The sequence below is a fragment of the Saccostrea cucullata genome, unplaced genomic scaffold (assembly GCF_032062105.1).
Source record: "Saccostrea cucullata isolate Sc308-1 unplaced genomic scaffold, CSIRO_AGI_Scuc_v1 ctg4120, whole genome shotgun sequence".
Classification (NCBI taxonomy): domain Eukaryota; kingdom Metazoa; phylum Mollusca; class Bivalvia; order Ostreida; family Ostreidae; genus Saccostrea; species Saccostrea cuccullata.
The window spans coordinates 28,461-99,992 of NW_026940126.1; the positions used below are offsets into that span (position 1 = coordinate 28,461).

General features: G+C 35.2%; 1 protein-coding gene and 1 pseudogene across 1 annotated transcript; one reads left to right on the forward strand and one right to left on the reverse strand.

Moving 5' to 3' along the window:
- Positions 1–39,774: 39,774 nt before the first annotated feature.
- Positions 39,775–41,110, reverse strand: LOC134254850 (uncharacterized; annotated as a pseudogene).
- A 12,947-nt stretch (positions 41,111–54,057) lies between these two features.
- Positions 54,058–58,403, forward strand: LOC134254851 (uncharacterized). Its single transcript, XM_062737390.1, has 5 exons — positions 54,058–56,234; positions 56,345–56,501; positions 56,658–56,736; positions 56,892–57,724; positions 58,206–58,403. The coding sequence occupies exons 1-5, from the start codon at positions 55,430–55,432 to the stop codon at positions 58,267–58,269; spliced, it is 1,938 nt and encodes a 645-aa protein (XP_062593374.1). The 5' UTR covers positions 54,058–55,429; the 3' UTR covers positions 58,270–58,403.
- The last annotated feature ends 13,129 nt before the right edge of the window (positions 58,404–71,532 follow it).

Here is a 71,532-nt window from a genome sequence, read left to right on the forward strand (position 1 = left end):
CTGGTGTTGAATAGTTCCGCAACAGTCTGCCTTGACGTAATCGTTCTACCACTATTTCCTATAGGAATAACTTTAGTACGAATTATTCAAAACAGACTATTGTGGAACTCCATGCCAAAAAGACTAAGACCCATGAGTCGAAACATATAGCGTTAACTTTTGAATAGAAGATCACAGATAAAGAGAATCCAAAGACCTTAAAAGAGGATTGATTGATGGTATATTGTTTAACGTCCCTCTCAAGAATTTTTTCACTCATATGGAGACGCCACCACTTGCCGGTAGAAAGCTACACATTTTGTCTTATACTCGGCACTCGCCGCCTGTGGCACAGTGGTTAGAGCGTCTGCTCTTGTGTCGCGAAGTAAGGGATTGATCTTTACGTCGCGGGTTCGAATCCCACTGTGGGACGTGGAGACCGGTCCTTCGGATGAGACCGTATAAACCGAGGTCCCGTGTTGCAGTAGGTGCTGGTCCTTAAAAGAGAGACCAGATTGAGAAAGTGGAAAAAAGGCAATTGGATGCCAAAAGTGAAAAGAAGAAAACAGATAGACACTCAGAGACCCTAACAGAGAGATCAAATAATGATGCAGAAAAAAATGCAAAAGTGGAAAAGAGACAATCATCAGGAGAAATATGTGATCAAAGCAGTAACGAAAATGAAAAACCAAAGACAGTGGACAATAAGGGAGAATAATTGGTTGTTATTTCTATACAAGACAAGACACCTCAGGATCTTCTCAACCATCATGTTCTTGTACGGTATGATAATGGGCCTTATCTTGGAGCTGTCGATTGTGATGAAGTTGGGAGATAATATGTATGATTTATGCACAGGGTTGGCCGAAACCTTGAATCATGCTTCTTTTACTGGCCAAAAGCTGTAATTTTAAGACAAATGTTGATACAGCATTGATGATGTTTGGGAATCATTTCACCACAACCTCACCTTCATGATCTTGTAGGTAGAAAGTATTAAGTAGATAGTACATTGTGGATAAAAGCTGAAGATTAATCAAAGCAATTGAAAGAGTAAAACCAGAGAAAGATTCTAGATTTACGACTTGTAAATGTTTACCCTTTGGATATTTCAAGTTTTTCTCAATATTACTTTTTGTCTTTGGTGTAACAATTTATGGTTGGATATATAAATAAGTTTTTTGATCAGTGATTCAATGCAATATTATATTATTCATTTTTCGGGAATGACACTGAATTTTTTTAAAATCATGTTTGTTTATAACGATATTTTTAAAATTCTGTTTGAAAAAATGCACAAAATATCCTTCGTGTTACTTTTACGTCCCTTGTGTTATATACAATCTTTGGTGTTACATACATTTTAGCTCTACTGGTCAGAGAACAAAAGAGCTTATGCGATAGTAATGCGTCCAGCGTCCGTCCGTCTGTCTCTCTGTAAACAATTGTTTAAAATGCTACTCCTCCTACAGCTTTGGTCTGATTTCAATATAACTTGGCACACAAGTAGACTACACTAAAATACATAATTCTGTGTATCGGTTTCTGTTGACGATGAACGGTGTTCCCGTGGTTACTAAAAATAGAAATTTCTGTGAAATTGTTTCAAAACGCTACTCCTCCTACAGTTTTGGTCTGATTTCAATATAACTTGGCACACAAGTAGACTACACTAAGATACATAATTCTGTGCATCGGTTTTTGCTTTCGATGAACGGTGTTGCCATGGTTACTAAGAATAGAAATTTCTGTGAAATTCTTTCCAAATGCTACTCCACCTACAGTTTTGGTCCGATTTCAATACAGCTTGGCACACAAGTAGACTATACTAAGATACATAACTCTGTGCATCTGTTTTTATTTTGATGAGTGACATGGATCATTTTTCTATTCATTGCTGTTTTAAATTTTCAAGTCCCAACTGCTACTTCCTCTTCCTTTGTTTTTAAGTATAAACCAGTAGAGCTAGTCTCGACAGAGACTTCTGGTTAAAAAAAATGTATTTGATTTTTAGCCGGGCTAATTGCTCAAAGAGCAATTGCCGGCTTATGTGATCCTGTTCAAGGCAGGATGTTGACCCTATAGTCGCCATTTTAAAGTTACGTGCAAAATTTTAGTTTTTTACTCTCAACCGCATTTGAGATAATACAAACGCTAAATAAAGCAACAAAAATAAAACGAAGTTTTATCTATATAAAATAAACATTAGTAGTAATGACTTTGAAAACTTCATAAGTCAAAGAACATAGTTCATTAGCGTAAGGATTTTTGATAATCAGTGTTACCGTAGTTCTCTACACATACGAGGTAAAGCAGGAGAGGGAACCAGACTGGCCTGTTTGTTTACATTCAGCTGCGGTACCAGATTAATTCTGATTCTGACAAAATCGGACCGTAGTATTAGGATTGAAAAACTCACTGTCAGGCCATCATTAAAAATATCTTTGTTTCCCCTAACCCAACCCTAAATTCTCAAGTTAAGTAGGTAGGTAGGTAAATAATTTTTTTTTTGCCAAGAGCATATACTTTGCAAATGTCAGAAAAAGTCTAAATTGAAATTAAAGATACAAAAACAATGCAATTCCTTTATTAATAACAAAACTAAAAACAAGAACAATTGCAAAACAAATTGATACACCAATGGAATGTAAAACATATTTAACATGAATTAATTCACACTATTTTTTAATAATATGAATTTTATAAACATATTTGTTTAAATGACTAGATGCAAATGACTTGATTAAATTATCTTTTCTGTGATAATGTACATGACTAGTAAATTCAAATATCACTTCTGTCAGACAAAGATAATTTCTCAAATTCTGGTTTACAAAATGTCTGAAAGTATGAACAATTGTATTTGATTAAGGTTTAATATATAATAAATTTAAAATGTAAATGCTTCATGTGAAATCATATTCAATTCAAAGATTCTATTAGGTGTCAAATTTACACAAAATAACTTCATACATATTTCCACACTTTAAGAAAATAGCTTAATACTCTGACAACTGACAAGGATATCAAAAAGGTTGTTACACTGAGAAATATTTATAAACCAAAATTTAAAGGAAACTGTCAGGAAGAAAAAAAAGATTTCTGTATAAAACTAACTTTGAGTATAGTCGTTCAATTTCAAAGAATATGCTACTATGTAAAAGAATATAAAAATACCATTTATACAGAGATTTATAAAACTAAAAAAAAATTAAAGACACATTTTGTTCAACTTGCACAAGTTCACATACCATTCGTATTTCTACATTACAGAGAAATGCTTTTCAACTCTTTCAAAATGTTTGAAAAAAAATATTAAACATGTCAGAATGATAATATTTCTCATACACATCTCATACACAAGCTTCTCATATTTGAATACAAGCTTAATAGAGAAAAAAAATTAAACTGTCATTGAATCAGTTCTTTTACTGAATATAAAATTGTTAATTTAAAAAAAGATCAGAGCAAATAACAAGTACAAAGTACATGTTAATATTAAACATAATTATTTTACTGGATTTCGCTTAGGAATTTCTTTGCCCAATATAAGACACTGTTCACAAACTGGAAGTACAAGTACAACCTTGTACCTCTTCAACATCTCTGGAGATTTTTCTGCTGGTAATGTGCAATGAGCGCATATGTCAACACGTCCCACTGTGGAAGAATAGTAAGGGAACTCAATCGGGGACTGGCAGGACAACTGGAGCCTTACAAAGATTTTGCCTTGAAGAATGTCACCTAAAACACAGAAAAAGTCAAACAAACATCCAATAATAGATTTAAAAAATGCTGTTTAAAATTATTGCAAGCATTTTCAACTTTTAGACAAGGTTTAGCATTATATCCTTAGCATAATAAATTAAATATATTTCATAGCATCAGGTGTAATCAATGACCCACAAGAATAATCAAATTTTTCTAAGGTGTGTTTCAGTGACCTCTCTTCTCTTGTAGTTAACTTAGACTTGGCATAGATGCATCTTGGTTTAATACACTCCGTACAGGTCACTGTATTTCTGACATTCTGCGCAATGAGAACACTGTTCTTGCATCCCTGTTGATAAAGAATATTTTCAATAAAGTATCATATGCATTGAATACTAGATTTTAAAATGCTTAAATGTTTATGCATTACTAATATGCAGGAATTCTGCAAACAACATATTTCATTTCTGGTGCAATACAACAACTTACTTGCATCTCCTGTGCAACAGCAGCAGTTCTCTGCCCGCGATTGGATGGTCGATCCTTTTCATCTGTTACACTGCCTAAAAGATCTTCAAATTTCTTGTAATGATTACCACTTGCATCTTCCAAAGGGTCAGGCAGCCACTCCCAAACTCTCTCTGTTTGTGAACAACAATTGACGTCCTTACATCTTCGAATCTGGAAAGAGTAGTGTCGCTCCAAACAGTGGTCAGCTGAAAGTGAAAAGATTAAATATTAGCATTAATAAGTCTTTGTCTTCAAGCTAAGTTTGTTGAGAATTCTTTTAACCATAATAAAAGTATAAAAATAGAAAGTGTTTTAATCATTTAATAATACATGCAATAATGATTTGTGTAGTAGGAAAACATACCAATGAATTTCTTCAATTGTTGTGAGCGTACAAGGTGTTGTTGCTGATACTGTCCAATTTTTATGGTAGGGTCAATCAAGGTAACCTCAGCCTCTGCCATGTCCACTTCATCATTTGAAGCAGCTTCAAATACCTTAAATAGTTCACCTTTAAGCTGAACTCTTGTAGCCCTTGATGTCAAAGTTTCGATTATTGGCTGAACAGACTGTAACCATTCATCTCTGATCTGATGATTTCTTTCTGCTTTTTTCCTTATTTCTTTCACGCTGTTACAACTTCTAATAGCTGTCTCCACTTCTGCTGATGCTTGTTCCCGTGCCAATGCAGTGTTCTGAAATGCAAGATTCAACAAGGACATAATACGTTCAGCTGGATTAGCCCATGAATGCCCTGGTGCTGTGCGACATGCCACTAGAAATTCCAGATTCAGTCTCTTGAACAGAACAATAAGAGAAAGCTTAACGGCTCCATAGGTTACTCTGTGGTCAGGTCCCCCATCAGTATAAATAAAAAGTCCTGGTTTTCTCTCTTCTTTAGCTTCCAGGACGTGTTGCAGTTCCACAATGTGCCTAAATGGGGTGCTAGGTTGAAAAATGCTATCTTTGAATGTCACGTAAACTTGTCCTCTGTAAAATGAATCTTCGTATTGCCTTGGAATCGCCACATCCAGGATAACAGTTGGAATAAGAGAACCCTTGCTTTGCACATCATGATCTAAACAAGACAATGCCGAGTTCATGGGAACTATTGATTTCTTGCCTCTGACCCCTGAAGATGTGTATTGACCAGGTTCACCAAAATCCACCTTGGATTTGTCATCCATACAAACAAAAGTACAGTCATCATAAACTTTGATGGCATATAGTTTACTGTATTTAAACATGGCAGCACAATAATGTTCATCTTGGTGATTTGCCCTCAGCTGTCTTGTTTGAACCTTTAATCTCAATGGAATTCTTCCTTTGTACAGTTTGGCAACATTGTTGTGAGCATTCTTTGGAACAAAAGCAAATAGTACTGTTGATTCACTTGGAATAGGTGTCCCTTCTGGGACTTTATTTCTGACTTGCTCTATCAGGTCACGAACTGATATATACTTTGATATGTGTTCTATGTTGTGCCTCCTTTCATCTGCAGCAACTACCTCCTCCACTTCCTTCTCCAGTGCACCAAAAAAGACTTCGAATGTATCCCCTGGACGCCCTTTATTCAAGTGTCGCAGGTCTACAACTAAATCAGGATCCACACCTAGAACAGCTAATCGCACTCGTTCATCAATTTCCTTATTTTGCTCTGCTGAGGCATCATTGGTAAGAGTTGCATATATTGACCTAAGAATGTGCGGAGGAATATGGGTACCTGCTGCATTTTCATACATTCGACAAAATACCCTACGCATCCGCCGTGTGTGGAACTCGGGCAGTCTTGAGCGCAGATTCTTTAGAACCCCCATATCTCTTCCAAAGGCATCTTCAGTCTCTATGTTTTCTGGAACTTTCCAAATAAAGGTTATAGCTCCCAACCCACCCCCTGGGTCATAACGTAGCTTATGTATTGGACAAGATAGATGTAAGCTTTCATAAAACCTCAGTCTTTTCATTGAACTGTCAAATATACCATTTGTATGGATTTCTTCATCAACAAACAATGGCTGAAAATTGTTAAGTTCATTCACAGCATTATCTAACTTCATATACGTTTCTGTGACCTCCTGAGTCTTACTTCGATATGTTATAGAAGTATGAGTATCAACCTGTCTTGTTGGTTCTTTGGAAATGTGGCGCATTTTCTGCATTTCATTAGCATTATCCAGATACTTAGCATAAGAATCAAGTGAAAGTGCTAATTTCTCAATGTCATTTCTCAATATCCATTCTTTGGTAAACTGTCTTGTAATGAACCTGAATAAGCACTGGCTGTGAAGTTTAAGTTCTTTTGATGACAATTGGGGTTTCTTGTGTTTTTTTTTTCTTATAATCATTCACTTCGTCAAATTGAAGAAACCTGTAACATTAAACAAAATTATTAAATTTAATGTTAAAAAAGTTATGAATCAGAGTAGTGCATACGTTTTCGGATTTTTGAGTCATTTAATGTCTGACATTACATAACTAACAAATCTAATGAAATGCATAGAATTTATTAATATCTCCAGTTATATAAATGAAAAATCTAACTTTGATACCTCTCAGGAATTTTCTGAATTTCTGGCAAATGGGCTCCTCTTTCCTGTATTGACTGCATATTTCCACTGATGTACCATACCGCACTGACCAAAATGCTTAACTGATTTCTTATATCTTCCTGTGACATAACTCCTGGGAATTTGTCTCCAGCACTCATCATCTGCTGCACCAAGGAATTATGAAGACTATCTTTGGCTAGATGAAAATTTTAAAATTGCATTTGTAGTAATGTAAACAACAGAACTGAAACGAAATGATCAATTAATTAATTGAATGTATGGTATATTCAATTTCAATGCCAATATTTACTACTTGAATAGAAATTATACAGTTAACCAGAAGTCTCTGTCGAGACTGAAGCTCTACTGGTTTGTACTAATAGCAAAAGAACAGAAAAGTACTTAGGCAGTTGGGAATTGAAACTTTTCAACAGCAATTAATAGAAAAATGATCCTTGATTAAGTCTCTTTATGTTTTAGTGTAGTCTACTTGCATGCCACATTACATTATAATCAGACTAAAACTGTATTTGGAGTAGCATTTTGAGAGTATTAAACAGAAATTTCTATTTTTAGTAACCGTGGCAACACCATGCATTGAAGTGAAAAACTATATACAGAATTATGTACCTTAGTGTAGTCTACTTGTGTGCCAAGTTATATTGAAATCAGACCAAAACTGTAGGAGGTGTAGGATTTTGAAATAATTTCACAGAAATTTCTATTTTAAGTAACCACAGCAACACCGTTCATCGAAATCAAAACCGATATACAGAATTATGTATCTTAGTGTAGTCTACTTGTGTGCCAAGTTATATTGAAATCAGACCAAAACTGTAGGAGGAGTAGCATTTTGAAGGAATTTCACAGAAATTTCTATTTTTAGTAACCACGGCAACACCGTTCATCGAAATCAAAAACCGATACACAGAATTATGTATCTTAGTGTAGTCTACTTGTGTGCCAAGTTAAATTGAAATCAGACCAAAACTGTAGGAGGAGTAGCATTTTGAAAGAATTTCACAGAAATTTCTATTTTTAGTAACCACGGCAACACCGTTCATCGAAATCAAAAACCGATACACAGAATTATGTATCTTAGTGTAGTCTACTTGTGTGCCAAGTTATATTGAATTCAGACCAAAACTGTAGGAGAAGTAGCATTTTGAAAGAATTTCACAGAAAATTCTATTTTTAGTAACCACGACAACACCGTTCATCGAAATCAAAAACCGATACACAGAATTATGTATCTTAGTGTAGTCTACTTGTGTGCCAAGTTATATTGAAATCAGACCAAAACTGTAGGAGGAGTAGCATTTTGAAAGAATTTCACAGAAATTTCTATTTTTAGTAACCACGGCAACACCGTTCATCGAAATCAAAAACCGATACACAGAATTATGTATCTTATAGTAGTCTACTTGTGTGCCAAGTTATATTGAAATCAGACCAAAACTGTAGGAGAAGTAGCATTTTGAAAGAATTTCACAGAAATTTCTATTTTTAGTAACCACGGCAACACCGTTCATCGAAATCAAAAACCGATAAACAGAATTATGTATCTTAGTGTAGTCTACTTGTGTCCCAAGTTATATTGAAATCAGACCAAAACTGTAGGAGGAGTAGCATTTTGAAAAATTGTTTACAGACGGACAGACAGACAGACGGACGGACGACGGACGCATTACTATCGCATAAGCTCTTCTGGTCTCTGACCAGTAGAGCTAAAAAACAAACCTGTAAAGCGGTGACCTCAATAGCGTTTTTCAGTTCTGGGAACTTCTTGGCCCTTCCTGACATTAAAACTGAAAATGCTGACCTCCCTGTCTTGTTTTTATCCGAACTACTTTGATTAGTACTAAAACCAACATTCTCGTTCCGGTCTATTTCAAACTTCACATATTTAAGAGAACTGTTGAAATTCTTCACAACACGCAGAATGTCTTTAATATCAGGTTTAAAAGTACCCGTGTCAGTTGCCTGGCATTTCTCCGAGAGACTAACGTTAACTACATCTGTTTTGTGCAAGTCAAACTCTTCTTCGTCCAGCACATCCATAAGAACATCTTCCCACGTCAAAACAACATCATATTCAAATATTCTGTTGTTTGAGATATGCTTTACAATAGACCCACATTTTGCCACAGCCGACACACACACAGTAAAATAGTCTTCATCAGAAACTGACATAAATTTTCTTTTAAAACCACCGCATGTGTCAGACGCCATTTTTGTTTCTAACAAAATCAAAGAAAAAAAACTTGCATTTCTGATAAAAACGGATTCGGATAAAATTGGATTTCTTACATGAAAATAAAAAAAAAAGAAAAATCTTAAAGGGTGAAAAATAAATTCAGTCGGCGGGTTTTGGTTTGGTCGGTCGCGTTAGGGGAAACAAAGGTATTTTTTATTTTGGCCTCAGTGTCTTATCATTTATATTGATAGTTTTAAAATAATTTTTTCATCAGAATATAAACGTGATTCATGTAAGAAATCCATTCTATTCTGTAAATGAGCCCGGCTCTCTGTACTTCTGAGTACTTTGATTAGCTCTACTGGTCAAAGACCAGAAGAGCTTATGCGATAGTAATGCGTTCCGTCCGTCCGTCTGTCTGTCTGTCTGTCTGTAAACTATTTTTAGGTCACCTGAGTAAACTCAGGTGACCTATTGCTATCTGTTTTCGTCCGTCGTCGTGCGTCTGTGCGTCGTCCGTTAACATTTGAACATTTTCAGCTTCTTCTCCGCAACCTCTGAACCAATTTCAACCAAATTTGGCACAAAGCATCTATGGGTGAAGGGGGACAAAAATTGTGAATTTCATGATTCCTGCCCCCCTGGGGCCTGAGGGGTGGGGCCAAAACCACTAAAATTAGTGCAATCTTTGAAAATCTTCTTCTCTACTCCTGGACATCAAGCAGTCAAACTTTTAGCATAATTGTAATTAGCATTGAGTCCTCTAGCAAAATTGTGAAATTCATGGCCCTGGGGTCAAGGGTTCTAGTGCTAGGGTGGGGCTTAATAAGTATATAGTAAAAATGCATTATTTCTTTGAAAATCTTCTTCTCTGGTCATGGGTATTAAATAAACCAACTAAGTGGATAGTTATAATGAGCAAGAGTGCCTCTACCAAAATTGTGAATTTAATGGCCCCAGGGTCAGGGGTTCTGGTGTTAAAATGGGGCTCTGTAGATTATATAGTGAAAATACATGAATTCTTTGAAAATCTTCTTCTCTGCTCCTAGGTATTAAATAAATAAACTAAGTGCATAGTTATTATGAGCAAGGGTACCTCTACCAAAGTTGTGAATTTTATGGCCACAGGGTCAGGGGTTCTGGTGTTAGTTCGGGGCTCTATAGATTATATAGAGAAGTACATGAATTCTTTGAAAATCTTCATCTCTGCTCCTGGGTATTAAATTAACTAAGTAAGTGCATAGTTATGATGAGCAAGGGTGCCTCTAAAAAAATTGTGAATTTTATGGCCCCAGGGTCAGGGGTTCTGATGTTAAGGTGGGGCTCTATTGATTATATAATGAAAATACATGGATTCTTTGAATTTTTTTCTCTGCTCCCAGGTATTAAATAAACTAAGTATATACATGTAGTAATGATGAACAAGAATGCCTCTTCAAAAATTGTGAATTTTACGGACCCAGGGTCGAGTTTCTGGTGTTTGGGCGGGGCTCTATTGATATTATAGTGAAAATAAATGAATTCTTTGAAAATTTTCCTTTCTACTCCTAGGTATTACGCAGGTGAACATACCTATATAGTTATGATGAGCAAGGGTCCTAATCTTCCAGAATTATGAATTTCAAGGCCCCTGGGTCAGGGCATAGACGGGGGAGGGGGTATTTATATAGTGAAAATGAATGTATTGTTTGAAATCTGCTACTTGGTATTAATCAAATATTTTTGAAAAGCAAGGATGGCTTTTTAAAAATTGTGCAATATGTGGATCTAGTCCTAAGGGTCAGGGGTTCATGTGTGAAAGGGGCACTACTGATTAGTTGACATGCATTTTTTGCTCCCCTACCCTGCCTTTGGGTATTAAGTAACCAAACTAAGCAACTGCTAAATGTATGTTATAATGATCAATGGTGCCTCTTTCAAAATTGTGAATGCTATAGCATCTGGCTTTAAACATGAATCAAATTCAGTCACTGGAAAGTTGTTGCATAATGCTCAGGTGACCTATAAGGCACATGGGCCTCTTGTTCAAAATGCTCCTCCTCCTACAGTTTTGGTCTAATTTCAATATAACTTGGCACACAAGTAGACTACACTAAGATACATAATTCTGTTTATCGGTTTTTGATTTAGATGAACGGTGTTGCCGTGGTAACTAGAAATAGAAATTTCTGTGAAATTCTTTCAAAATGCTACTCCTCCTACAGTTTTGGTCTGATTTCAATATAACTTGGCACACAAGTAGACTACACTAAGATACATAATTCTGTAAATCGGTTTTTTGATTTCGATGAACGGTGTTGCCGTGATTACTAAAAATAGAAATTTCTGTAATTTTTTTTCAAAATCCTACTCCTCCTACAGTTTTGGTCTGATTTCAATATAACTTGGCATACAAGTAGACTACCCAAGATACATAATTCTGTATATATCGGTTTTTGAATTTGATGAACGGTGTTGCCGTGGTTACTAAAAATAGAAATTTCTGTGAAATTCTTTCAAAATGCTACTCCTCCTACAGTTTTGGTCTGATTTCAATATAACTTGGCACACAAGTAGACTACACTAAGATACATAATTCCGTATATCGGTTTTTTGATTTCGATGAAAGGTGTTGCCATGGTTACTAGAAACAGAAATTTCTGTGAATTTTTTTCAAAAGGCTACTCCTCCTACAGTTTTGATCTGATTTCAATATAACTTGGCACACAAGTAGACTACACTAAGATACTTAATTCTACTTATTGGTTTTTGATTTCGATGAACGGTGTTGCCGTGGTTACTAAAAAAGAAATTTCTGTGAAATTCTTTCAAAATGCTACTCCTCATACAGTTTTGGTCTGATTTCAATATAACTTGGCACACAAGTAGACTAAACCAAGATACATAATTCTGTGTATCGGTTTTTGATTTCGATGAACAGTGTTGCCAGGTTACTAAAAATAGAAATTTCTGTGAAATTTTCAGAATGCTACTCCTCATGCAGTTTTGGTCTGATTTCAATATAACTTTGCACACAAGTAGACTACACTAAGAACATAAAGAGATTTTATCAACTATCATTATTCTATTTATTGCTGTTGTAAAATTTCAATTCCAAAAACTTAAGTATTTTTCTCTTCCTTTGCTATAAGTACAAACCAGTAGAGCTTCAGTCTCGACAGAGACTTCTGGTTTTTAGCTCTACTGGTCAGAAAAAAGAAGAGCTTATGCAATAGTAAAGTGTCCGTCGTCCGTCCGTCCGTCTGTCTGTAAACAGTTGTTCAAAACGCTACTCCTCCTACAGTTTTGGTCTGATTTTAATATATCTTGGCACACAAGTAGACTACACTAAGATACACAAAATAGTGCATTGGTTTTTGATTTCGATGAACGGTGTTGCCATGGTTACTAAAAATAGAATTTTCTATGAAATTCCTTTAAAATGCTACTCCTCCTACAGTTTTGATCTGATTTCAATATAGCATGGCACACAAGTACACTACACTAAGATACATAGTGCATCGGTTTTTGATTATGATGAACGGTGTTGCCTTGGTTACTAAAAATAGAATTTTCTGTGAAATTCCTTTAAAAAGTTACTCCTTCAACAGTTTTGGTCTGATTTCAGTATTACTTGACACACAAGTAGACTACACTAAGATACATAAAATAGTGCTTCGATGAACGGTGTTGCCAAGGTTACTAAATATAGAATGTTCAGTGAAATTTCCTTAAAACGCTACTCCTTCTACAGTTTTAGTCTGATTTCAATATAACTTGGCACACATGTAGACTATACTAAGATACATAAAATAGTGAATCGGTTTTTGATTTCTATGAACAGTGTTGCCATGGTTACTAAAAATAGAATTTCTGTTAAATTCCTTTAAAACGCTACTACTCCTTCAATTTTGGTCTGATTTCAATATAACTTGGCACACAAGTAGACTACACTAAGATACATAAAATAGTGCATCTGTTTTTGATTTCGATGAACAGTGTTGCCATTGTTACTAAAAATAGAAATCTCTGTGAAATTCCTTTAAAACACTACTCCTTCTGCAGTTTTGGTCCGATGGCAATGGCTTATTTTCTCATCCTTTGTTATAAGTACAAACAAGTAGAGCTACAGTCTTGACAGAGACTTCTGATTTGAATCTAGATTTGCTGGAACCTTATTGGGATTTTTTCAACCCATGTAACTCATCTATAGGGGGAAAACCTATCGATGCAACCCAAAATTCACCTTTCCGAAAATTTTCCACATCACTCATTCAGAAAATCACTGGGCGATTGAAGAAACCATGAAAGATGACATCTCAGAGGTTGTTGTTCCATATATCAAAAATATAAGAGACGAAGCCGATTTTCCTGTTACACAGCAAGCACTTGTTATTTTCGACTGCTTCCGGGGACAAATAACAGAACCCTTTCTCGAACTTTTGAAGAAACATCGCATTCAGTACGTAACTGTTCCCCCCAACTGCACTTACAAGCTCCAACCAATGGACCTGAGCGCAAATAAATGCGCTAAAGAAAGAATATCACGAGTGGTATGCGGGGGAGGTAGCTGCCAGTATTTCTGATGAGGGTGACTGTGTGAACGTGGATTTAAGCCTTAGCAAAATGATGCCATTAGGCGCGAAATGGCTGATGAAACTCTACGATTATTTATGCAGCAAACCAGACATTATTTAAAATGGATTTAAGGAGAGTGCAATTGATGACGTTTGTAAATATATCAGTGCTAACGTGACGGGACACTTGCCTACATGTATAATGTTTGAATTTTCTGTTCTACCGATATTGCAGTGATTCGCTATCGATAAATAGTGACGTATAACCCTGAATAAACATAATATTAATTCATATATTTTTCCTTGGGATGTTATTTATATCTTGGAAATAAAAAATCGTAACGATGTATGTCTGTACTAACGAAAAGAATAAATTTCAGGAATAGTTTTTTTTTTAAATCAATAAATCGCTAAATTTACTTCTCGCTAAAATTATACACCGAATTTTCGGAAGAAATCGCTAAATTTGCGTCTCGCTAAAAATTCCACTTATACTGTATGTCCAAATCCAGTATTTGTGCTAGGGTAAAATGATGCCCTGGGTTTATATGTAAGTATAATCAAGTGGTGTAATACTGACAACTCCTAACTTTATTTTTTTTTAATTATAGATCTCAGATAAGCACCAATCAATTTGTTTTAATAAAATAATTTGATCAAAATGTTGAGATAATGCTACAAATCTTAAATATTTTAAGTTGAAATTTTACCATGACTTCTAACAATGTTATCGCCCGCGTGCGGCAGTGGTTAGAGCGTCTGCTCGAAAGCGGTGTAAGGAGTTAACCCTTGCGTCGCTGGTTCGAATCCCACTGTGAGACGCGGAGGCCAGTCCTTCGCATGAGACCGTATTAACCGAGGTCCTGTGTAGCAGTAGAAGCTGGCACGAAAAAGATCCCTCCCTGCTCAATGCCCCTGAGTGCCGGGTTAAGGACAAATTTTGCAGCTCTCCACCGGCAAGTAGTGGCGTCTAAATATAAGTGAAAATATTCTCGGGAGGGGCGTTAAACAACATACTATCAACATAACTATGTACTACCGTGGACATTTGTTAGACCTTTGTTGTTGGTTCAATCTACCTATGACAGTTTTTATTAATTCTTGTAATTAGAATTCTCAGTGTTTAAACCTCTGATGTTTGATTGATAAAATTAAACTTGAAAAAAAATAAATCTCAGTATTTATTTTCTCAGAATTCTGTTGACCAGTGGATTTGGACAAATTTTGAGAAGTTGAAGACATAATTGCTGTTCGGGATTCTATACATGGAACTGGTGACAATGTACATACGTTGACCTCAAGATTTCATTTTTCGTTCCCTTCATTTTCTTACTGCATCTTTTTCTTCAATTGTGCTTTTCATTTGAGAGGAAAGTTTGCTCTGTACTACCCTCTATGTTCTGCATTTCTCTTATTCCTTTTAAAATTCTTAACGAGTCATTCTGACAATATCTTTTTATCATCTGTCGATAAGCTCTCTTTAGTTTTGTCTGTTATTGGTCATCAGTCCAACTATGTATTTTAAGTTCGCCGGAGTCACCTCGACGCCCAGTCCAGTAATTCCTGGATTACATCAGTATGTAAGGACCCTCATTTTCACCACTGGATATAGCTGCAGATCTGTAGCGTTATGGTTTTTATATATTTGTCTATGATCATAACCATGGTCAAATACAAATGAGCCTCGTCGGATAGAAATCGACCTTATGGCAAAATTTATTGAATTTGCGATTTTTGTGTTTTTTAATGGTCCATGTAAAACCATTACAAAAACTGAAAACGGAATCAAAATATCTTCATTTATAACAAAGTTATTACATTTTGAAATTGGTATGTTTGCAAAATTAACTCGGAGCATATCGTGACGTCATGGTTTATTCTCAGTTGTTCGGTAGAGCACCTGTCAACGCGTAGCAATCCAATCGGTCATCATGTCTAAGTTAAAAGAATTGCTTAATAAATGACAAAAAAAGATGATCATGATGTACAATCCCAAATACTGTGTTAACTTTATTTTAAATCCTTTAAAAAGCGAATACTCAACACTCCCCCCTCCCCCAAATCTTTAATTTCTACTTTTCTGTCTTTCGTACCGACAGCTTTGTCTGTATGAATAACTGAACTTTAAATAAACCACATTTACATCTACACTATGCTACTTCTACGTTTGATAAAGCCGGTATCCTCAAAGCTTGCAGTAGAGCGCTCGCTCCGTGATCGGGAGGTCGTGAGTTCGTATCTCGGCCGCGACTGACTTAGTCGTTAAAGTGGGTAGCAACTGTTCCTTCGCCATGCGCTCGGCACTTTGAAGTGAAAGTTGCGGGTCCTTGGGATGAGACCTTAAAAACCGAGGCATGAGACCTTAAAAACCGTGTCAGCGGCAGGCGTTGGCACGATAAAGATCCCTCACTGCTCAATGGCCCTGAGTGCCGAGTACAGGTCAAAATTTGAAGCCCTTCACCGGCATACGGTGACGTCTTCATATGAGTGAAAAATTCTCGAGAGGGACGTTAAACAATATACATTCAATCAAAGCTTGCAAGTTATAATTAACACACTGTTTGATTTTACGTAATCACCATGTAAAGGAAATGGGAACCAATGAGATCGAGTCAAAATTTACAGGGATCCGATTTCGATCTCAATACCTAGTTTCTTACACAAATTAAATACATGAACCATGCAGCCAATAAAATCACAACTTAAATCATGCTACAATAATTATTCCTAAGTTTAATTTAAAAACATCGCATCCATCTGTATATACATCGTGGTTACGTGAAATCAAACATGGTATGATACTAGCCCTGTCTCTAAAAGAAAGCTCATTTTATTAGGATTTTCCCACCCAAAATCGTTTCTACTGCAGCCACATTCACCTTCAAATAGCTAGTTCATATATATACACCCTCCTTTCCTCTACATCATTCTCGCTTGGTTGTGATTTGGACGGATAGCTCGACAAAAAGTTAGCCACTATGTCTTTACATTATTACCCCCCTCCCCCTCCTAGTAAAAACCCAATCGTCTTTTCATCAAATGTCTATTATCCATAATTTAGAAAAATAAATAGGTAAATATACATGTACATATTATGGATTTATTGAATTTTGCTTAACGCCGAGTGGGCAAGATTTCAGCAATTATCGGCGGGAAATTTTTATCTGTTGCATGCAAAATACATGTAGTTGATAACCTTTATATAGGAAACTAAATAACGTTCCATCCGACGGACTATATTTCAAAAATATGTTAACCGTTAAAAAAGATTTCTCTCTGTGTTCAACAAAATATCTCAAAGTACAAAATTTAAGTTTAAAAATCAATTTGATGTAAATAATCTAAAATTCATTGTAAAATAAAATAATAACCATGCATCGTTCGTACATTTTTAGCTCTACTGGTCAGAGACCAGAAGAGCTTATGCGAGAGTAATGCGTCCGGCGTCCGTCCGTCTGTCTGTCCGTCTGTCTGTAAACAATTTTTCAAAACGCTACTCCTCCTACAATTTTAGTCTAATTTCAATATTACTTGGCACACAAGTAGACTACACTAAGATACATGAATAGTGCATCGGTTTTTAATTTCGATGAACGGTGTTGCCATGGTTACTAAAAATAGAATTTTCTGTGAAATTCCTTTAAAACAATACTCCTTCAACAGTTTTGGTCTGATTTCAATATACCTTAGCACACAAGTAGACTACACTAAGATACATAGAATAGTGCATCGGTTTTTAATTTTGATGTTCGGTGTTGCCATGGTTACTAAAAATAGAATTTTATGTGAAATTCCTTAAAAACGCTACTCCTTCTACAGCTTTGGTCTGATTTCAATATACCTTAGCACACAAGTAGACTACACTAAGATACATAGAATAGTGCATCGGTTTTTAATTTTGATGTTCGGTGTTGCCATGGTTACTAAAAATAGAATTTTATGTGAAATTCCTTAAAAACGCTACTCCTTCTACAGCTTTGGTCTGATTTCAGTATAACTTGGCACACAAGTAGACTACACTAAGATACATAGAATAGTGCATCGGTTTTTAATTTTGATGTTCGGTGTTGCCATGGTTCCTAAAAATAGAATTTTTTGTGAAATTCCTTAAAAACACTACTCCTTCTACAGTTTTGGTCTGATTTCAATATAACTTGGCACAAAAGTAGACTACACTAAGATACATAGAATAGTGCATCGGTTTTTGATTTTAATGAACGGTGTTGCCATGGTTACTAAAAATAGAATTTCCTGTGCAATTCCTTTAAAACACTATTCCTTCTACAGTTTTGGTCTGATTTCAATATAACTTAGCACACAAGTAGACTACACTAAGATACATAGAATAGTGCATCGGTTTTTGATTTCGGTGAACGGTGTTACCATGGTTACTAAAAATAGAATTTTCTGTGAAATTCCTAGAAAACGCTACTCCTTCTACAGTTTTGGTCTGATTTCAATATAACTTGGCACACAAGTAGACTACACTAAGATACATAGAATAGTGCATCGGTTTTTAATTTTGATGTTCGGTGTTGCCATGGTTACTAAAAATAGAATTTTTTGTGAAATTCCTTAAAAACACTACTCCTTCTACAGTTTTGGTCTGATTTCAATATAACTTGGCACAAAAGTAGACTACACTAAGATACATAGAATAGTTTATCGGTTTTTGATTTTAATGAACGGTGTTGCCATGGTTACTAAAAATAGAATTTCCTGTGCAATTCCTTTAAAACACTATTCCTTCTACAGTTTTGGTCTGATTTCAATATAACTTGGCACACAAGTAGACTACACTAAGATACATAGAATAGTGCATCGGTTTTTGATTTCGGTGAACGGTGTTACCATGGCTACTAAAAATAGAATTTTCTGTGAAATTCCTATAAAACGCTACTCCTTCTACAGTTTTGGTCTGATTTCAATATAACTTGGCACACAAGTAGACTACACTAAGATACATAGAATAGTGCATCGGTTTTTAATTTTGATGTTCGGTGTTGCCATGGTTACTAAAAATAGAATTTTATTTGAAATTCCTTAAAAACGCTACTCCTTCTACAGTTTTGGTCTGATTTCAATATAACTTGGCACACAAGTAGACTACACTAAGATACATAGAATAGTGCATCGGTTTTTAATTTTGATGTTCGGTGTTGCCATGGTTACTAAAAATAGAATTTTTTGTGAAATTCCTTAAAAACACTACTCCTTCTACAGTTTTGGTCTGATTTCAATATAACTTGGCACACAAGTAGACTACACTAAGATACATAGAATAGTGTATCGGTTTTTGATTTTAATGAACGGTGTTGCCATGGTTACTAAAAATAGAATTTCCTGTGAAATTCCTTTAAAACACTATTCCTTCTACAGTTTTGGTCTGATTTCAATATAACTTGGCACACAAGGAGACTACACTAAGATACTTAGAATAGTGCATCGGTTTTTGATTTCGGTGAACGGTGTTACCATGGTTACTAAAAATAGAATTTTCTGTGAAATTACTATAAAACGCTACTCCTTCTACAGTTTTGGTCTGATTTCAATATAACTTGGCACACAAGTAGACTACACTAAGATACATAGAATATTCCATCGGTTTTTGATTGCGATGAACGGTGTTACCATGGTTACTAAAAATAGAATTTTCTGTAAAATTCCTTTAAAACTCTACTCCTTCTACAGTTTTAGTTTGATTTCAAAATAAGTTGGCACACAAGAAGACTATACAAAGATACATAAAATAGTGCAATGGTTTTTGATAAGTACAAACCAGTAGAGCTACAGTCTCGACAGAGACTTCTGGTTGATTAACTTCGTATGTAAGAGACCCCACCTAATTTTAGAAGAATAAGATTTATAGTTACATGTAGAGGAAAGTCACTAGAAACATAATTGTATACACATTGGCTGAAATTCTCGACTCAATAAGAATGCATGCATTATTTTTGGAAAATGATTTTTCATTTTTTTTTTTGGTTCTTTATAGCATATATTTTATCATCATCGGATACCCAAGGATGATCTCATCTTCACTCATCACCGGGTGATAAGTAAAGACGAGATCACTCGTGGATTTCCGACGATGATAGTTTATTTGTAACGCCACATTCTAATGCATTTGAAAAAGAGATTTTACATAATATTTACAAAATATTTTCACCAACAGAAAAAATGAAGGGATATCAATATGAATTTCAGAAATGCAAAAATTATAATTTCTTTATTTTCTGGAGTATTAAGAAATGCATTGAGGGAAAGAAAAAGAAAAACACAAGCTATGTTGAATTACGATATAAAACCATGTGCCAGAACATTTTCTTTCTTTTACAATTCAATTAACTGCAAGCAAACTAAATGTTAAAAAGAGAATTGATTACGTACAGACTGTATTGAGAATGTCTTAATAAATATTTTATTAGGAAATGCCGTTAAACCAATTGAAAAAAATAATAAATAATGCTATGAATTAGATAGTCGGATTCAGCTGGGTGCGTAGGATTCTAAAATAAATTATATCATATTTAGCCAGCGAGGTAGCTTTATATACATGTATGCTGACTTAAGAAGCCCCCCCCCCCCCCCTCAATCTAACAACCAAGTTATATGATAAACGTGACGACTTTAAATTTTCTATCGTCAACTTCCCGTAAACGTTTAAAGTCATAATTTCTTTAGTTCTATGGTCGATACAATGACCTTGTCAGCAAATACAATTGCTCATTGAGTCAAAAGCTGACTGACGTTTTTCATATCAATTGTTAGTCCATTTTTTATACACTGAATTGATGACGGATTTTCCCGTTATTTCACGATCATGACATTGAGCACACGGCGAGTGTGACTGGTCAGCAGGGGATGCTTATTCCTCCATGGCACCTGAGCCCACTTCTGATGTTTCGGAGGTCCGTGTTTGCTCTGCTCCCACTTTGTATTGTTTTATGGACTTTGATATTGAATACTGTTCGTTATCTCCATATCCTTCCAAGAGCCCGAAAGATAAAAAATAAGGGCAGATACTAGTTTGACAAGGCTCCAATGGGTCATAAGTTGTAATGATGGCAATGCTAAGCGAAAAAGCTAGTCTCTCCCGGTAACACAGCAATAACGTGCACAGTTTGAGGGCGGATGATTGCACAGTTTGAGGGCGGCGTCTTTACACATTTTAAATAGCGCACAAGTTCCCACACGACACATATTGACAGTTACCGGGCACAAAGCAGAATCTAGCTTTAAAATGTATACTGGATATACAGAACTAAAAATACAGAGAAACACATGTCTCATGCTATAAGCCGCAGCAGGGGTTTCAGAGTTGTGAATGCAGAAAATGAGCCTCCTCGCAAAGTCGTCCTATTAGCCAATCAACTCGATTGTGAAATTCTGAAAAAAGCCTAATATGGTAGATTTGAGATACTGGAATTTGATGGTATCGTTTTTCTCTCCGCTACACAGCCGAGATCGAGGGAAAACGATGATATAAACTTACCACTGCTTATTGCATTGAAAACAGAGAGTATTAACAGGCAATAACAGCACACACAACACACAAAACTGGCGCCTCGCTATCGCTAAACCGGAAAAAACGTGCTAGACCTGTTGGTTGGGTTCCGGTGAAATTCGACCCATAGGCAAAAATGCCCGGTATCAAGAAACCACCACACTCCTCCCCATTTTGATGATAATATTACGATTTACAGTTGAATCAAGAAGAATTCAAAAATTAAGCATCTTAAAAAAAATCCATACTAACATTCATATATAAAACAAATATCACCACATAATACATGCATGCACGGATCTAGAGGGGGGTTGGATTTTTTTTCACTCGAGTTGACCCCCCCCCCCCTGGAAAATATTCCTGGATCCGCGCCTGACATGTACTTTTAACTTTTCTCTCTACACAAGACTTCTTGGCAGGAAAACAAGATAGGAAGGATTCAAAGAGTTTGGTACATGTATCCTCCTTGATTTTTTTTGCAAGTAATGAAGATTTTTCTACTAAATTGCCATTTGTTAGTTCCTTCTGACAATTCATTCCAAGTTCTTCAAAGAAGGTATAAGCTGCATCTGTTATGTTAGTCAGACTTTCTCTATCATTTTGCTTCCTTTTTATTTCTTCTCGGCTCTTCAGATCATTTGTGACATTCTTCTGATCATCATAGGAAATGCATAAGCTATTGAGAATATCCAGTTGTGACTGTTATTTTTCTAGTTCATTTTCTTTGTCTCTGTCAAACAAGGAATTTTTTACTTTAACTGACATTTTGTGCTTCAGCTTTGCAACAACATAACCTCCAATATACCTTATTTTACCCCGTCCAGAGGAAGTTAAGGCTTCAGATAGTGAAACTTGCTTCACTGTTTCCAATGGTTCAACTGTTCGGAGAGTTAGCTGAAGCACTTTCTTTTAATATTAAACATGACAGATGTAAGAAACTGCACTTCAGGTCCCTTTTCTGTGCATTTATAATCGTGTAACAGGGAGATTGTGACATTTCCATATTCCACTGAAGCTAGGCGTCTTTGGAAGGATGTATAAAACCTTCCAATTTCCTTTTTATTGTGTTTATCTATATCTGTAGGAAAACAGACCGAGTTTAACAGTTTAACTACAATGTTTTTTTGTTTCATAAATCATTCATTAAAAAAGGTATTTTCTTTTTAATACTTTTATTAAATTTGCAAATCTGGTCTTCAACAGGAGTCTCCTTGAATTCTCATAATACATGATTGAGAATAAGTTTGATTACTGGTAGCATTCATCAAAATGATCCATTGTGTCAATATAGTCCATTTCATTTTAAAAAAAATCAGAATCCATTTCAAGACTGTGTACCAAAAATTATTTTCATAATCACCATCATCATCTTCATCATCATTATTGCCTCCAATACTTATGGACAATTTTAAGATACTCCGCTTACAACATGATAAATCCAGAATGATATATCCAAGTGAAGCATTCTGATAAAATGAACTCACAGACTTAGGGTGAGTTTTACATAAACTGATGAAATTAAGAACTTGGAGTCCCTAAATAGATGTGGCCTACTGCCACCCCAAGTTGGCCAGCTTGGGTACAATCTGGTAATTAACAATAACTTTGTCTAACAACATCCCTTGAGAATTATGAATAATGACTGCAAATGCAACTTTCAAAGGAATTTGGATGCGTTTCGCCAATGTTGTTTTGTCCACTGGATCAAAAGTTGTAAATGTTGAAGACTTGACATTAGCGGTGAATGACTGCCTACTAACTTCAAATTTTACATCCAATGAATCCTCAAACACTAACAGTTCCTGTCAGACTATTAACTAGAGTGTCATGTATATTTTTAGTAACATTACATGGCATCCTATTTTTAATCATAAACGTTTTGGTGTCAAGAACTTACCTAAAAAATACTTTGATCCTTCAACTTTGGCATTGTACAGTTTCAAGTTACCCGGCATGACTTGTACTTTTTTGTAATTGAATATAATTCCAATCTTCATTTTATCTATTGATTTCCTGTGTTTTGATTGGACGAGAACACGTTCCAGAAAATTTTTACACATCGATAAATTCTTTCAATCAGAACTACTTTCTTGATGACACTACTAGGTTATCGTATAAACAATGAAAGCAGTTATTTCTGGGTCTGTTCTGGCTAAATAATGAATACAAGAAACTTTAAATTTAATTAGGGCTTAAACAAAACTGGCAACATACTAGACTGCCTAACTGATGGACGCCGTGAAAATGTTTATGTCACTGTCCGATCACGAGTGTGAATTTTAAAAATCGCTGTCTCAACGTTCATACGTAGAAAATAAGCTCAGTCTGTATCGTTTTGACAGGGAAAAGAAACGTACCTCAAACTCTTGCCCTATTAGCATCAAATTCATATTTACTTTCTATATTGTTCCTCAATATTTGAATAAACAAGTGCAAATTGAAGGCGTCGTCGGTCTGCAACTTTCGCTATGAGAGTTGTTGTTTATGTCAACATGGTCATGGTCAAAGTCGAACTATTCTGAAGTAAACTCGTAATTACGATATTTGTTGACTTAAACAACATTCGATTAGTTGTTCAAAGTTTATTTATCGATTGACTTAACATAAAAGTGCTTCGCACTTTTATTTAGTTTGTGAGTAAAATGTCAAGAGTTTACACATCGATAAATTTTTCAAAAAGAACGTTTAATCCTATAATATCAATGTCAAAGTTCCTGGCAAAAAGTTGCACAACTTGTTGATTATCCTGAATAGGTCGTGATAATGAGTGTAAGAAAGCTGCAGCATCATCGCTAAAATTTCCAGTTCCCAGTTCATTCTCACATTTAATTAAATCAGCATTTTCTTGACGATGTATAAGGTTTAGAACTACTGTGTAAAGAAATTCTTTTTGAAAGAATGAGTTACTAAAACAGTATTTTCCATAATCTCCATATAAAGTATTAGATACCGGGGTGAGCTGATAAAAATCTCCGACCAAAATGACTTGTAATCCTCCAAAAATTAAATTGTTTTTCCTTACGTTTCTACGTAAATACGAGAAGCGCTGACTTTTACAGTTACGGCTTACTTTTATGCTAGAAAAATGTACGGAAGCTCTTTAACGATTTAAATATTTCGCTCAACATTTAATTAAACGAAGATAACAGGTTATTTCAATTCACATATAAGTTGTCCTTAAAGAAAACAACAACCAACCTACCCTCAACTCCCGGTTTTCACTTCCAAGTGTCCCTAACACCATACCTATGACCACTAGAAAGGTTTTCTTATGTACATGTATTATCAATTCTGTACCTCCATACATGATACAAGTGTAAATGTCCAAGTAAACTGTCAACTGTAGAAGTCAGTGCTTCTCGTAAAAGTCCAAAATTAAAGGCACCTATTTAATATATACTCAACAAAAAAAGTTAAGGGTTATCAAAACCTTCATTTATAATTTCTACATAGAAGAAGTATATTTATTCAAAATAAATTACATAATTTCCTCTGTAAAGTTCCTACACATTTGATAAAAAGCTAATGGTAATTGTTCACTTGGACAGAAGAACAAGATTAACAATTATGGATACCCTCCTACTCAAAGTGAATTTCCACATACAGTAATTGCATGACTTGTTCAAAACTGACAATTATCCAACAACTCTCAAAACTTGGTATGGCCTCCCCTTGCCTGAATAACAGCCCTGCGTCGCCTTGGAAACTTCGAATGAGTGAAAGGATGGTTCTTTTTGGTATCTGATCCAATTTCTCTAAAAGAGCCACTTCAAGTCTATTGGTATTGCATGGAGCAGGAAACCGCTGTCGAATTTGCCTCTGAAGAACATCCCAGACATGTTCAATAGGATTGCGGTCTGGTGACTTCGAGGGCCACCACATTCTATAGATAGTCTCTGTCTCAAGGCACTAGTTCACTATGTTTGCTCTGGTTGGCCTTTCATTATCATCCATTAAATCAAATTCTGTCCCTATTGCACCCGAAAATGTTCTCGCAATTGGCTGAAGGATATCATCTCTGTATCTGATACCGGTCAGTGCTCCATTTCTGATGATGTACAACTCCGTGGACCTCTGAATCGAAATGCCTCCCCACAACATAACAGAACCTTCACCAAAGCGATCATGTTGAGCCACGTAACAGTCACTAAAACGTTCGTTCTTCTATCTCCACAATCGTCACCTTCCATCAATAAAATCCACAAGAATTTTGATTCATCACATTAATTTATAATAAATTTCATAATTGAAATTTCCTGTACTTACCTACAGTATATTATACATAACCCATAACTTGTTTTGTTGAGTATACTTTCAAACACCAAAATATCATGTTTTTTCTGGTGCATCTGAACTGATACAAATTTAAAGAAACAGTTTACTAACAGGCAAAGGGATAGTTTCTATAGCCTGAAAGCTAATTACAGATATATGAAATCAGCAATTACCCCAGCATGCATGATTCTGTACTTGTTTACAAGTATTTTTCTCGGGGCTTATGCATGTAAATATACCGCCTTATTAATCATGAAATAAAAAGGCTGTTTCTTTTTTACTCACCTACTCTTCCAATATTCTTTTATAATTCTTTTAACTGTATGCGTTTTGTCACACCCAGCCTGGCCTGTTATTATAAGATTATGGACATCTTTGGCCAAAGAAAGCGATCTGGTTTGGTCTTCGTCCATCAGCATTTTTATCATCGTAATCCTCTTACCTTTACATATATCGTATGCCACTCGGAAGACCTCTTCTGGTTTTCACCTTTTTATAAAAATAGTTGCCAGCGACTAAAATTATACAAAATGACGACATCCGTTCAGAGAGAAGTGAAACGACAGTTCAGTGATGAAAACTATGGAAAAAAAACCTCTAGATTTGCGCAAAGCCACAAATGAGCATTGCACCTAATTTATCAATAACATGTGAAAATACAGTGACCATCATTATACCCCACGCAACTAGTTGCGGGAGGTATAATGTTTTTGACCCGTCCGTCACTCAGTCAGTCCGTCAGTCAGTCAGTCCTCTTTTTTGTCAGCGCAACTCCTCATAAACCGCTGCACAGAATTTCGTCAAACTTTGCAGGTATTTAGGACACAATGTGGAGATGTGCATATTACCAGGAAATTCTGATTCCATTATTTTTTTCCGGGAATTTCCGCACTTTTTAACTTAGGGATTTGGCCATACTTTGAATATAGAGATGAACAGTTTGTCAGCGCAACTCCTCATAAACCGCTGCACAGAATTTCGTCAAACTTTGCAGATATTTCGGACACAATGTGTAGATGTGCATATTACCAGGAAATTCCGATTCAATTTTTATTTCGGGAATTTCCGCACTTTTTAACTTAGGCATTTGGCCATACCTTGAATATGGAGATGAACAGTTTTCACGCAACTCCTCATAAACCACAGCACAGAATTTTGTCAAACTTTGCAGATATTTAGGACACAATATGTAGATGTGCATATTACCAGCAAATTCTGATTCCATTATTTTTTCCGGGACTTTCCGCACTAAATACTTAGGTTTTTGGGCCATGCCTTTTATATAGAGATGAACAGTTTGTCAGCGCAACTCCTCATAAACCGCTGCACAGATTTTCATTAAACTTTGCAGATATTTAGGACACAATATGTAGATGTGCATATTACCAGGAAATTCTGATTCCTTTATTTTTTCCAGGACTTTTCGCACTAAAAACTTAGGTTTTTGGGCCATGCCTTTTATATAGAGATGAACAGTTTGTCAGCGCAACTCCTCATAAACCACAGCACAGAATTTCGTTAAACTTGGCAGATATTTAGGACACAATATGTAGATGTGCATATTACCAGGAAATTCCGATTCCTTTATTTTTCCCGGAATTTCCACTCTTTCCAACTTAGACTTTTTGGCCATATTTTGAATATAGAGATGAACAGTTTGTCAGCACCACTCCCCTTAAACTGTTGTACATAGTTTTGTCAACCTATGCAGATATTTAGGACATATTCCATTATTTTATCCCAAAGAGTTTTGCCTATTATTCAAGAAAATTTCTCACGACCCCCCCCCCCCCCCCCAACCACTTCAAATTAATGTTTGGATTTGTATAATGCCAAGAAATTTTGATTCCATTATTTATCTAGAAACTTCATTCCACATTTAAATGTCCTCATATGCAAGACATTTTGATGTGAAGATTTTTTTTGCAATTATTGCCCTTCTTGATCTATACTATTTATCTATTCATTATGTGTTTTACCGTCAAGTTTTGGGGGAGCGTGGGGTATGTGAGCTAGCTCACTTTTTCTTTCATTTGCAGATGGTTAGTTCTTTTCAGAGAAATAATGTTCTAACGAGGTGATGATTTTTACAAAATGGCGTCTGCAGAAGTTGTCAACCTTGTTCTGTCTAAGTATCAGAGGGTATGGATTCTTATAAAAGGCTAGTTTTAGCTTAAATTTTGGATTTTTTAGTAGTACATTGGAATACTTTGTGAATATGTCATAGAAAAATATTTTAATCAAAGTCAAAAAAGAACCCCTGGAGTACGGAAAACGGAAAGGGGGGGGGGGGGCGTCCCCAAGCACCTGTGGTTGAGAGCTGCAATTTTAGGTCTTATGCTCGACACTCAGGGTCATTGAGCAGTGAGGGATCTTTTGGGTGCCAGCAAGATACCACAAAATTTTCTCTAATTCTTAAATATGTTCACTTGAAGAGGGTTGTGGCCCTTCATTTGAATAAATCTGAATTTCCTTCAAGGATGCTTTGTGGCAAATTTGGTGTTAATTGGCCCAGTGATTCTTGAGAAGAAGTTGAAATAATGAAAAGTTTATACATGGACAAACAACTAGACTGATGCCAGACGACATTTGAAGAGAAAGGCTTACTTGAGTTTTCAGCTCAGGTGAGCCAAAAATGGTACCTTATTTCCTAATATTACATTTGCTTAATTGTTTATATACAGGCATGTATCAAGAGCATTTCATCACAGGATACAATGACATTGATAAGGGTTGAGAACTTCGTGATTGTTGCATGGAGTTGCTAATCAATTCCACTGCATCAGTGCTTCTACGTTGTAATTCCAGCATTTCCTCCAGAATTTTGATTTTCTTTGCTCTGTATGCCTCTAATTTAGCCAGCTTCTCTTTTTTCATATCTAACAGCAACTTCGATACTTCTTTTTCTATAAAAGCAAGGCTTTTTAAAAAATATGAAAATATTTTTTTTTCCTTCTAAATTCAATGGAAAGGGTTGGCCAAATGTGGAAAACAAAATACGCTGTAAGGCAATGTATTTTATTTGTTGGAATCAGTTTAAAATATGAATGACAAGGCAGTGTGATGGACAATCATCTGTATTTTCTCTTTTACAATCTAATTTTGAATTCCTCTGACTCTTTTTAGAAATTAAACCAATATAACTATGACGGGCCTTACAGAAATAAAAACAACCCAGGTTTGATTGTTTAAATGTTAAAAAGTAAAGAAATTGTATATTTTGAGCATTTGCGAGATCTTATGAATATTAATTAGTTGTAAATCACGTGGGAGCAATATCATGAATAAACTGAACGCCATTTCTCCATATGTCTAAATTGTGACTTGATATGTTCATCAAAATAAGACTGATTGACAGTAGAAACAGTGGAGCTAGTGTCTAACGGTGAAGTTATTTTACAACCACTTGCCATAATGTCTACTTCAGTAGGTTGGCAAAAAAGTCCAGGTGGTATCTTAATTTGACTTACCTTGGGAACCTTACCATCTTGTATGCCTACGATCGTTCCCCTGGTATAGGCTTCTTCGAGATTAAAGCTTGCCTACTTGTCCATTCTTACCATACAACCTATTTTCAGATGTCCCATTTGTCCGCATCTCCAACGCTGATAATCTTTCTGAGTACTTTCTTGTTTACCTCTATTGTACTGTCCTCTACCCCCACCTCTATATTGTTATCTGAGTGGTGGTTGCCATCTTTGTTCTGATTTGTTCTCATAATTATCAAATCGGCCTCTTTGCTGTCGTCTATATAGTGATTGTCGTCTTTGTTCAAGCTTATCTTCATAGCCATCAAGCCTGGTGTTTATTTGTTTTATCATGTGATCATTTTCTAACTGTCTTAGGGCAACCCGTAAACCATCAAATACTTTTATTGTATTATACTTGTGCCCTGAAATGCCTTGAGAGGTGGCTTCTTACGTCCAGTCCAAAGCATAGCAAGAAACATTCCATCAATATCTTTCCACTGTTACACTCTCATCCTGCTTCTGTCTCAAGCTATAAAATTCTGCTAACAATTCCTCCCTCTTACCTACACTTCCATAAATACTATCCAGTTTTAAAATGATATCATGTACTGTAGCATCTAGGTCTAGTCTCATTGCTACGTGTCCAGCTTCCCTCGATGATCTCCTTACTGCATTCAGGACTGCATCTTCGTCATACTTCTTTTTCAACAAACACTGTACTTCATGTCTCCATAAATCATAGATGGAATCCCCTGACTTTTGTTCAGTTCCAGAAAACCATGTGACTTTTGGAGGGTGACTCATTGTCATCTTTCTAAAATTTCCATTTTCTGAAACATCTCCACAGTTTTAGCATCTCCGTTGTAAAGCTTTTCTCCTTTTTTTTTCCTTCTTTGGAGTCTGTATAGTCTTTGCTAAGGAACCATTCCCGTCTGTTTTAGTATTAGGTTTCCTAGTAATGGGTGGATTTTGACCAGGACTAGTAAGTCTAGTGATTTTCCATCCTCTGAGTTGGTTGTAATAGACTTAAGTTTTATAGTAGTGGGCGGATTTTGACCAGGACTAGGTAAGTCTAGTGATTTTCCATCCTTTTTCTTACATTCTCGTTAGCGATAAAATTTTAAGTAATAAACTTTCCAAATATCTAAGCGATTTAAAAAAAAATTAAAATTTTCAGACACTAAGTTCTTTTTTTTCATTATTTCTAATTAAATTTCTGTGTATTAAATATAAACTAACTACACCTGAAAATAAATTACAAAATTAATAAATAAATAGGTATTCGATAATCCTTTCAGTTGTCAAAGTCAAAATATATGTCAACACCTATGGAAAATTACACCACTCACCCTAAACTAATCTACAAACTCAGTATAATGTTCTCTAACCCAATTAACCTATGCATTTATCCTCTCAAAATGGATAATTTCAAGGCCTCTGGGTCAGGGGTACCGGGGTGGGGGGACTACTTTGTCTAAAAATAAATTTATGCTTTGAAATCTGCTCTTTGATAAGCAATGGTGCCTCTTTTTTGAAATTGTGAATTTCGTGGCTTTTGGATTAAGGTAATCCGATGCGCAGGGTCTTAAAATCAAGCATCGAGTAACTGAAAATACTCACAAAAATGTCTCTGAATTCTCAAAGAAATGTGTTTTTATCCACAAGAATTCTTAAAACTTCATCTTTAAAGTTAATCATATTATATAGGAAAATGTAGTAAATCTCAAATAAGTTTTCAGGAAAAGTGAATAAAAACACCTACTATAAATTTTTAAATTCACACTTGTTGTATACGTATGATACTACGACGCCATATTAATTGGAACTCTTTTATTACGAAGATAACAAAGTAATAATCAATTCGTACAACAAATGATTCATATATGACATCCTCCTTTTTCTAGATAAAATTTTAACTTTAAAGATATAAATTTAATTCAATGCATAACGCTTACAATTGTACAGAGACATGTTTAAAATGACTAGACTTAAACTGACTAGATAATCAAATGACAATTGAATATGTAAAGATTACAAAATTAATGAATGAAATTACAATAATAAAGTGTTTTCTCCATTGGATCCTCCTTGGAATGAATAAACACAATATGAACACATTCACATATAACAGAATTTCACAGATTCACATCACTTTAGCCTCATGCACACAGAAATCACACGCAATCCTTGAATCTTTCTGGCTGCTTTATTACTCTGCCTGATCTGGTTGTGACAGGGTTATCGCACGGACTGCTGGTAAGTGAACACTTTTGCTGATCTGGAACATCATCTGTAGACTGAACGGTAGGTATATCTTCCTGTACGTAAGGTTCGACTGGTTCTTCAACATGAATTTGCGCTTTTGTCGGACGGATATGCTTTCGGTTTCTGCGAAATTTGCGTCCACTGTTGTCTTGTAGGATGTACGATCTTGGTGATGCATGATGGTCTGTGACAGTTGCTGGACACCATTTGTTGTTATTCCTCATCAGGACATTTTCATGCGAGTTGAGGTCTCTAAGTGGTGTTTTTGAGACATGCTTGTCAAAGTTGATTTTCTGCTGCCATTTCCTGGTTTTTAGTCTCATGTTGATTTCCTGAGTCATTTTAGGGTTATGTAGAAGTGGTTCCGCTGTTGGTATGTCTGTTTTCAACATTCGGCCAAGAAACAATTGTGCGGGTGATAATCCTAAGTCCTCAATTGCAGTGTTCCTGTAGGTTAGCATTGCCTTGTAAGGGTCCTTAGCCTTTCTTAGAAGATGTTTGACAGTTTGGACGGTGCGTTCTGCTTGTCCGTTGCTTTGTGCAAAGTGCGGGCTGCTGGTCTTGTGAAGAAATCCATAGCTTCTTGCAAAGTTGACAAATTCTTTACTTGAAAACTGTGGTCCATTATCCGATATCAATTGGTCTGGAATACCATATTTCGAGAATTGGCTCTTCAGGTGAGTGATAGTGTTGGTGCTGGATAAATTTTCCAGTCTGGCTATCTCAGACCATTTCGAGTAGTGGTCGATTGTGACAAGATAATGTCCTCCTCTGTACTCGAACAAGTCTGTAGATACTATGGACCATGGTCTTCCAGGTGTATCTGTGATGATCAGTGATTCCTTCGGATTCTGCTTACTGTTCAAAGCACAGATACTACATCTCGAAACTTCCTCTTCTATCTGTGATGCCATTCCAGGCCAGAAGAGTGATTCTCGTGCTCTCGATTTACACTTTACTATTCCTAAGTGTGATGAATGAAGAGTCTTCACCATCTGGTTTCTCATCGCTGATGGAACTATGACTTTGTGGCTTTTGTACAGAATGCCATCTATACATGAAATTTCTTCTCTAAAGTTCCAGTATTTGTGAATGCTCTGTGGCACTTCTTCTTTGTTATCTGGCCATCCATTTTGGACAGTTGTTTTCAGGGTTTGTAGTTCTAGGTCTTCAGTTGTTAGCCTTTTGAACTGTATGTATTCCTGAGGTGTTACTGCAAGATATGCTAACTGGTCGACTGAAATATCGAGCTCTAAGTCTTCTTTCGTTTCCGGTAAGAACGCTCTGCTGAGTGTATCAGCTAGGAACATAGTTTTTCCTGGTTTGAACACAACATTCAAGTCATATTTTTGAAGTGAGAGCAGTAGTCGCTGTAGTCTAGCTGGGGTCTGGTATAGAGATTTCTTGAAGATTGACTGTAGCGGCTTGTGATCTGTCTCCACTGTGACACTTCTTCCAAAAATATATTGATGGAATTTCTCGCACCCAAATGAAATAGCTAGTGTCTCTTTCTCTATCTGCGCATAGTTCTGTTGACTTTTGGTAAGGGCTCTGGAAGCGTATACGATGGGTTGTCCTTCCTGAACAAGTGCTGCCCCCAGTCCTTTTGAGCTTGCGTCAACTGTGAGAGTCAAAGGTTTGTTCGAATCGAAATACCTCAACACTGGTGCTTGACAAACCATTTGTTTCAGTTTCAAGAAACTATTCTGCTGTTCTTCGTCCCAATGCCAACATGTGGTCTTTTCTAAGAGCTGACGAAGTGGAGCGCTGACTTCAGACATGTTGGGAAGAAACTTCGAGAGATACTGAATGAAGCCTAGGAATGTCTGTAGTTCCTGAGTACAAGTTGGTCTGTTCATCTCTGTGACAGCTCTAATTTTCTCTTTGTCCGGTCTCACTCCTGCTGAAGTCAGATTGTGTCCCACATATGTAACTGTGTCCTTTCGGAACTCACATTTTTCTGCATTTAGCTTTAGATTGTAGTGTCTGATTTTGTCCATGATAATTGCAAGTTTCCGGTCATGCTCCTTGAGGTCTCTGTCCCACACTAGAATGTCATCAATAATAGCTTAACAGCCGTGGATTCCTTGTACCAGTTCTGAAATCTGTCGCTGATAAACTTCAGATGCTGACTTAATGCCGAATGGGAGTCGAGTAAAGCTATACCTCCCGAATGGGGTATTGAATGTACACAACTTGCTACTGGCTGCATCTAGGCGAATCTGCCAACATCCTGAAGTAGCGTCAAGTTTTGTAAACACTGTGGCTCCCTCTATCTCTGTGAGAACATCCTCTATAGTCTTTAACGGGAAATGTTCCCTAAGAATTGCTTTATTTAAGTCTCTGGGATCAATACATATCCTGACTTTGCCGTTAGCTTTTGTCACTGTCACCATAGAGTTGACCCATGGAGTTGGTTCCTGTTGTTTGATGACAACACCTTCACGTTCCATGCGGTCTAATTCCTGTTTGACTTTTTCCTTAAGGGCAAGTGGTACTTTTCTTGGTGGATGTATGATGGGCTGAACATTAGGATCTATCCTGATTGAATGTTCCCCTGGCAGGCATCCAAGACCTTTGAACACATCCCCGTATTTCTTCTGAATGTCTTTTGGAATGTTTTTAAACGCTGCACTTCCTATGTCTAACGTTTCCTGTTTCACTCTGTTGACCGACATCCGCTGAATCAGATTTAGCGTTTCACATGCCTTTGCACCAACTATCGGTTTTGCTTTGATGTCAACAACCAGAAACTCAATGTTCTGAACTCTGTCATTCACTTGGCACGCGAGCGTTATTACACCTTTTGGTACAATTCTGTGTCCTGAATAAGATTTCAGAGTGTTTCTTGTACTTCTGAGTTTATGGTGTACGTCAATTTCGTTCAGTGTGCTGTACGGCATAACATTACACATTGCACCTGTGTCGAGCTGGAATTTCACTGGTTTACCATTTACGATAATAGTCTGTGTCCACTCTAGATCTTCGTGGTCTACAGAATTCACATGCGATTCCATCTGAATGCTCCCAGCATAGTATTCCTCTCCTTCGTCACTTGAATACTCATTGTCGACAACATGTACAGTCTTCTTAGTCCTACACATTTTTTGAAATGATTTGGCTTCTTGCACAATCCACACGTTTTTCCTTTGGCTGGACATGAGTCTTTTCCATGCTTGTATCCACAGCGTGTACACATTTTCTGATCATCACTATGTTTTCTCTGTTTAGTTTCACTGAAGTTTTGTCTCTTTACAGTGTCATAACTATGAGAGTGTTTGGATGACTTCTTATAAGATTTCTTTATCAAGTTTACCTTGGAATCCTCTCCAGAGTTGTGTGCCATTGACTTTGCTTGTGAAGTTGACATTTCATGCAGGTGAGCGATTTCCTGTGCCTTCTCTAGCGTAAGGTCACTGCCTACATTAATCAGTTTTTCACGTATTTTTGTGTTGTTGATGCCAATCACGAGTCTGTCTCTGACCATATTGTCGGGTTCCTGGTAGTTACACTCTTTCACTAACAGTTTCAAATCAGTTACAAATTGGTCAAGAGTTTCTCCTTCTGTCTGAGTTCTGCTATGGAACTTGTATCTGTTGTAAATAATGTTGGTTCTGGGCTTGACATAAGCTTCGAATTTATCAAAGTGTACCTTGAGTGTCTTTCGTTCCTCTTCGTTTAGATTCCATGTGGAATATATGTCACGTCCTTTCTGGCCAACCCAGATCATCAGATATGCGCACTTTTCGTCCTCAGTTTTCTTTTTCAGGGGTCCCGAGAATGCGAAGTTCACGTGCTGCAAAAACGATTTCCACTGGCCTTCCAAATCATCACTTGCCCAGTCCATGGCAGGCGTTGAACCCGACAACAAATCCATCACTCTCTCCCGTCTTTTTCACGGACAGGATAACCGTCGATGGCTTGTATTTGTGATACTGTGATCAGATTACTTCTGACACCATGTTGTATACGTATGATACTACGACGCCATATTAATTGGAACTCTTTTATTACGAAGATAACAAAGTAATAATCAATTCGTACAACAAATGATTCATATATGACACACTTGATCAACAAACACATTTTAGAATTAAAAATCATAGGTATCCAGGCTTTTGAAGAAATGTACTTTAATTTTTAGCTCTACTGGTCAGAGACCAGAAGAGCTTATGCAATAGTAATGCGTCCGGCGTCCGTCCGTCTGTCTGTAAACAATTTTTCAAAACGCTACTCTTCCTACAATTTTAGTCTGATTTCAATATTACTTTGCACACAAGTAGACTACACTAAGATACATAGAATAGTGCATCGGTTATTGATTTCGGTGAACGGTGTTGCCATGGTTACAAAAAATAGAATTTTCTGTGAAATTCCTTTAAAATGCTACTCCTTCTACAGTTTTGGTCTGATTTCAATATAACTTGGCACACAAGTAGACTTGGCACACAAGTAGACTTGGCACACAAGTAAACTTGGCACACAAGTAGACTACACTAAGATACATAGAATAGTGCATCGGTTTTTGATTTCGGTGAAACGTGTTGCCATGGTTACTAAAAATAGAATTCTCTGTGAAATTCCTTTAAAACACTACTCCCTCTACAGTTTTAGTCTGATTTCAGTATAACTTGGCACACAAGTAGACTACACTAAGATACATAGAATAGTGCATTGGTTTTTGATTTCGATGAACGGTGTTGCCATGGTTACTAAAAATAGAATTTTCTGTGAAATTCCTTTAAAACGCTACTCCTTCTACAGTTTTGGTCTGATTTCAATATAACTTGGCACACAAGTAGACTACAATAAGATACATAGAATAGTGCATCAGTTTTTGATTTCGATGAACGATGTTGCCATGGTTACTAAAAATAGAATTTTCTGTGAAATTCTTTTAAAACGCTACTCCTTCTACAGTTTTGGTCTGATTTCAATATAACTTGGCACACAAGTAGACTACACTAAGATACATAGAATAGTGCATCGGATTTTGACTTCGATGAACGGTGTTGCCATGGTTACTAAAAATAGAATTTTCTGTGAAATTCCTTTAAAATGCTACTCCTTCTACAGTTTCAGTTTGATTTCAAAATAAGTTCGCACACAAGTAGACTACACAAAGATACATAAAATAGTGCAATGGTTTTTGATAAGTACAAACCAGTAGAGCTACAGTCTCGACAGAGACTTCTGGTTTTCTATTTACTCCAATCATTTTACAATGCATAGTGTATAAAGACTTTCCTGTCGTTGCATAACACCACAAGTCACTTCTAATTTCATATAATGTCAATAAAGATTGGTATTTATGATAAGATTTTTAAAAAATACTCAACTTTTTACAATATTTAATTTTAAAACACTTTTAGGGGATAAAAATTTCGATTTTTAGCTCTACTGGTCAGAGACCAGAAGAGCTTATGCGATAGTAATGCGTCCGGCGTCTGTCTGTCTGTCTGTCAGACAGTTTTTGATTTCGATGAACAGTGTTGCCATGGTTACTAAAAATAGAATTTTCTGAGAAATTCCTTCAAAACGCTACTCCTTCTACAGTTTTGGTCTGATTTCAATATAACTTGGCACACAAGTAGACTACACTAAGATACATATAATAGTGCATCGGTTTTTGATTTCGATGCACGGTTATACCATGGTTACTAAAAATAGAATTTTCTGAGAAATTCCTTTAAAACGCTACTCCTTCTACAGTTTTGGTCTGATTTCGATATTACTTGGCACACAAGTAGACTACACTAAGATACATAAAATAGTGCATCGGTTTTTGATTTCGATGAACGATGTTGCCATGGTTACTAAAAATAGAATTTTCTGTGAAATTCCTTTAAAACGCTACTCCTTCTACAATTTTAGTTTCATTTCAATAGCACTTGGCACACAACTAGACTACACTAAGATACATAAAATAGTGCATCGGTTTTTGATTTCGATGAGCGGTGTTGCAATGGTTACTAAAAATAGAATTTTCTGAGAAATTCCTTTAAAACGCTACTCCTTCTACAGTTTTGGTCTGATTTCATTATCACTTGGCACACAAGTAAACTACACTAATTTACATATAATAGTGCATCGGTTTTTGATTTCAATGCACGGTGTTGCCATGGTTACTAAAAGTAGAATTTTCTGTGGAATTCCTTTAAAATGCTACTCCTTCTACAGTTTTGGTCTGATTTCAATATAACTTATCACACAAGTAGACTACACTAAGATACATAATTCTGTGCATCGGGTTTTGATCAGTACAAACCAGTAGAGCTACAGTCTCGATAGAGACTTCTGGTTTAAGACCTAAGAACTTCAAATAACCTTGAAGCACATTGAGAGGCATAAAATGAAAATTGTTGCACGAAAAGATTTAATTTTCAAGCTTCATTTTTGGTATTTTTGAATTTAATTCTAAATTTAGGAGTTATCCTTAATGGCTGAAGATCGGAGTACCATAAACACAAACCAAATTCAGTTGCTGGAAAGTTTTGCTGCATGATACTCAGGTGACCTATGAGGCTCGTGGGCCTCTTGTTAACTATGAAAGATTCTTGGATCTGAACATGACATATAATTTAAATGCTTAACTTGTACTGGTCTGTTACTTACATGATTGAAGTTCATTTTAAGCTCTTCTGGTCAGAGACCAGAAGAGCTTATGCGGTAGTAATGCGTCCGGCGTCCGTCCGTCTGTCTGTCTATAAAAAATTTTCAAAACGCTACTCCTCCTACAGATTTGGTTTGATTTCAATATAACTTGGCACACAAGTAGACTACACTAAGATACATAATTCTGTATATCGGTTTTTGATTTCGGTGAATGGTGTTACCGTGGTTACTAAAAATAGAAATTTCTGTGAAATTCTTTCAAAATGCTACTCCTCCTACAGTTTTGGTCTGATTTCAATATAACTTGGCACACAAGTAGACTACACTAAGATACATAATTCTGTATAGGTTTTTGATTTCGATGAACGGTGTTGCTGTTGTTACTAAAAATAGAAATTTCTGTGAAATTCTTTTGAAATGCTGTCTCCAACGAATCTTGGTGTGATTTTAAAATTCTGTATATCGGTTTTTGATTTTCATGAACGTTGTGGCTGTTGTTATTAAAATAGAAATTTCTGTGAAATTCTTTTAAAATGCTATGTCTCCTATAGTTCTGATCTGATTTCAATTTAACCTGGCACACAAGTAGACTACACTAAGAAACATAATTCTGTGTTTATATGTTTTTGATATTGATGAACGGCGTTGCTGTTGTTACTAAAAATAGAATTTTTTGGTGAAATTCTTTTAAAAGGCTATATCTCCTATAGTTTTGGTTTGATTCAATTTAACTTGGCACACAAGTAGACTATGTAGGCTACTTGTACACTAAGATACATAATATTCTTGATAGGTTTTTGATTTTGATGAATGGTATTGCCTTGGATACTAAAAATAGAAATTTCTTGTGAAATTCTTTCAAAATGCTACGTCTCCTACAGTTTTGGTTTGATTTCAATATAACTTGGCACACAAGTAGACTACACTAAGATACACAATTCTGTATATCAGTTTTGATTGATGAACATTATTGCTTTGGTTACTTAAAATAGAAATTTCTGTTAAATACTCTCAAAATGCTACTCCAAATACAGTAGTTTTAGTCTGATAATAATATATAGTGGCATGCAAGTAGACTTCACTAAGAACATGAAGAGACTTAATCAAGGATCATTGTTCTATTTATTGCTGTGGTAAAGTTTCAATTCCCAAGTACTTTTCTCTTTCTTTGCTATAAGTACAAACCAGTAGAGCTTCAGTCTCGACAGGGGACGTCTGGTTAATTCATTCACCCATCCCTATAATCATTTGAATGTTATATTTATCATGGCCGTAGAACCCGAGGTCCCCCCCCCCCCCCCATCAATTATTCTGCCGATATAGAAAACATAACTACTATTTGCTCCCCCCTTCAATAAAACGCGTATTTTTTGCTTGACACGGATTTTTTGGTAGGTGATAATACCCCTAACGGAAAATATATGCATCCCCCTCCCAACTGAAATTACTTGTCCTGTATGTGCATAAGAAATCTTTTTCTTTGTTTTTTTTTGTCGTCCACAAAAAAAAAGGATGAAGTGGCAACCATCCCACTGAGGATGAACAACCAGGACCTTCCTTTTCTTTTTCCCCGAAGAAGAGAACATCTTTTCCAAGTTTAACGATTGAGTCTTCCATTTCGACGGTACCCTTTGGGAGTGAGGAAGCCACAGCTATGTGGGTGTGTTGCTCACAAGGCCGTTACCTCGGAAGGATAAAGCAGATATTTATACCCCCACTTGCAAAGTGAATGGGTATACTTTAATCGGTATGTCCGTCCGTCAGTTACGCTTTAGGGTACCCATCTCTTATCCGCAACTCCTCTTATACCACTGAGTGAAATTTAATGAAATTTTCACAGAATCTTTATTACATATTGCCATTGTGCACCTCCTATTTTACTTTTTGATCGGACACATTTTTTGGGTTTCCCGGCCACAGCAAAACATGGACTTTGTCATCATTTATAACCATATGGGAGGCGGGGGGTATCATTTAGTGAGCTCATTGCTCACAGTACCTCTAGTTTAGTACTGAGTCAAAACTGTATGCATTGGTATCACGGTTACATCCTCAGCAGGATTGGGTGGAAATGCCCACATCACATTGGAAGTATGAAGACGACTTCAAAAATCTTTTTTACGAACATGAAATCTTTATTTTATACCTTCTCCTATTTGTCTTCACACCTACAGACATTTTGCCACTTGTTGCAATTGTTGGTATACACATTTTGGATCTTCTGTTCTTGGCCTCTAAAAAGAAATAACCGCCTTCCCCCTTTGACTCTTTACCAGTCAGAATGCAAGACTCATTGTCTTCAAGAAATTATTTAAGTTTATCAGGACACAAAATACGAAGAAATAATCCTCTAATATATGTCTCCATGTATATCGGCACGTTAAGGCCAAAGAAGAGTGACGAGAACTTTGTTTTGCTCGCATTAATAGCGAGTGTATTGTTTCGCCTGACCCCAGCTCTGAATTTCTGGAGGGCAAGTCACTAAGTAAAAACTACCTGAGCCATAAATTAAAAATTTTAACCAGGGTTACCAGGCACGTAGCATCGTTTTTGAAATTGGCGGGCCAACCACAGAAAAAAAATTTTTCGCTTACCTGAAAAAGTTGACAAGCAAAAAAAAAAAAACCAAAAAGTTGCCCAAACTCGAAAATCCTATTTCGTAGGGGGGGGGGGGGGGGAGGGGGGGGGGGGTAGTGGCCAACTTTTCTCAAAGCCAAATTACTTTCAACTCCATTTTTTCCCTACAATTCCTTGATATCTCTATACCATGGTAAAAGGTGGGGGGCCAACCATTCTTTCAATGAACATTTTCTATAGTAAAGGTAATACTGGGAAAAAAAGTGGGGGGCCAGGCCCCCCTCCCCGGTTGCTACGTCCCTGGTTACGAACACCCAAGTACCACTGGTAAAAGCCAAGATATGAGAGAGGAGATTTTTTTCTCTAGAGTTCTTTATATATGTGGTAAATAATTCTGATACCATAACTTCCATGAATATGAAAAGAATTTGCCAGCTTTTATGACGATCTATATAATAATTGATAATATCGATTAAAATCATAAAAAAACAATCATAAATCATTTATGCAATGTGTTCTAGTGATATATTTCTTTCTTATTTATTGTAATTGTGTATAGAAATTTAATTACCATTGGCGCTCTTGCAGGAGGCCTGTACCTTTGGACTTTGAAACCCAAGGCGTTTTGCTAGGTCAACATGAACGATGTACCATAGTAGGCGGAATGGGGCCTTTGTCATATTGGTTTCGTAATGGCCTAGCCCTAAAACAATTTCAATATAGGTAAATATGAATATACATTACTCAACAAATATACTTTAAGTCAAATAGTGAGATGATTACCAGGTATCATCACAATTATTGTATTTTCTGCATTTGTTTCTTTTTTTTTAATTCTTGCTGGCATGATTGTAATTGCTACGATGTTCTTCAAAGTCTGCCTCATCCGGAAATTCCATCATTGGGGAAAGTCAAATGTATTCCCTACCAAGATATAAATATCGTTTATGTAAAAAAAAAATTCCGTAGAAAGAAAGAATTAAGTATCTTCTGTATTAATATTACCTCTTCCACAGCTTCGTAGTGGACTCTTGCGAGAAGCACTGACTTTACTGTTGACGGTTTACTTCGACAATTACTGTAAACATGTATCATGTGCAAAGGTACAGAACTGATAATAGATAAAACCTTTCTAGTGGTCATAGGTATGGTGTTCGGGGCACTTACATGTGAAGTCCGGGGGTTGAGGGCAGGGTGGTTGTCGGTTTTTTTTCAAGAACAACTTATTCGTGCTTTGAAATAACCCAACAATGAGCTAAAAATTTATATCGTTAAAGAGCTTCCTTACATTGTCCCGATGTAAAAGTATGCCGTCAACTGTAAAACTAGCGCTTCTCGCAAAAGTACAGTACAAGGATTTTCAGAGCATGATTCTCCCATGTTTACACCAACGCTAGAGTTGTGGCCAGATTTCACAAAAACTACATCTACAAAAGAAAAATTTAAAATAAAGTACCAATCAAAATTAGGTGAATTTGAACTTTAAAAACTGTGAAAGTAAAAATCAATCATACAATTTACTTGCAGAAGAATGTGAAATATTAAAAACATTTTTGTCAATGTCATCATTTCCCTCGACATCCATTTCTCCCCAGATCTTTTTAATTCTGTGTTCCAGGTACTGATATCTTTTAAATAAGAAAGAAATATACAAGTGCGTGTTTGTGAAAAAAAGCTTATATGTGAAATGACAGTAACATGAAAATGCGTAACCGTTTCTAAAATCCTTCATTATAAAGTTCCTCAATTTTTTTCATTTTGTGAACGGTTTGCCTCTTTCCAGCTTCGATGAAATCCATCCACTCTTTCGGGGATAGCTCTGGTCTCTCCTATAGTTTCTGTGTGTCATCAGGCACAATATGGACGTTTCTGGTAATGACACAAGGATTTAAAGTTAACTTCAGCCTTCCACTTTTTTCAAGAACATATGATACAAAATCTTGTAATATATTTCATTTGTCAGCAATGTCTCAAAATTTATTATCATCAAAACCAGGCGCGAATCCAGGATTTTTTCGGGGGGAGGGGGTTCCATCCCAGATAACAAAAATACAACCCACAAATTTATTGATCAAGAAAAACAAAGAACACCAAATCTCCTCCCAAAGTGTACATTCTATTTCGTGCGTGTGAAGGGGGGGGGGGGGGGGTTAATCACTGACTTCTAATGCTTCATACATACAACGTTATATACCAACTTACCACAGATCCGTGTTTTTGAGGGGGGTCTTGGGTAACTTTTAACTTGGTTTAGTATTTAAATTTAATACTTTGCCAATTCCAGTGAGTTATGCACCCCACCCACTTCATATCCGCGCAAGAATACAAACAGAATATCATGGATTCCTGATTATTGTAAAAAAAAAAGTTACATCATAATGTTGTGGACACTGAATCTTTTCTTTTTCTTGATCTGTAATCCAGTTTTGCGCGGTACTATATGAACCTGATGAACTGCCTTTAGTTGATTTGATTTGAACATCTTTTATTGTATATATTTTACAAAAAACTTAATACACTATTTCCCTACATATCATTATACCAAACATATTTACATACATGGGTTTCAGCTTATAAATGAATTAACAAAAAAAAAACGTAATATAATAATCAGAGCAACACACATTAAATAGAATACATTCCTTATGTAATACACATGCTGTATAAAAATTACAATTGAAGAAGTAGTTATTGTTTCAACGAAATCGTCCTGACATTTTCGGTCACCTCAGTAAACTCAGCTGACCCATTGCTATCCATTTTCGTCTCCGTCTTCGTGCGTTAACATTTGAACATTTTCAGCTTCTTCTCTGAAACCACTCAACCAATTTTGGTATATAGCATCAATTGGTGAAGGGAACAAAAATTTCATGGTCCCTGCCCCCCCCCCCCCCCGCACACACACAGGGTTGTTGGACCAAAACCACGAAAATTAATGCAATCTTTAAAAATCTTCTTTAATCCTGGACATCAAGCAGTCAAACTGTTTGTATGTTTGTAATCAGCATTGAGTCCTTTACCAAAATTCTGAAATTCATGGCCCAGGGTTAGGGGTTCTAGTGCAACGGCGGGGCTATATAAATAATATATTGAATATGCATAATTTCTTTGAAAATCTTCTCTGCTCCTGGACCTTAAAAAACTGACCAAGTACATACGAGGGTTGATCCAAAAGTTCGTGGAATTTCTTTTTAAAATTTTATCGTAACTTGATGAAAGCAAACAACGGGCATATTTATAATATAGAGTCATAATGCAACAATATTGGAAAATTTCATCACTTTCCAATTACCAATAAGGTCACACGAGCTAACTGAAAATTGATAGTTGTGAGACCCGGGGGAGACTTCAACGTAACGTCAAGTTAAGTATGTCACGTCACGTTATAGAAGCATCTCATCCTAATGACCAATTTGAAAACGTTATTCTATATAATGCTGCACTTTCCTCCATTTTTTTCTCAAGAAAAGCCTGGGTATCCTCTCGCACCAACTTATCTCCATTTTTTTTTTACTAATATTTCAAAATACTACCCATCTTTCCATATGAAGTTCCAATTTCATTGGCAATGTCAAGAACAGTGCGGCAGCCGACAATGTCCATTGACGCTTTTGATTTGTCTAGGGGAGTATGAACTTGAAAAAAAGCCTCCAAAAAGCGATCACATCTTTAATCAACATCAATGGAAGTTTTATTTTTTCTTAAATTTCTTATGCCACTGGAAAACCAGTAATTCAATGCATTTTTCCCAAGACTATGTCAATAACATACGCGTTTAAGATAGAGTGATCCCGGGATTTTCGCTAAAAATATGACTTGACCGAAATTTGACGTTGTCTAACAACTTAAAGATGAACAATAAATCATCAACTTATAAACTAAAAATCCTGTAAAATCGGTAAAACTCTCATCCAAAGATTTATAAAAGATCAGACAATCGTAATAATGACATAATTATCGTTTTATATACCACAAAGGGTGGTTTAATTCTCATTTCACGAATTAAGAAATTAAAGTAATAATAAACGCGTTAATGTCTCCCCCGCATTTCCAAACAACCGTTTCTATGGCAACTGCCGTAGTGTTACTATCAAAGATGTTAAAAATGTTTTTTAATTTTAAATATTCTTCAAGTGTCTATATTTTCATTTGTAATTTTCAACCAATTCCACTTGAAAATGAATAAAATATGAAGAAATTCCACGAACTTTTGGATCAACCCTCGTAGTTATGTTGAATAAGGACTCTGGTGTTACATGTAGGTTAGAGCTCTATTGATTTTATTGTGAAAATACATGAATTCTTTGAGAATCTTTTTTGCTCCTGGGTATTAAACCAATGAACTGTGTACTACATAGATATGATGAGGAAGAATGCCTCTTTGAGATTTATGAATTTCATGACCCCAAGGTCAGGCCCTCTTGTGTCAGGATGGGGCTGTAATGTTTATATAGTGAAAATGCATGAATTCTTTGAAAATCTTTTCCTTTGCTCCTGGGTATTATGCCATTGATCTTAGTACATATTTATGATGAAGAAAGCTGCCTTTTCCAAAATGGTAATTTTAAGGCCACTCGGTCAGTGTTCTTGGAAGAGGGGAGGGGGTTACATAGTCTTAAAAATAATTAATGCTTTAAAATCTGCTTTTTAATATTCATGTACAGTTTATTAAGAAATCAAATTAATGATAAATTCTCCAAAATTTCGAAGTATCACTGGCTCTTGTGTGATGGGGTGCACAACTGGTTATAAAATGGAAATGCATTTTCTCTTTAATTGTTACAGTAACTCTGATTTACCTCTAGGTATTAAGTAACCAAAGTAAGCATGCTAAGCGTATAGTTATGGTAAGCAATTATGGTACCTTCTTCAAAATTGTGAATTTCCTGGCCTCTGGACTTAAACTTGAATCAAATTCAATTGTTGGAAAGTTGTTACATGATACTCAGGTGAAATATAAGGCCCTTGGACCTCTTGTTAATAAAAGTTTGTACAATAGAAAATAGGTATTCATTTTCAGTATCATTTAACGTTTCCTTTTCCCAGAGTACAGTGAGTATCGAGAGTATGTAATTTACCCATTCGCATTCAATTGTCAAAAAATTACTTTCTAGCTTCTGTGTATTTTTTGCATGAGAAGTAATAATGATGAGTATTCACCACTCTTCCACAAGAACATAAGGGACTCAAGATTACATTATATCGAAAAAGATCGTTATTAAGCACACAATTGTATCGAAACCTCGTATATGAATGTATTATATTTAAGCGTCGAATTCCGTAACTTAAGTAAGAGGGTGGCATTTGTTTGTTGTCAGAAATTGTCTTTTTTAAAAAGAAAAAGATAACGAGGAAGAAATTCTTACATAAAGAGGCAATAAGTCCCATTCAGCAATAACAAGGGGAACGAAAGTTGACATAAGCTTGCAATCTGCAACTGCGCGTTTCTCGTACTGTAACTTGATGAATTACAGCTTAAATTTTGGATTATATCAGGGAGATATTCAGGAACTGTTTGTTATCAATTTTATATATTGTAATGGACATTTTCGGTTGATTGAACTTCTACTGCACTCTCAATAATGGATAAAAAGTAAGGAAACCATAAAGAGTAAATATGAAATAAAAACACTAATAAAAACAAACTTGTTACTTTTAAATGGCATTTATTTTAAACATTTAGTTTACATCACCTTGCGTGTTAAAATAGTTCTGTAGTGAAAAAAAAATCAAAATTCAAAGTATTTTAATGATGTACTTCTTTTCTACAAACTAATCCCGCAATAATATCTACAAAATCTGGAATGACGCAAAACACTGTTCAAAGTTTTGTATACTTTTTACTTAGCGATATATCTTTCTACATTAAGATCTATGCCTAGAAACTTTTTTATTTATACCAAATTTTATTCACAAAAAAGTGAATGGGATCGTGCAGCAGGCAAAGCCTATTTTAGCCCTCTCCCTACAAGGTCAAGGTGAACACAATATATAGGTATGAAAATAAATAGACAAACATAGTAACAAAGAAACAAGAAAAAAAGAGTAGAGAGAAAAAAATATATACAATGTAATACCGGTTAGAAAAAGTTGGCATAAGTAACAAATTGCCTAGAAACTATGGTATAAAACTTTCTGCATTTCCGTCTTGCTACCGGGTCTTCTCTAATTATCTGTTGGGATGTAGTGGTGTGATTTTATGATTGCGATTGGGATATACTTGACCTGCAAGTAATACGCAGTCATCTGGAAAAGGTAGTTCTCTTCCAAAAATATCAGGTATATCTTTTTGAGAAAGAGATTTCTCTTAAACTTAGAGAGATATCTCTTATACTTACAGAGATATTTCTTTTGATAGAAGAGGTATCTCTTCCACTTAAACAGATATCTCTTTCTAATTGAGAGTTATCTTTTTCGTGAAAAGAGATATCTCTGACCGTTAAAGAGATATCTCTTTCACATGGAGAGATATCTCTTACATTTGGAGATATCTTTCCCAGTTAAAGAAATATCTCTAAAGGAAAAATGATATCTGTCTTAGTTTATCTAAAGAGATATTTCTTAAAGTGAAAAAGATATCTTTCAAGGGTGTATAAAAGGGATATCTCCAAAACTAAAAGAGATATTGCTTTAATGCAAAGCAATATCTCTCTTCATTATTTTTATTTAAATTTCATTTAAATGACTTCTCCCTTACCGGAAGTAAGCTTTTTATTCACGGAAGTACATTGAAGTTTTTTAAAATTTCGACATATTCATGATTTTCTACATTAAAACATAACAAGTAATTCAGTTATGTCTAGATTTCATATTTGTAATAGGCGATTATTTCAAAGGCTGAGACTGTGTACTACATAGTTATGATGAAGAAGAATGCCTCTTTGAGATTTATGAATTTCATAAATAATAAAGATTGTATACATAAATAATAAAGATTGTATACATGAGTGAAAGAATTTTCCACTTGACTACAAATTTAAGGTTTTTTTAACAAGCCCATTTTTTATACGCATTAGCTAGAATAGTATCGATATGTGTAGACCAAGTAAGATCTTGTGAGAAAAAAATCCCAAAATGTTTATGCGAAGAAACAAATCTAGCTGACTTTGCTTAAAGAAGAGTTTAGGATATAAATAAAACTTTTTCTCAGGCTAAAAAATATTGCTTTAGTTTTAGAAGGATTGAATTTAAGAAGCCATCATTAACACATATAAGAAATGATAGAGGTCCTAACACTGAGCCTTGAGAGACACCCGCGAATATAGGTTTTTCGTCAGATAACAAGTTTTTGTATAATACTCATTGTGATCTACCTCCTATGTAACTCTTTAACCAATGGAACATATTTCCCTCTATACCATAAGTTCTGAGTCTAAACAAGAGACCCTTATGCCACACACGATCAAATGCTTTAGAAAGATCATGAATATTCAACAATTTTCACCGTCGTCAATAGCTCTAACGATCTACAGTCCCTGAAACGTTCTACTTTCCCACCTGAACGGTAAACGAACGCAGAGCGAACGGTGTGCGAACGCTGAACGCAACTTGGTGAACGATGTGTGGACGGTGAGTGAACGCAGAACTCGAGCGCAAAGTGAACGGTGTACGCAAGATGAATTTATTCGGAATGCCTCCGATCTTTTCGTTGCATTAATATTATTCTTTTATTCTATAATTCTAGTTTCAGGTGCTAAAATACAAAAAAAAAAACCAATAGATGAATAAATAAGTAAATAATTAAAAAAAACTTTTTTCACCACATACGTATGTTTAAAATCGATATTTTAATAACACGATTTTTATTGCCGTAAAACGTGTATTTGTTACCGAACGCGTGCACATGTAGTATAAATATAAAACTAATCTACTTAAATAGTAAATATGCTTCTTTTAACTTATAAATAATGTGGACTTTAGAAGATAATACGTATATGTTGGTAAACTTTTCCCGAGTACCATGAGATTTGGTGCCGAGCGAAGCGAGGGACCAAATCGAATGGCGAGGGAAAAGTTTAACAACATACTTAGTACATGCTTCACACGAGAAATTAAGCCCTTTTTGTCTCTGTCTATTTAATTACAAATCTTTGTGCGTTTCTTATTATTCAATCAAGATAACGATAGTTTGACCCTGACTGTTGCCATTTTGTACAGGCCCAGATATGATATTTGTACCCTCGGGGTAATATTTACCTGTCAGGTGACGGTCTACAGTGAGTAGTTTTCAAACACAATTTCTGTAAATTCAAAAGTCTCTGTTGGAAGATAGTCATATCATTTTGATGGATTTAAGTCAGGAACATTTTATTTTTGTGAACATTATTAAACATTTGTTTTTGGTGGTAAAATTGATAAATTTTGATGAATTCCACTGAAAACGAAAAGCAGGAAAAGAAAGGTTTACGGTTGGATATACATGTACACTACTTGAGCAATATAGGACGGTTCCAACGTATTTGAACTTCTTTAAAAAAATCATATTTAGACTTTTTGCTGTTTCCCAATCAGTCCATATTTGTTTAATTGGAATCAGAATAAATTGAATAGTAAGTAAAATTTTATTGTTCTCACTTTTCAATGCGATAATTCTGATTAAAGTACCAATGTCAATGGTAAATCCTAAATATTCAATCAATTGCTAGACATTTCTTAAATTTCTCTTTTGCTTTTAATTGTAATTATTTTTTTTTTTCTTCATTTTTTAATTTGGTTAAAGTTGAATAAATCAGGAAGAAAGACAGGGTGAAGAGAAGGATATCTTTCTTTGTGTACTAATTTATGTAACTTTGCAGATTTTTTTATCATGTAGCACTTCAGGTCCATTATTCATTGTAGGGTGACCTTGCCCTGTGTCCATAATTGTAATTACCTATCATTGGTAATGATTTGTTCAATAATTATGCACACAATGGCAGAGTCATCCAACCATGAAGCTTGGGCTTGGGGTGTACCAAGTGATTTGGTAGCAGCAAAAATCCTTTGTTCGAGATGTGAAACATGTACTAATGTGTATTGTAACACAGGAAAATCAGTCTTAAAACGAACATCAAAACAGTCATTAAATAATTGTATTTCAAAATGTACATGTGCCGACAGTGGTATTTTAAATTGGCAGCAGGGAATATGTTTCAAATTTAATCCTTCCAAGTATATATTCCCAGTATTTATTTATTTTTTCTGCAGAAATGCGAAAGTCAGATCTAGAAATGATAAAAAAAAATATTAAAACTTCTTGGAAATACTAAGTGACTTTTTGCCTTCGGCATGATCGGTGAAACGAGATTTACTCACCTCCACTGTGTCGAATGATTTTGATTGACAGGGCAAGCACCTGTGGACTTTGTGTGAACCGTGTCAACTTGAAGATGGAAAATAAAAGCCGATGATTACTGTCAAATGGATTTGTTAATCTTAAAAAATAACTTTTACTGCTAGGAATTTCTAGGAAAAATAATAAGAAATTTTATTTGAAACAACAAATATCTGAGAATGGAGGGCTCTCTCTCTCGTACATTTCTCTGATCAATGAAAACTATGACAGCACACAACTTATTTAGTTTTTTAAATTTAATCTATTACAAATAATTTGATTGCCTTTTTACATCATCTTGTCCGAGTATAATCACGGCCGGGAAATGTCTACAGATACATGTAAACTACAGTAAACTAAAAAAAAATCCGTTATTTTACTCAGAATCAACCGGGTACAATGTAATTAATTCATTCTATAAGTAGTATTAGTACATGTTTCACATCTCGAACAAAGGATTTTTGCTGCTACTTTGTACACCCCAAGCCCAAGCTTCATGGTTGGATGACTCTGCCATTGTGTGCATAATTATTGACCAAATTATTACCAATGATAGGTAATTACAATTATGGACACAGGGCAAGGTCACCCTACAATGAATAATGGACCTGAAGTGCTACATGATAAAAAAATCTGCAAAGTTACATAAATTAGTACACAAAGAAAGATATCCTTCTCTTCACCCTGTCTTTCTTCCTGATTTATTCAACTTTAACCAAATTAAAAAATGAAGAAAAAAAAATAATTACAATTAAAAGTAAAAGAGAAATTTAAGAAATGTCTAGCAATTGATTGAATATTTAGGATTTACCATTGACATTGGAACTTTAATCAGAATTATCGCATTGAAAAGTGAGAACAATAAAATTTTACTTACTATTCAATTTATTCTTTGATTCCAATTAAACAAATATGGACTGATTGGGAAACAGCAAAAAGTCTAAATATGATTTTTTTTAAAGAAGTTCAAATACGTTGGAACCGTCCTATATTGCTCAAGTAGTGTACATGTATATCCAACCGTAAACCTTTCTTTTCCTGCTTTTCGTTTTCAGTGGAATTCATCAAAATTTATCAATTTTACCACCAAAAACAAATGTTTAATAATGTTCACAAAAATAAAATGTTCCTGACTTAAATCCATCAAAATGATATGACTATCTTCCAACAGAGATTTTTGAATTTACAGAAATTGTGTTTGAAAACTACTCACTGTAGACCGTCACCTGACAGGTAAATATTACCCCGAGGGTATAATTATCATATCAGGGCCTGTACAAAATGGCAACAGTCAGGGTCAAACTATTGTTATCTTGATTGAATAATAAGAAACGCACAAAGATTTGTAATTAAATAGACAGAGACACAAAGGGTTTAATTTCTCGTGTGAAACATGTACTAAGTATGTTGTTAAACTTTTCCCTCGCCATTCGATTTGGTCCCTCGCTTCGCTCGGCACCAAATCTCATGGTACTCGGGAAAAGTTTACCAACATATACTTAAATATTTATTTAAATATACTGAAAATACTAAGAATTTGATTTCGGGAGAAAAAAAGGCGGCCGGGGGGGTCGGGGGGGGGGGGGGGGGGGCTTTAATCATACTGAATGGCAAACTGTCAAACATATATATTTAGATACGGCGAAGGAAGGAATTTTCCCTCTCTAATTATAGACTTACGTAAAGTAGAAACAAATTCTATTGTATTACAATTTAAACAGTTGGTCTTTTTAGCTCACCTGAGCCGAAGGCTCAAGTGAGCCTTTCTGATCAAAATTTGTTGGTTGTCTGTCGTTGTTTGTCGTTGTCGACGTAGTCGTTGTAAACTTTTCACATTTTCATCTTCTTCTCAAGAACCACTGGGCCAATTTCAACCAAACTTGCTGCAAAGTATCCTTGGGTAAAGGGGATTCAAGTTTGTTCAAATGAAGGGCCACGCCCTTTTCCAAGGGGAGATAATTATGAATTAGAGAAAAATTAATGGCATTTTAAAAAAAATCTTCTCAAGAACCACTGGGTCAGGAAAGATGAAACTCATGTGGAATCATCCTCAGGTAGTGTAGATTCAGGTTTGTTCAAATCATGACCCCTGGGGATAGAGTGGGGCCAAAATGGGCGACCAAAGTTTTACATAGGGATATATAGGTGCACATATTTCATACTGGGTCAGCTGACAGGAGTGGTATGAAATATCCAGTTTCTCAAAAAAGCTTTGAATTATTAGTATCATGGGCATATCAAAATAACCTGCTTAGTTTGTAGATTCTACACACACCAAAATTATATTCATGTAATGCTGAAAAAAAATTGTATACAATTTGTTTTGTTAAAAGTGCAGTGCTTTTTTCACGTTTAAATGTTACAATCTAGTAGCTGTCAGACTGCACTACCGCATTGGATGTTGGAAATAGATTTAAAACAGATTTTTTTTTTCTGACTAAAATAGAAAATTATATAGATTTACACTCTGAGTGGTGTTTTTTTTAAAAAAGAATTATTTAAATATGCATTTGAACGAAAATAAAATATATCAAGCGTTCATAACTTTCAGTGTCCACACTGAACGCAATAGAAAAGGGAGTTGTTAGAAAACATCAAATGCATTTGAATGCATATTTAACAGAAAATAAATCAGTTGATTCGTATTTAAAAAAAAAACAAATTATCGTTGCAATAAATACGATGAGTAGTATTTAAAAGTGAAATTAATCACAGCCTCTGGGTCGCGTGTCCACTTGTTATGAACGCTAAACATGTAGCTAGAGAACTAATACTTTGTGTACACGAGTGAAAAACGTGTCCTAGATTGAACCCATGTGTACACAAAGGCCGGTGACGTAGATCGCAAATATGTGTACACAACCATGTGTTCAATGACGCTCATTAAATAACAGTGTCCAAAGCCGACCCAGCATGTTATGAACGGAAGCTAAGGTGAGAATTTTCTTTTTATGGTGTTAAAGGGCATTTATTGTTTGAAATCAGTAGAATGACATAGAGTTATTGAAGTATGAACATTTATTCATCGACATGAGGAAGCGAAATGGGTGTTTGAGAAAATTAAAGCCTGAAATGCTCTTGAAACGAAACGACAAACGCCATGCAGCATGTGTCCTTTTTATGAACAACAGTGTAATTTTAACTGTACGGAACATTATTACAGTTTTAGCATGCATACACTAAAAAAAAATAAACGATATTTTTATCTGACACATAAACAAATGATGATCCCAGTGTAAATCAGAACACAAAAATTGGTTTTGGATATTTAACTTTGTTCATAACAGAGACGACTCGAACTTGTTTTTGACATGTGTCTTACGTTATGCACGAATAAAAAAAAAGTTTTCTGCTTTAATAGTTGACCAGTGATACACACAGAAAATAAAACTAATTTAAATCTCTAAGACAATCAGTATGAATGAATTTTGCTTTATTTAAGTATCACAAGGTGTGGAAATTTTGAAAAAAAAGTATTGTTCATAACAAGACACTGTAATGGATGCAGTTTCCAGAGTCCAAATTATGAACAGAAAACCATTTGAATAGTTTGATTCAGAATTATTATTCTGTTAATTTGCAATTTCATTTTTAAAAAAATGATTAATATTATTAATAATTATAGAAATTCTTATGAGCAGTAAGAAACATGAAATATGATGATTCAACAAAACCTGCATTTGTTCATCATATGGACACAAGTTGTATATATATATTTTTGTAGTCTGTTGTTATGAACATCAATATAAGACTTTTTAAAGATAGATTTTAAAGATCTATTAAAAATAACTGAAGAATTTTACTTGGATGGGAGGTTTAAGTTAAAATGAGGTTTTAATAATATTGCAGCAACATGGAGTGAAAAAATATTTCAGGAACTAGGTTTGTTCATAACATGGACACTTTAAAAAGAACAGTTGTTATGAACAATTATATTTGTAGAATTATTCATTTGAATTTTAAGTAAATCCAAAGATCTAATTATTTGAAAATCTTTTAAGAACTTAGGATACCAAAATAGAGAATAATTCTTTTGAAATTTACTGAATAATATGCTGCTAACTGTTCATAACATGGACACACACACACTAAAAAAGATTTTATTCTCCATTATCACAAGGCTTAATTATATATCTTTGTCTTAGTACATCTTGTTTTATTTTCCAGATGATGGAGTCTGTGGGGAAAAGGAAGTGCCTGAGTCAAAAAATGAAAGTAAAGTTTGTGGAGAAATCAAGATCTACAATGAAAAAGGCAAAGGATTACTCGAAGGAATATAGAGAAAGGATTAAATCTAACCCTGAGCTCTACAAGCTACACAGAGCTGCGGAAACAATACGAATTAAAACATATCGTGAAAAAAATCAAAATGAAGAAGCGAGGCAAAGAAACAGAGAACTTCAAAAAGTCAGACAAAAAAACTACAGAGAAAGACTGAAAATGCAGGGAATAGAGTTAAAACCAAGAACCCGTAAAACTTGCGAGGAAAACCGTAAAAAGTGGAGGAACAAAAGAGAATTCAAAGATCTAACATGAGCCGTCAAAAGAAAGCGGCAATAAATGCTAAACGAAGAAAAAAAAAGGGGGAAACAACCTGTGGGGCATCATCAGTACCCCCTTCACCAGCAATGACTACTGACATACCGTCAGGAGAAAAATCAAGCACATTTAGGGTGGCCAAATCTAGACAGAAACAGAAGATTACATCATGCCTTAGTTCAATGCCGGACAATCCAATGCTAAAAGCAGCAGTTATAGAAGCAGCAATCAATCAGCAATCCCCACGAACAAAAACTTCAATAAATCAAAGACTTGGTGTAGCTAGCCCAAACACAAAGGCCAAAAGAAAACTTGCAATGGAGGTGTCAGATTCATTCAGAGAAGCACTAAATAGGTTGAAAAGTAAAAGAAAGAAGAGAGACATAAGAGAAAAGCGTCTTATTGCCAAGGCTTTAAAAACTAAAGGAAAGGCTATTCTGACTTCACTTGGGATATCGAAAAAAACTCCAGAAGCGAGTAAATGAAGAGAGTGGAATAGAGGGTTGGGAAGATTCAAGAAAAAAAAGAAAAGACACTTTATCAAATGAAGAAAAAAACAGAATTTTAAATGTCTATGACATTGCATGCCATGACATTCCTGATGCAAGAGGGGCTGTTAAAGTGAATGGGCAAGTGCAGGCCCGAAAAATTATGGATAATTCCTTGCGTGCAAGTTACGACAAGTATGCTAAAGATGTAGAAAATCCAGTCAGCTACGGGACATTTGTACGACAAAAACCCAAGAATGTGCTTCCATTTACCAATCACAGATTCAGAGAATGCCTATGTGAATACTGTCTTAACATAGACTTGATTTTGAAGTCGATCAACTCAGCGTGTGCTTCTGCTAATAAAAACTGCCAAATAGCAGATAGATATGCTGCTTCCAAAATTACCCTATGTCAAAAAGCAGATGGTGAATACAAAAATACCTGTCTGGACCGTAATTGTGAGACTTGTGGGACACGGAGACTTTCTGAACACCAACCAATTCTTACAGCTCCTTACCTACAATCTTCTATTACTTGGTGGCAGTGGGAGAAAGGTGATAAATGTAAACTGACTAAAGTGAAGAAGGAAGGTCTTCTTGAGGACTTAGTTGATACATTGAAAATGAAAATGGTAACATTTTCGAAGCACCTTTTTAACGCCCGATGGCAATACCAGCAGTACAAAGCAGTGTCAGGAGATCCTCCTCCTGGCACTGCTGTTTTCTGCATGGACTATGCGGAAAATTTTACATGCAAGGCACAGGATGCACCACAAGGATTTCATTGGACTAATACCCAGGTAACCATCCATTCCATAGTCGCATCTTACAAATGTCACAAGTGTCCGGAGAACCCCGAAACTGTGACAGAACTCGATGGTATTTATTAGTGATGACCTCACGCACGACCATCATGGTGTGCAGCATTTTGTCGAAATTGGAATAAAAAGACTACTGGAGGAAAGTGAGGGTAATATAACTCATGTTCTTCAGTTTTCTGATGGAACCCCAACCCAATACAAGAACAAAATAAATTTTGTTAACTGTTCCTTTTCAGAAGAGGACTTCGGTGTGAAGACAGAAAAACATTTTTTCGCCAGTAGGCACGGGAAGGGACCATGTGACCGTGAAATTGGTGTACTGAAGAAGTGTGCGAAAAATGCAGTTGCTGCAGGATGTCAGGATATACTTGAACCTATGCAATTCTTTCAATACTGCACAGAAAATTTGAGTCTGCCAAAAGGGGGAGTTGACCAAGACCATTCACATACAAAAAGACAGTTTTTCTATGTGAAAAAAACTGATGTTAATAGAAACTTGCCGGAGAGAACAAATGTGAAACAACTGAAGGACACTAGAAATTACCACTGCATTAGATCCGTTCAGCCATATGGTATCTCTGTGAGGGAGAGAAGTTGCTTCTGTGAGGGTTGTTTGGGTGAGGGAGACCCTTGTGTTAACTTTGATATCACAGGTCCGTGGACTGTTGTTAATCTAAAAAAAGGTGTACATGAAGAAGGAAGACGTGGACGAGGTCGTGGAGTTCAACGGGGTCAGGGAAGACGTGGACGAGGTCGTGGAATTCAACAGGATGAGGAAAGATGTGGACGAGGTCGTGGAGTTCAACGGGGTCAAGGAAGACGTGGACGAGGTTATCACAGAAACAGACATAGTTCCTCAAGTAAACATGCTTTCTATTTATTCTGTTTTTTTCTTGGTTGACAATTTAGACATATTATAATTTAAGAAAAAATTATTTAGTGTTTAAGGTTCTTTTTTTTTGACAAATAGGCTCTTCTTCTGTGGCGTATGTTACAAGTGATGATGATAATGATGAAGCAGCTTATTCTGATGATTCTACTGAAGATGGTGATAGTTCCAAGTCAGATGATGAGACCTCCCTACCTACTGGTGCTGTTGCAGGAAATGAAATTCATGTGCACAAGGAGTAAGTAATTGTCATACAGATGAAATTTTGAAATTTATCATAATTTCAGATGATAATAAAACCAAAGATGAAGTTGGAAATTGTGACGATGTGCTTTTAGCTTTAAGTATGTGGGTAGATATATTCAATTGTTTAAATCAAAATTTTTGTTAACAGTGACTGTGTTGAAGACAGTGAAGATGATACTTTGAAAGATATTTCAGGCCTGACTGCAATTATTGCAGAATTAGAAACTGTAAGTAGGCACATTGTTTTACAATAGAAATTTCTCAATATCATTGATTCCTCAAAATGATTTATCATTAATTTTCCTTGTTACCAAAATAAAATTCTGTGTAAGTATCAGATATTAATAAAAGTGTAAATATATCATCCTATCATTTGTTTTAGGATGAGACAGACAGATTATCACCTGTTTATTCAATGGAATATTTAGCCATTCTAGAACAAACTGAGGACTCTGAACTAGAAGTTGCTGTTAATCAGGAGCTACAGGTTTTACAAGACATAGCCATTTTAGAGCAGTCTCAGGAAGCACTAGTCACGGAGAGTGGGGAGTTCCAGACCATACAGGGCCAAGCCATTTTAGAGCAGTCTCAGGAAGCACTAGTCACGGAGAGTGGGGAGTTCCAGACCATACAGGGCCCAGCCATTTTAGAGCAGTCTCAGGAAGCACTAGTCACGGAGAGTGGGGAGTTCCAGACCATACAGGGCCAAGCCATTTTAGAGCAGTCTCAGGAAGCACTAGTCACGGAGAGCTGGGAGTTCCAGGCCATACAGGGCCCAGCCATTCTAGAGCAGTCTCAGGAAGCACTAGTCACGGAGAGTGGGGAGTTCCAGACCATACAGGGCCCAGCCATTTTAGAGCAGTCTCAGGAAGCACTAGTCACGGAGAGTGGGGAGTTCCAGGCCATACAGGGCCCAGCCATTTTAGAGCAGTCTCAGGAAGCACTAGTCACGGAGAGTGGGGAGTTCCAGACCATACAGGGCCTAGCCATTTTAGAGCAGTCTCAGGAAGCACTAGTCACGGAGAGTGGGGAGTTCCAGGCCATACAGGGCCCAGCCATTTTAGAGCAGTCTCAGGAAGCACTAGTCACGGAGAGTGGGGAGTTCCAGACCATACAGGGCCCAGCCATTTTAGAGCAGTCTCAGGAAGCACTAGTCACGGAGAGTGGGGAGTTCCAGACCATACAGGGCCCAGCCATTTTAGAGGGTCAAGAAAGGTAAAATGATGCGATAATATAATCAAACATAAAAATTTTTATATATCAAGATAATGCATTAATTTAGGCATAAAGGTGGAATGATATAATATCCTGGTTATTTAAGGTATAATGCTGGGCAATATGTACTTGTTGCCCATGGTCAATGTTCTTTGCCTGCTGTGGTGAGTAAAGAAGTGTTTCTGTTACATTTGTTGTTGATCATGTTTATGAAATTCGTTAAGTTTATTGTTTTCTTTTCATCTGGATTCAGAATGACTTTTTTTCAGATATATTTTAATAAAAAATAGTTCAAATAAGCTGAATAGTACAGGAAATGTTCAAGTAAATTTCAATGGCATAGCATTATGTGTTTTTCTTCAAGATAAATCTTCAAAAATTTATCCCAGTAACCATGGTAACAAAAACATGAATTTCTCTTTAAACTGATTGATCTTGATACCGTTTACGTTTATTCACAATTCAGCTTTGTACATTTTAGGTTCAAGAATAGCCCTTTGTTCAGTTCTACTATCCAGCGAAAAATGGACTATGGACAGAGTTAGAGATAAGTCATACAGTCTTATTTGAGGACATCAAAAAGACGCTTCTTCCACCAGATCTGAGATTGAATGGTTCAAGGATTTATTTTTTGTTTCCTGGTGAGCTTGAAAATACACTTAAAAACCAACAGATTTCAATTGGTTTGATCAAAAACAGTATATACATGTATAAAGTTAATTTTTTCTTTCTTTTCAGACTTGTAATTTGGACATGATGGAGGAAGAATGTCTTTTGAAATGTAATAAATTTATATCAAAATTGAAAATAATTTGCCTGGTGTTATATAGTATATCATTGACATCCCAGGATTACTTTTTAAAGGACACTCATACGTGGTTGTTGGTCATACATATTACTGCTCTAGAATATCCTCTGAAAGCATGGTGATACGATTTCCAATGAGTAGCTAATATGCATTAAATATATTACCAGAATTACTGTGGCATATTTATATCAATTATTACAAGTGCAACAGAAGGTGGTTAGGAGTTTAAATGTGCATAAAGAAAACATCACTACCACTCCGACCTTTTAGTGTCTTGGTCATGAACATTATAATGAAGATTGTTTTTTGCAATAAAATTTTTATTGACCAGTAAAAAGTTTGAAACGTTACATTAGAATATGTGGATTACAACACAGTATATAAAGATGTGCATGTTCAGCTGGAGACTTTAAGGAAATTTATACACTGTAAACTTCATATACCCATAACGTTGTTCATAACGGTGTCTAAAGTAAATCATTTCAGAATTGTTACAATAAGGAGTTGAAATACGAATAATTAGTTTGTAAACTGTTACTTATTACATAAAGGAGAAGAAAATGGAACTTTAACATTAAATAACAATTTTGTGTACTATTTATCACAAACTGAAAGACACTTGTTATGAACACAAGAAAACGTGAAGTTGCATTTTCAACTCTTTGTCAAACAAATACTATGAATACTGTAGGTCTGATTTTCAAGATTTTAAAAGTTGGATGTAAGAACAACAGAAATATACCCCAAAGTTTCTGATTTAACAACTTTTATTTCTGGACATATCTGTAACATTCAGGGGACCAGTATCAGATATGTGCACATAGGGAAACCTTTTAAAATCTTCTTTTCAAGTACTTCAAAGCCACGATTAGTGATATTTTTCTATTCAAATGGAATCATCTACAGGTAGTGTAGATTCTAGTTTGTTCAAATCAAGACCCCCTGGGGGGTTAAAATTCACCCCCCCCCCCCCAGTTAACTTTCAGTTCTGATCTCATATGTGCTTTTTTCTAGCCGATGTGCTCAGGTGAGCGCTATGGCCCCTGGGCCTCTTGTCTAAAATTTAAAATCACACTATCAATTTAATTAGCTCTAAAGATATTCAATTAACTGAATATCTGCAGTACTGTTTATAGTTCTCAGACCCACATGTAGTTCTAATATGTTTTCGTGCATTTTTTTTAAAAATACGTGTTAGATATAATTTTTTGTGTACGTATTCTTGTCTTGTAAAAGACTTGGATTATTATCCATCCACTAACGATTTGTCTTCTTTTACATTACAACAAAATGATGCCGTTCTCGAAGCATCTGTACATTGCCCTTATTTAAATTTAATATTTTAGCATCCTTATACATACATGTAGGTACTTAATGTATTATTTTCCAGGGAAATTTCATGTATAAAGTAACAGCTAAGTTTTAATAACAGAAATATAAATATAGTAGATACTTTTTGCAAAAAAATAATTATTCTTCAAACACGATATCTTAGTTATCTAATTAAGAAACGTGTAAATCCTTACCATCAAAAAGATAAGTCCTTTCACTTCGGAGTTCCGAATGACAATGAAGACTGAACGATAAGTGAACGGTGAACGCAAGGTAAACGCAAAGTAAACGAAACGAAGAGCGAACGGTGAACGCGAGCGCACGGTGAACGCAAAACTGTGAACGGAGAGCGAACGGAGAACGAACGCTGAACGAATGGTGAACGAAGGGTAAGCGAACGGAAAAATGGGAAAGTAGAACGTTTCAGGGACTGTAACAATAGTATCATAGGTTTCTATTAGTAGATATACAATGGAATGAGCTGGTAAAACTCCAGCCTGATATTTATAAAAAAGATTGTTATCACAAAAGTGATTATACATGTGTTTGAATATGATTCGTTCCATTATTTTACCTATACAACTTAACAATGACATAATGGACGGATCATCTTTGTTAAAGGGGCTCTCTACTACGTCACAACATGGCGTACTTCCTTTGAAATGCCATTTTGGTTCCAAATGATCTGATCCAAACAGCTATTCTCAAGAAAGTGCTGTTTAAATTTTTCTCTTGTCTGTTTTTGAATATTTAAATAAAAATTTGTTTACATATTATTTATAACTTTCTTGGTTTTCATTTCGGTTATGTTATAACATAAACTTTGAATGGAAATTTAAAGCTTTTAAAAATATAGAATTATAGGGTTTTAACAAAATCATTTAAATATTTCAAAAATTTCCAATAAAGTAAAATACTTTGGAACCTTATTTCTTCAGATATTGAGCCTATTATTAGAAGGAAAAGCATGCACCAAAAATCAATAATACTTCATAGGTGTAGAGATCATCCTTAATCAAGAGTCCCACGGGCCATAAAGGTCACCTGAATATCATGTAACAACTTTTCATCAATTGAATTGGTTAGTGTTTTAAATCAAAGGCCATGAAATTCAAAATTTTGAAAGAGGCACTATTGCTTCTACTTAGCTTGCTTACTTAATACCCAGAGGTAGATCAGAGCAACACAGAGAAAATACATTTCCACTTTATAAACAATTGTGAACCCCACCCCAAATAACTACTGGCCCTGGGGGCACATATTTCAATAATCTTGAAATTTTATCATAAATTTTATTTCATCATAAATGGTTGATTAATACCAAAAAGCATATTTCAAAGCATTAATGTATTTTCAGACATCATAATATAATGTAACCACCCACCCCCATCACAAGTACCCCTGGCCCACGGGCCCTGAAATTAACCATTTTGGAAGAGGCACCTTTCATCATAACTAATATGTACTTAGAATACTGACATAATACCCAGAAGCAAGGGAAAATATTTTTAAAGAATTCAAGCATTTTCAATATAAAACTAGTGCTAATTGTAACGGGGACCGTTACAGATGTTCCCCAAACGCTCCCCAAATCCCTTTTTGTGCTTAATTCCTGTAGGACATTTTAAAAATATGATCAGATTCGACGGATTTCATCAAAGAATTATAAAAGCTACAATGATATCAACTATATGTCATTTAACGTATTGTACGTGCACGCACGTGCATGTACATGCAAGATGATCACAGCATGTTTCTAAACAATTAACATATCTATATATTGTGAGAATAAATAAAAAAAATTCTTTACAATATACATTTATACAAAAATATACATTTTAATGGGTTTTTTTAATCGGCCATTTTGCGTATTTTGCGCGTGCACGTGCATGAATGCATGTTCGTGCATTCATTTTGATAGTACCATTATGTAGGAATCCATTATACCTATTCATATTCTAAATTTTATCCCGTTTCGTTGAAAACTAAGAAAGTTATAGACATTTAAATTTTCAGCCAATCAGATTGCAGCAATCGTGCATGCGCATGCTTTTCATGATAATTCTTATATACCATGCTGTAGATCTTCAGAAAGTGTAACAATGTTCAAAATTTCAAAGGATTGTGTCGAAAAACAAGAAGGATATCGAGACTTTAGTTTCAGCCAATCAGAGCAAAGTGCATGTGCATGCGCGTGAGATCTTGCTTTTTTTTGACCATGTCCTCTAGTCTATGCTTCTAATATATCCTTATATTATAAGTTTCAAAACATTCCATCAAAAATTTAAATAGTTACATCTATATCAATTATACTGGACATTTCTGGCTTGCACGTGCGCGCTCTTGCAAGCACACGTGCATGCACATGCTTTCATGATAATTCTTTTATATCAGGCTGTAGATCTCCCTAATGTATGACTATATTCAAAATTTCAAAATATTTTGTCAAAAAAAACAAGAAAGATATTGAGACTTTAGTTTCAACCAATCAGAGCGAAGCGCACGTGCATGCGCGTGAGATCTTGCTATTTTGACCATGTCATCACGTCTATACTACTAATATATACTTATATTATGAGTTTCAAAGCATTTAATCAAAAAATAGAAAAGTTACGGCTATATCTATTATATTGGTCATTTCACGTGTTGCACGTGCGCGCTCTTGCAAGCACGTGCGGGCAAAATGACCTTCGTTCCGCAAATCTACATAACATGCCTACTGACCCTTAAAAGGTTTCGCCTTAGTCGGATGTGTAGTTTACAAGATCACTCGCGGAAAAGATTTTCCAAGGAAGAAGAAAAATAATAATAATAACTAGAAACTCTTGTTGCTACAGCAACAAAGAAGGTCTTCCGTTCTCTATTTATCTGTAAGAAGGATATTTTTCTATTTTAAAAAAAACAAAATGCAAAAAAAAAAAAAATTAATAATTCCTCCATCTGGGCTCGATCCCAAAACCATTAGTTTGCAAGTCGGACACGCTAACCACTGAGCCACCAAATACCACAACATTTAAGGTATTTTGTAAGATTATTATCTTAAGGTTGAAGGAAATAATTGCGAAGTGAAAGAATAGTTTCGTAGTAAAGTCCCGGTCAAATTTCTTAAAAAACTGAGATATTGGCTGTTTGGTGTGATATTGTATGTAGGAAAATGATTAGAATAATTATGGGACACATTTGCAGTGAAGCAATGACACTTAGCATATACAGAGTTGTAAAAGCGAAAGTGATACACGTGGTCAGTTGCAGAGGAAATTCAAAATCCCGGAAAAACAGTGAGTGAGTAATGGGCATTTTTTCAACACCCTATCGTATCAAGCGGGGTAACTGCAATTGATTTAACCTATCTAAATTGCGTGGAAATTTAATTGATATGAAAAATCGCCATTTCCAAGATTCGGTGGATTCATATTTTAATCTAAATAAAATTGAAATAAATTCCATACACCTAAGAAAGCAAGAATACTTGGTATTAAAATGTCGTAGTAGAGCAGAAAAATCGAATGATATTAACAACAATAATTGTAGAAATAGCCGATGCGAGCTTTAATTAATGTTTATGCTCAGCAATAACTAAATTTCAGACAGAAAAAAATGCAGATTTTGCCGATATTCACTACAATTTCATTATAGTTTAGAGACTCACCTTAAAACTCTCAGGACACTTTCTTTCAAGTCTCTTCTTGCTTTTATTCCGAATCTTATGTCAATATTTCGTGCCGTTTGGCTTGAAGACGTTTTCTCTACGTTGCTGTTGATTGTTTTGTTTTTTTGTTTTTTTTTTAGAGAAGACAGGGGATATTTTATAAGCATTTGTTAGAGTAAGAGTTGCAAATACCTCCACTACCTTAAGCTTGATCGTGACCTTTGGGGCCAAAGTACAAGGTCATTAATCAAGGTCAAAGGTCAAGGTCATCAAAGGGAGAGAGAGAGAGAGAGGTAAACTTGAGATAAACACTTGAAGCTGAATGTAGATAAAGGTAATGAATATTTCTTTATTACTTTTTGAGTAAGGTTCAAAGGTCTAATTTTGAGGTTTCTCTAGACATTTGCAATCTGAATAACATGTCCCAAAATCATTTCAAATACTCTTTTTATAAAAGATATTTATGGGATAGTGAGAAACTCAATTTATGCAGTTTTTCTCTCATAACCGGAAGTCGTCGTTTTTGTTTCCAATGGGACTGACATATTTCGAAACTACAAGTAAGATGCTATAAGGTAATACTAAGAAAGATTCCTTAAAGAAAAGTTGCAATTTTTGATTTATTTGATCACCTCCTGTGACAACTGGAAGTGACGGTGGACGATCTTAAACTCAAAGGATTTGTCTACTCATTAAGGTCTACCATCCCTATTAGTTTGGTGTCTTAATCTCTTACCGTTAACGAGATCTAGCTATGATAACTTTTCATTTTGAGGACAGGAAGTCACGCGACCGGAAGTGAATTTTACTGAGATATTAGAAATTACTGTAGACATTTGCAGTCTGAATAACATATCCAAAAATCATTACAAATACTTTAACTATAAGAAATATTTATGGGAAATAAAAATACTCAAATTATGTAGTTTTTCTCTTATAACCGGAAATTGTCGTTTTTAGTTTCCGGTGGGACTGATTTATTTCAAAAATACAAATAAGATGTTACAATGTGATGCCAAAAAAGTTTCATGAAAGAAAAGTTAAAAATTTTGATTTTTCTGATCACTTCCTGTGACGACCGGAAGTGACGGCTGACGATCTTATCCCAACTGATTTTGCCTACTTATCATGATCTACCATTTATATAAGTTTGGTGTCTTAATCTCTTACCGTTTACGAGATCTAGCTATGATAACTTTTCATTTTGAGGACAGGAAATCACGCGACCGGAAGTGAATTTTACAAAGATATTTGACGTTACTGTAGTCATTTGCAGTCTGAATAACATATCTAAAAATCATAACAAATACTTTAGCTATAAAAAATATTTATGGGAAAGAAAAATACTGAAAATATGCAGTTTTTCTCTCATAACCGGAAGTTGTCGTTTTTGTTTCCGGTCAAACTGATATATTTCGAAACTACGAATAAGATGCTATAATCTTATAGAAAAAAAGTTTCATTAAAGAAAAGTTGAAATTTTCGATTTCTTTGATCACTTCCTGTGACGACCGGAAGTGACGGCGGACAATGTTAACCCGATTGGTTTTGCCTACTTATCAAGATCTATTACTCATATAAGTTTGGTGTCTTAATCTCTTACCGTTTCTGAGATATGACTCGGACAAAACTTTTTTGAAAAAATAGGAAGTCGGACATAACTGACGACCGGAAGTAGGTTTTGATAAACTGAAAACTGCATTTGAAAGATATTTTTACTCTCTATCATCTCTGAAAATTTCATGAGAATCCGTCCAGTCATCTCTGAGAAATCGTCGAAAACAAAAAGGGAAAAAAATAATAATAATAATAATAACTAGATGAGATCTCGTTGCGAGCAACGAGTAGGTCTTCCGTTGAATTTATCGATAAGATGAGATGTGATTTTGACTGAGATATTCGTAATAAGGCAATGAAATTAAGGTTTCCATCATTAAATTTCATTTTTCTGATTTATATCACAATATTTTGAGCATCTTTAGTTCAATATGCTTATAATTAAAATATTCCTCCTTTTTTAGATGTAAAGCATCCAAAATATAGAATTTTGGCCCCCGTAACCCATATTACGCAACAGCAACGTGTAATCAAAATCCTATAAAACGTTGTTGCAAAGCGTTAAGATGAATATCTTTGCTTCAGTAATGTTTTACAAAATATACATGAGCTAAAGATGAAAGACTGTTGGCCCCTCTGGACCCTAATTTGAGGAGTCAGCCCCTTTTTTCTTGATTTCAAATGAAAGGTCTTGTGAATTCAAAGATTTTTTGTTCAAAACCTATTCAGAGATTTCTTTTCGTTGTGGAGATATGCTGAATGGAAATATTTAAGGGCTACCCTCCAAGTCCTAAATGGGGCCGTTTTGCAAAAAATTGAAGTATGCATTTTGTTTAAAACATTATTCTGACCATCTTTTGTTCAATATTGCTTATCAAAGTATTCACCCTTTTCGAGATATAAAACCTCAAAGATTTAGCATTCTGGCCCTTTGTGACCCCTAATTACGTGACCTATGACCAAAATTTTAAAATATCTTGTTGCTAATAGTTGAGATAAATACTTTTGCTTCAGTAATGTATAACAAAATATTTATCGTTAACGAACTAAAGATGGAAGACTTTTGGCCCCTCTGAGCCCCTAATTTGAGGAGTCAGCCCCATTTTCTTCATATCAAATGAGAGGTCTTGTGATTTTGAAGATTTTTTGTTCAACACTTATTCAGAGATTTCTTTTTGTTGTAGAGATATGCTAAATGGAAATATTTAGGGGCCACCCTAAAAGTCCTTAATGGGGGCCGTTTTACAAAAATTCAAAGTATGCATATTATGTAGAACATTATTCTGACTATCTTTTGTTCAAAACTGCTAATCAAAATATTCCCCCTTTTTGAGATATAAAGCGTCAAAAATTTGACATTCTGGCCCCTTGTGACCCTTAATTACGTAACATATGATCAAAATTTTATCATATTTTGTTGCTAATTGTTTAGATAAATACTTTTGCTCGGTAATGTATAACAAAATATTGATCATTAGAGAGTTATAGATAAAAGACTTTTGGCCCCTCTGAGCCCCTAATTTGAGGGGTCAGCCCCATTTTCTTGATATCAAATGAAAGATCTTGGCATTTTGCACATTTTTTCTTCAATATGCTCTAACAAATTATGAACAGGTACGAAGATATGAAGCAAAATGTGTCAATTTTTGTGAGATGTTTTTGAGACATTTTTCGGGCTCTACCGAGCCCCGGCGCCTTTTGCGCTAGAAAGATTTTGAGACCCAATTACAATTCACTATACCTTTGTTTACTTTCACTGAAAATCTTAAGTCAATATCTTAAGTCGTTTTGGAGGAGTTTCTTGGACAAGCCGACCCTCTGAAAATCAGAAAATCGTCCATATCTCACGACCGGAAGTGACGTAATCAATATAAAAAATTTCCAATAAGGTTCAGATCAATATCTATTAGATCTGAAAGTTTCATTAAAATCGACCGAGCCGTTTCCGAGAACTCGCGTGCACAAAAATCGGTAAGAAAAAAATAATAATAATAGGGAAAAAGAAACCGAACGAAAACAATAAGGTCTTCCGTTGGAAACGGAAGACCTTAATTACAAATTGTCGCCTAGGTTCATGTCAAAATATGGCGGACGCAAAATAATTCCTGAATTTTCCTCTTTAACTCGAGCATTCCTGCATTGGACAGGTCTGATGTTTGATATGAGATGATAAACCCTGTGTAAACTTTCTTAGTTTAGCGGAATCATGAACATTTTCGGCGTGATGAATGAATTGTTTACAGTAGCGATGAGGCCACCGCGCAGCTGCGAGCGGATCCAAGGATTTATGAATGAATTAAAAAAGATGGAAATAGAGTTTGATTTCTTTTATTTTATTTAATGACATTATTCATATGCAAGTAAAAGATATACAAGAAAATGCGAGATGCTAATAAATGCAGCTGACAATCTTTATTTTCTCAAGATAATTTTTTTTAATGAAATAATTATAAATTCTACAGACAAAACATAGGAAGAATGAATGATTGCAAATTATCAGATGACATAAGGGGAACTAAATTTTTTTATGAATGAAACTTTTAAAACGTTACTTGTAAGTTGTATATGTTATATCTGCGAATTCTACCTGGCTGCGCGCTTCCAAAGGGGGGGGGGCTGTCTTGAATATAGACTTGTAAATTACCATTATTTTGTAGATAGAATTAAGCCTTATCATTTTCTTAACTTTAAGAAGAGTGCCTTGTTATATAAATGTCATGGTCATTTTATGTAGAATGTTAAACATTAAAGCGGAATAAGCATCCATTTCAATAAATGAGAAAGGTGGGGGCTAGGTTTCTTACAGTTTTCAAAAAAAAAAAAAATGGGGGCGGGGTATAAGATGCACACACACATGACATATGTTTCATACATTTTATTTGCTAAAAACTCGACTCTGCAGAACCAGAGAAGGTTTTCTACAGGTCCATTCCCCCATCACACGGGGAAGACCTTACCTGCACAATGGCACCATGTGTATTACCCGCGCAGCCTATTTATGAGAAAATGAAATGAATATTTTTTAGTGTTTAAGAAAACGTTGAACCTACGCTTGCGAAAGTTCTAAGACATTCAAAGATATTTAATTTCTTCTTTATCAAATCAAGAAACTGGTTATACGTTAAATCAGCAAATAGGGGCCTTTACTTATGCCATGAATATCACAGAAAAAGATAGAAAGAAAGACAAAGAAATTTAAAAAATCGACTTTTAATTCCCTTTTTCGCGACGACCGGAAGAATTGACGACGGACAAAATGTTGTTCGACACATCTTCAAGTCATGATCTATGATATCCGACACAGTAAACTTTCATATCTTAAGCTGTTCGGGAGAAATGGACCGGACAAAGGTCATTTCCAGAAGTTGGTCAATACGAAAATAGTAAGAATACTAGATACTCTTGTTGCTACAGCAACAAATAAGGTCTTCCGTTCTTCAGACTTCTTTATTTATCTGTAAGAAGGATATTTTTCTATTTAAAAAAAAATAAAGGACAAAATGCAAAAATAAAAAGAATCCTAGATCTAGGCTCGATCCCAAAACCAGAATGAAAGTCTAACACGCTTACCACTGAGCCATCGAGTTCAACAACAAAAAAGGTTTTTTGTATACTTATCATTTTAAGGTAGAAGGAAGTAGTTTTGTAGTACTCATTCTATAAAATATATTTATGGGATAGTATGATACTCAATTAATAAAGTTTTTCTCTCATAACCGGAAGTTGCTGTTTTTGTTTCTTTTGGGACGGACATATATCGGAACAACAATTAAGATGCAATAGTGTGATGCCAAGAAGTATTCCTAAAAGAAAAGTTAAAATTCATGATTTCTTTGATCACTTCCTGTGACGACCGGAAGTGACGGCAGACAATCTTATCTTAATTGTTTTTGCCAACTCATCAAGATTAACCACTTTATTAAGTTTGGTGTCTTAATCTCTCAACGTTTACGAGATCTAGCTATGATAACTTCTCATTTTGAGGACAGGAAATCACGCGACCGGAAGTGAGTTTTGCAAAAATTTCTTGACGTTAATGTAGACAGTTGCAGTCTGAATAGCATATCCAAAAATCATTACAAATACTTCATAAATAAATGATATTTATTGGAAAGAAAAACACTGAAATTATGTAGTTTCCCTCTTTTAACCGGAAGTTGTCTCTTTTTGTTTCCAGTGGTACTGAAATAATTGAAAACAACAAATAAGATGCTCTAATGTGAGGCTAAAACAGTTTCATAAAAGAAAAGTTGAAAATTTCGATTTTTTGGATCACTTCCTGTGACGACCGGAAGTGACGACAGACAATCTTATCACAACTAATTTTGCCTACTTATCAAGATCTATCACTCTAGATAGGTTTGGTGTCTTTATCTTTTACCGTTTACGAGATCTAGCTATGATAACTTCTCATTTTGAGGACCGGAAATCACGCGACCGGAAGTAAATTTTACAAAGATATTTGACGTTACTGTAGACATTTGCAGTCTGAATAACATATCCAAAAACCATTTCAAATACATTACGCATAAAAAATATTTATGGGAGAGAAAAATACTGAAAATATGCAGTTTTTCTCTTATAACCGGAAGTTGTCGTTTTTGTTTCCGGTGAGACTGATATATTTCGAAACTACAAACAAGATGCTATAATGTGATGCAAAAAAGTTTCAAAAAATAAAAAGTTGAAATTTTTGATTTCTTTGATCACTTCCTGTGACGACCGGAAGTGACGGCGCACAATGTTAACCCAATTGGTTTTGCCTACTTATCAAGATCTATTACTCATATAAGTTTGGTGTCTTCATCTTTTACCGTTTCTGAGATATGACTCGGACAAAACTTTTTTGAAAAAAGCGGAAATCGGACATAACTGACGACCGGAAGTGAATTTTGAAAAACTGAAAACTTCATTTGAAAACTATTTTAACTATCTATAATCCCTGAAAATTTCATCTGAATCCATCCAGTCATCTCTGAGAAATCGTCAAAACAAAAAGGGAAAAAAAATAATAATAATAAAAAGAAAAAACAGTAGAATCACTATAAGGTCTTCCGTCTGAAACGGAAGACCTTAACTAGAAACTCTTGTTGCTACAGCAACAAAACAGGTCTTCCGTTCTTCTCTATTTATCTGTAATAATGAACTTTTTTTCCTTGTTAAAGGTACTTGGACACAGATTTGAAGTCAATATTTTTTCTATAATATTAAAACTTATATATTTTAATAGCATTTCACATAAAAATTAATTAAAAGTCTTATTTCATTTAAAAGTTATTAAAACTTCAATTTTTTTGGCGGGTTTGATTGACACACCCTTGCACTTTCACAAATTTTAACCTTATTCGTAATCCTTAGAAAAAGTGGCAATTTTGTTGTGTATTAATGAGAAATATTAAAACTTTTATCCAGAAAAATAGTTTTATTCCAAGTACAAATGTTAGAAAGCAAAAGTCCCTCACAAGTATCGTCATTCCGAACTACGGGTTGCGTACAGAGTATAGCAAATCGAGCACACTCGTGTTATGTACACAGTTTTTGTAAACAGGGCTCCAGTTCTGTTATTGTTTATATTTAGAATTCACCGGATGCGTACAACCGTCACAGTCTGCTTACCACAACTGCACGGACTGACAATATATTGTGTGTTTGTTTTACTTTCGAAAGTGTTTACTCTGAATTTTCTGGATTATAGTATTAATATTTTTCATTTAATACACAACGAGATTGCCACTTTTCCTAAGAATTAGAAATAAAACTAATTTTGTGAGAGTGCAGGGATGTGTCAATCAAACCCGCCAAAAATTTGAAATTTTAATATCTTTTATATGAAATAAGATATCTTTGTTAAATATTTAAACATTCTGTTTTTCATATTCTAGATCTATCATCTGAATGTTCAATATTTTTATTCAAATTGATTTAACTCTGCAGAAGCCTCATGGCGGCCGGTAATTATCTGTAAGCGAAATTAATGTGAAAGAGCAAGAGCCACTTTGGGCCTTAAAATGGCCCTGAGAATTTCTTAAAAATCAGAACCGCTCAGTTTAGGTTGCAAATACAGTATTTATCATGCACTTGGAGTGTTGGTTACCACGCATCTATTAATCGTGACGTAGGCTGTGCTCATATTTTATTTCTTTGCAGAAGGTAGTCAAATACGCATGTTTTCTGCAAATTTCAAGAACATTGCAATTTCTCAAACCTGTTTTCCAATATCTGGACTCTCAAAACGAAATTTTATTATAGAAAAATGAAAGCACCAAGTGTCTACTTTATTTTATATATGAAATGGGAAAGAGGGTGATTGTAAGTACAGGGCCATTTTATGCATAACATGGCCCTTGTTCTTTAATTGCTTATGATATGTAGTTTTCTCTCATAACCTTTGACAACTGGATATTTAGTGGAGAGCATTTTTTTTTTTTAAATTAAAGGATCCTAATAAATTAAACATTGTGA

Coding starts and splice junctions, on each gene's coding strand:
- LOC134254851 (XM_062737390.1), top strand. CDS start 55,430: ATGGTATTTATTAGTGATGACCTCACGCACGACCATCATGGTGTGCAG. Junction 56,235..56,344: donor AAACAGACATAGTTCCTCAA/GTAAACATGCTT, acceptor TTTGACAAATAG/GCTCTTCTTCTGTGGCGTAT. Junction 56,737..56,891: donor TTATTGCAGAATTAGAAACT/GTAAGTAGGCAC, acceptor CATTTGTTTTAG/GATGAGACAGACAGATTATC.